Genomic DNA, 72,089 nt, shown 5'->3' with positions numbered 1-72,089 from the left:
GCCCTGCGTGTTCCAGCACAGCATACACAATTCTGGCTGCCTAAGGAGACTGCTTACCCACACCCAGTTTCTGCAGCACTTGCGTTAGAATAGAATCTCAGGGAGAAGAGACAGAGCATTATCCTGAAGATTCTCTCCATTGTATTTTATTTTTATTTTTTATTTTGCATTTTTAAAACGCAAGGACGGGTTCTGACGATAGGGGAACTTTACCGATTTAATATCCTGAGTATCTAATAGATAGAAATGTGTGATGTTTTTGGAAGTATGAGAGGATTACCCCTCTGCTCAGGGCCTTATAGTTATTGTTCTTAAACTTTGAGCAGAGCCACAATTTCGGCATTGCAAGCTCGAGGCAGATCCCACCTCAACCCTGTCTTGTTCAGACAGATGAGGCAAATGTTTTGGCAGAATTGGCTGGATGGCATGTCCCCCCATTACTGAGGACTTCACTCCACCATTCACTCTCATCTCCAACAGCGCAGATTTCCCTTGCCCGACCTTAACTTCCTCTAGCAATGGAATGTTCTCTGTGGTTTTGCTCAGCTTTTTCAAAAAGATTGGGACTATTTTTAGACTCCTTCCCGCTACTGCCAGTGATGACTCCATAACAGGTAACCTTTGTACTCCCACTTAGTGTTTTTTTTAGCAAAATAATTGGAGCAATTTGTTGGACAGATTTCTTTGCCTCTCTGGGATTTAATACACCAGTGAATTTATTTAAGTCCTTCTGCCCCATGGCTGCTTCATTCGCACCCGCTTTGGCCACTGGATTGGGCTTACTGCCATTCTCCTTCTCCTCCCAATCTGTTTGAAGGCCTATGCTGATGTTAATCATTTCAATCTTTTCCTGCTGAGAACTCTCTTTGTCAGCATCTTTCATTGTCTTTCTGTTTTGTCCTTCTCTTACCTGTTGACTTACTTTGGGACGGCTGCTACTAAAGTCCTTCCCGTAGGTATCAAACTTGGACTATCCACTTCGACTAGGCTAGCAGATGTCGGCAATCTCAGAAGCGATTTGAGGAGCGCATCTTTGTCCCCCTTTTTCATTTTGATATTCTTTTGCTTCTTTGTTTTAACCCGTTCTTCAGTTATCAGTGAAGATTCTTTATTCCTTCTCCTCCATCTTGCTTCGCTCTTCCTGACCTTCCTTTTACATTTAGTACAGCCGTTTGTCCGACTCCTGCCATTCTTGCGAGGTTATGGTTGACTCCCGTGTATGATCTTCATCAACTAGTTGAAAGAGGACGGACTTTCCTTCTATTGAGCTTTCAACCACTGTGGCTAATCTTCTAAATTCCTCCAATATTGACTCCAACAGGGGGATATCATCAAAGAGCGGACTGGAATCCCCTATTTCTGCTCCCTCTCTTGCTGCCTCTGCTCCAAGAGACTTGGATTGTATTTGCTTCAAAATCTCCTGTAGTAGGGCATTATTCATCTCTTCCTCCTTCCTTCTTATGGCAAAGTTCAATTGGATTGCTGACAGATCCAAACCTTGCTTCACTACCTCCAGACGCAAGTCCTTCATACCGCAGACCAAGATGGTATTTATAACATTATTACATCCCACGAAGGAGGAGTCTAGATTTGATGTTTTCTTTGTGAGCTCCAGCAAAATCCCTGCTTGCTATTGGACTTCCGCCTTTAGTAACTCGAAAACTGAAACCAAAGAATTCAGGATGAAGTTGAATGCTGGGAGTGTGGCTTCATTGGGCTATGGTACCCACTTCCCTCCAGGAGAGGTTAGAGTATGTGTTGACTCCTCCAATTATTTTGGGCCAAACTCTGGTTCTTTTAGAGTCCCCTGAATACAGTTTAATACTTTAGGGACCTGGACTTGAACTTATGGGGCCTCTCTTTCACGATAAAGTTCCCTCTCCAGAATGGAGACACTGGATACTGGGCAGACACTATCTCCTGAGCTTAGATGCCAACTAGGGTCCTGTGCCAGGGGGGCAATTTCCAGCTCATTCGCTCTTTTGCCCTTTTTTTTCGCCAAAGTGATCCTCAAATTTTTTGGGATATTTTTAGTAGTTACTGTGTATTCCAACCCGCGTTGCCAAGCCTGGATTATTGGCAATTGTAACTGGGCAATTTCTGGGGCTCTCATAGGTGTATGCAATGCGGGCTCTGGGTGGACTTGTACTTGAATTTGTAAGGTCTTTCTTGCCGCACTAGAGCTTTCCTCAGCCTCGGCCTCCAGAACCTGGGGGATTTCTTTCCCCATTAGAACCAGGAATGAACCGTCACACTACGGTGCCCTCCTGTCACCATGCATAGCTGTGCTCCGCAATTTCATCCCTGGAAGCCCCCAAAGAGGAGAGGGCTGAGGGGAAGTTTGACGGAGGGCCACTTTCAAATAGAGTTGTGGGTGTGGTACGTATCACACAGTGTAGACTCACTTGTTCCTTTAACACTCAAACACATTTTACACCAAATGCTCTACAATTGAGGATTTCCACAGTAATTTGCGTATTGAGTGTCAGCGGGAGGCTGGTCGATGTAACAGAAGTAGGCAACGGAGGGCTATGACCATAGAAACTACAGCCACACTCCCTCTGCTGAACGTCCACCGACCCGACTAGGTCAGTGCTGACGGCGTATACAACATCTTCAATAAGAATGAGACTCGGGACACGGACAAAGATGTACTTAACAAGCCCCGCAGTTGACGGGCACTTCCACAGGCTTTTCTCCAGTTAGAACAATCAGAAAGGTGACTCACGATATATCGATGTGGAATGTTTAGAGGCTGACTGGCCCCCGCAGGGGACGCTAGAGGGACAGCCTACATAGCGGGCTGTCCCCTCTGGCCACCCCCTTCCAGTTGCTGGTCATGCCTCTCCTCTTCCCCCTCCCTCAGCGAGGCGGAAGAGGCGTCCCCGGGGACCTGGCTTCCGGTCTGGTCTCCCGGCTACACTTATAAGGGCGGGAGCTGCTGGCCATCAGTCTCTTGCCCAGCAGCTCCCGCCTTGTGTGAATCCCCACCCACCTACGCCGAAATAGAATCATGGACACACATGTGGAAGGTGGCAAGAACTTGGGTATGCAGTTAATACGTACAGACTGGTAGTAAGAGTAGGACCAAGATGAAGCTGTCGCATCATCAATTTAATTTTTTAAGGTGCACATAGTAAGAATATTGAAGCTAAGTTTAGTGTGATGTTTGATTTGTGTCTAATTCCTATTGCTTTTTGTTACAGGCGGAGTATCGGGGCGGTCCTAGCCAATGAGGGACTTCACGCTGCAGCTGCAGCGGCTCGGGATTGGCCGTGCTCGAGCCGATCCCTCGACGGGCACTGACTCCCTTCCTTAGGGCGATAGGCCAACAATCTCCTGGTCAGTGCCCGAGTGTCCCACTGGTGTACCAGTGTAGCTGGAAGTAACCAGTGGTTTGTCAGTTTGGCCAGCGGCTAAAGAGGTGACAGGGTTCATCCGTATCTGACTGTTTTGTAATGTGGCTGGGACCGTCCCAAGTTGTCTTGCTCCTAATAAACCTGTGACCTTGTGTTTTCCAAACTTTAAAAGTTGTCTGTGTATTAATTTCATTGTGTTATTGTACGGACCAAAGGAGGTGTGGGTGTCCAATGGGGATCTCCCCACTAAGTCCGTCAATTGCACTTAGACTTCTGGGACTCTGGCCTTCTGTGTCCAACGCCTACAGTGCCAAACAGCAACAAACAGTAGAAAAAATGCACCGCCCTTATCTCTGCAGCCGGGCTTCATTTTTACTTTCTCTAATATGCTAGCATATTTAAACTACACATAAAGTTATACTTAGACATAATACATGGGGTGTTTGTTTTCCCCAATAATACACTTACAACGCTGTGCTGCGTTTAAAAGCAAATGGTAGGTTAGTTGAAAGAAATCATGTGTGACATTGCTTGACATGCAGATTTCTATAGTGTATATTAGATTTCTTTCCTTGTTGATTCCAATTACACACTTCGGCCTTTTGCCTTTCCAGTGTGGCAGGCACAGTTCTTCTATTTGTAATGCTGTCTCTCAAAGAAGCAAGTGACTGGAGGAAATGTTTATATGAAAGTGATGTATTGTTTTGGTGCCTCTAGACTTACATTGTGGACATCTCCATGACTTGTATTCAGTGCTGTCCATGACAAATGCATGTATCACCTGCATTGTTGGCGCAATATTTCTCCAAACAGTTGAATCATAGGTGCAAACTTGAAACAGCAGTGCAACCTTTCCATGCCTCTCGTTTTGAATTCGGGCAAATCGTCATTTGCTGTTAATTCCCCCAACTCCCAACACGTGTTTTTACAAATAGTGTACATATAGAGGGGTAGCAGGGGTCTCAGAGCACAATACATTTAATAAGGGTACCGTCTACTGTCCGCTTTTTCTGTAGTTGTGAAATTTATAAGTGTTTGTAATATGAATTCCTGCAATAAATTACCCATGTAGGGCCTACATCAGAGACTTGCATTTTGAGTAAGATACATAAGGTAATTTCCAATACACTGTCAGGATGAATATAAGGGAGGTATAGTACTAGCTCTTTGGTTTAATGTATTTTGAGGTCAATTGATGGAGCACATCATTGACCAGCCCTCTATTGGGTGAGCATTGGAGAATAATTCTACCAGCTTTCCCATTCCAAAAGTTCTGTTTGACAGGATGACAGCGGGGCATTGACATAGTGTCTCAGAATCACTAAGGGTCTTTGACAGGGGTATGTTCTCTCCCGTCCAATTCTATGTATAATTGTCTTGTTTACCAGAAAAGTTTAGTAGAACAGATAGGAACATTCCCACTCCCACCCCCATGATTGAGACAGTGCCAGAGGTAGATTTTGGTTCCAGGGGCCGGGGGTGGCTAGCTCCAGAAGGGGCTCCAAGATAATGAATGATTCATGGGTGAGCCCTCATGGGGGTGGCTAATGTTTTCAGTGAAGGATCCTAAATAGGTAAGGGGGTCCAAGGAGCTTTTCTCCCCGAGAATTTATTTTTAAATAATTTGTTGAAATGATGCATTTTGTAGCACAATTCTTAAGAAAAATGGGATGACAAGACGTCCAATTACTATTGGCTATCTACCAAAACAACAGAAATTGGCAGAAAATATAATCATTTATGGGCAGTCATGTCTGGCGAATATTTTGAGTGGAGGGTTTTTTAAATAATGTAATGTAATGTAATGTGCTTAAATAATGCTTTTTGCAGCATAATAACAAAAGAGGTAAAATCCCATACAAAATCGAGGAAATGCCATGCACTAAATCAGAGCACTTTTTATTATTTTCATTAGGCTTCAGCCACAGCCTATCTATGCCACTAATGGTCACTTTAAATCACATAACTGAGGCTTCTACAACAACCTATTTATGCCAGTTAGAGACACTTTAAATCACATGCCTGAAGCGATTCATGCATGTGATTTAAAGTAATGATTACTGGCAAAGTCTATAGCCATAGCTATAGCCAGGGAGCCTGTACCAACCAAGGTGGTTCGGGGAGGACAGTATACTTTTGGGTTAAAATGTTGCATTGTATAGCACACTTTCTGTGGAAAAACTGCATAAAAAGCCAAACAGTTTGCATTTGGTTTTATAGCGTATTATCTCCAATTAAAAAATGCAACAGATGCAAGCTGCCAACAGTGCACAGGATATATACCAGCATAAACATATTTTAACACTGGCTATACCCCTACATTTCCATGCTGAATGCACCAATATTTGCCAGGATTCCTATATAAGAACATACTCATGTTTGCTTTGCACATAATACCAGTTGTGATATTATAAGAAAACATGTCCACACTGGCTCTGCCAATGTATAACAGTATCCCAGCCAAAGAATAGACTCATGTTGCCTTTGCTGTTACAAAATACCATGTCACAATAGGACAATATGTTAAAACGGATTGTACAATGTATTCCAGCCTAGACACGTGCTAACACTTATCATATTGCTTTGTTCTTAATGCACAGTAAAAGCATGTTATACCACAGTAGGAAATAGCTACATCGGCTGCACCAAAATGCCAGCATAGCTATGTAATATCACAACATCCTTGCTTTATCACAGATGTGCAGAATAAAATGCCATACCACAGAAATAGATAGACTGGCTGCACCACAATGTCAGTCTAGCATAACAATAATAACACATACCTTGCATGGTTTATCCCAGTAAAACATTTCATGTCACAGTACATGTCACAGTACAAAAGAGTTAGACTGGCTACACTGAAATATCAGTCTAGCCACGTTATAACACATACCATACTTGGTTTATAAAAATTACCAGTAACAAAAAAAATAAGTCATACCTCAGTAGGAAAGGGCTTGACTGGCTGCCACAGAATTTCAATCTAGCCATGCAATAACACAACATCCTTTCTCTTATCAACCGCCGGTTGATAAAAGAAAGGATGAGGATTTTTTACTGGGCATCTAAGATAGATGGCAAGTAAAAAGTGTGTTGTTAACGCACCCCACGCTGGACACGTGCTCCATGGCCCAGCAGAAACACACAAGCGCATACAGATTCACACAACACATTCACACACAACATGTACATGCGCACCCATATATCATACTCTCACTCATTCATACACATAATGCCTACACAAATAAAATCTTACCTGCTCAAAGCCCTGGTCCTCACAGACTCTGTCGCCGCCTCCAGCTCCAGCGTAGCAAGAACAGGAACCAAGAAATTTGCTTTCTGGTTCTTGCCCATGTGTGTAGGGGCTATGGCACTATTGACACAGCCATCGCTTCTGTCCTGTACATGTGTGGAGGCGCAGATGCACACCACATACAAATGTGCCGTACCCCAACCTGCATCCCCAGAGGGCCATGCAAGACTCGGGAAGGAAAATGACCTGGCCTAGCTTGACCTATTGGTCATGCACGGCTGGGGTACAAACTGTCAAAGGGAAACCTTCTTTCCCTTTGACAGTTCAAGTAAGAGCAATAGCACTCCCTCAGCTGCAACAAGCAACTGAAGGAGTGGTCCTAGGATGGCATAGCTCCTCCATAATGGGAGAGAGGTCTGGTTCGTCGGCACCCCATGACCATTATGGATGAGCCACAAAAGGCCATGACCTATCTATACCACTAATGGTCACAGTAAAACGCTATGCCATTGCCAGCAGTCTCTGCAAGCGATTTACAGTGACCAGCCATTAATGGTTGTTCACTGTAAATCCCTTGCAGAAATGATTCAAACACATGCACACACAAAGTCTCATACCAACATACACATACATACATGCACAGCTAGATTCGCTCAATTAGTATTTTGTGGCATACACACGCATACAATCCATTATATTCAACCACATTCATACATACATAATATATATACATATTCACACATAAATGCATACATACATAATAAACATGTAATCTATACATAATACCTAATAAATACACATACATACAAATACCGTTTATCTTTTTTCAGGACAGGCCAGGGCAATGCACCGCACAGGGGTAGGCAGCACACATGATGAATGCAGGAGTGTGGCACTGGTGCACCCAGGCCTTCCTGGGCATGCCAGCGCCACGTGTAGCAACGTCAGCCTAGTTACCACGGCTGTCCTGTGAGTGGCACACTGCAAGCATCGGCACGCCACTCACAGGGTTTCTTATTAATATCATTAGGGCTGCACGCTGACCGCCAGCCCTGATGATGTCAAATAAAAAGAAAAGACCCTGTGAGTGACACACTTGTATTTTTTAATCAGGGCTGGTGCTCAGTCAGATCCAGTCCTGACTGAAAGCCAGCTCTGCGGGCAGAATGAGGGGGTGCGCCGGGCAACAGGGAGGTTGAGGGGGGTGACCGACTCCATACCCCGCGGCTCTGCATTGAGACCAATAAACATTCAACACAATTAAAGCCCTGCATTTGTGCATGAAGATGATCTTTTTATTCAATGGGTTGCTGTGAGATCTTCACATCCCAGCAGACTACTCTCGAAATGAGGACCTTTATGACTAAGACTAATGATTTGTATTCTGTAAGAAAGAAGTCCTATCCAGATGGTACTCTGCTGATTCTCTTATTGAAGTTATCGACACATTCAATGTATTAGGTTCATTACACAGAAAGCGTTTGGGATGGAATAAGTCCAGCGAATCTAGGCGAGGAAAGCAATAGCTTTGAGCCAGCGAATAAGGATGGTCATCAGGAAAATATAAGGTGTAGTGTCAGTGATTCCTTCAATTCAATTATTGCGATCTAAAATTGCTCAATTGCCACATACATGCACATAGTCAGTTGCAAGGCAGTGTTCATTGGAGAGATTTAAGGGTACATTTTGGCAGCAGCTTTTGCAGCTGCCTCTTAATACTTACATAAGTGTAATGAAGATTGAGCTGGCTTTAAATACGCTGGCCTCTATAGAAATATCATTGAAATGTGAAGTGCCTTTACAGTTCAATAAACGGAGGAAAGAAACCTCTAGTGGAACATACATTAACATGTATTTTCGATATTTTTAAAGATGGCCTAATTTATCCACATTTTGTCAACGCCATTGTTGTGGAGTATGAGAATGTTGGGGAATACAGCAATGTTGAGGAATACAACAATGTTGGGGAAATGCATCCAACGTCCTAAGCATCTGCGAAAATACAAGCTGTGAAAGTCACTATGAAACGGCACAAAGCATAGAAACAAACAGTCCCGTTTAAAGAAGGATTCCCTGCATAGGCCGAACAAGGCACTAATAGCCATGCTTTCGAAAGCCATAATGCATACACTTTAAAGATGAACATAACCAGGTGTCCTTAAGTACATACAGTATAATTTAATATAAGTAAGGGAAAAATAGATTCATAATGATAATGAATAACCATAACCCCTCACATCAGCTGAATGCACATGTGGGATGTCTTAACCCACTTTTGGTCTGCCATGCAGCATCACTGTGTTCTGATGGTGCCAGAAACATCAAAATGGACGCAAAACCCTTTTGCGTGCCAAAACCTCTGGAAATCATGCTTTGCAATGCACAAAAAGATGGCTGTCCAATCTGCCATGCATGTTGTCAGCGGTGGAACAGAGATCTCACTCCTGAAACATGTCACTGGGCTCCACAACATGTGAAGATGGAGTACAGAAGGAAAGGCAGTGCTTTGCTAGATGAAACCCCAAATCTTGCTTTAAATCACTTTTTCTTTGTTGCTGAAACTGCAGGATGCCGGTACAAAACACCCTCAAACATCCAGAATTCTTGTTGGGTGCTACAATTCACTTAGTGCAAGAAACCATTGTGAACTTACAAAGTTCTGAAAAGCTGAAAGCATCAAGGGATTTCCACAGCAAAAGTGGCCTGTGGAATCTGTCAAAATCTGGGCGCAGTACCCTCGGCCGCATGAATGACAGCTGTCAGGGGCCTGCAGGATTAAAACTTTAAACATGTATAAACTAAAATCAAATGTTTGCAAGCTAAGAGGCCTGTATTGATGGTAACCTATGTTGTCATTGTTTTGAGCCCATGGTTTAAAATGTGGAATAAGAGTTCTAGCTGCTAGTTTGGAATCACAAGTTTGTTTTAAGCTGAGGAAAAAATGCAACAGAATTAACATTTAAATCTAAGCCTGGCTAAAAGCCACCCAAACTGGAATAACAGCTTTCCTCACAGAGGCAAGGCCTCTCCCTCCAGCTCTCTCCAGCAGGAAATCACACCTAAGTGATGATAATAGGGTGGGGGAAGAATTTAGTCTGCAGTGGGGAAGAAGTCAATGGACATCCTCCAGCTAAAGGAAATGCGAGGCGTGAAGGTTCGTAAATGGCCTCTGCCCAGGAGAAACAGGGAGGAGATGCTACTGGGTCCCAGGGAGAGAGCAAAGGAGTCGAGCTAAACAACCATTTGTTGCTTAACAAGGACAATAGAAACATGTTAAAAAGACTGATAACTTACTTTGTACAATTGTGCAAAATATAGAAATAACAGCATTGTTAATGTAATTTCTGGATGCACGGGTGAAAAGGCGCCAGAACTCTGTGGCATGTTCAGGAAAGAAAGGGTGGAAAATGTGATATTACACAAATTGTATTCTGATAGAAGTATGATAGTTTATACATGTATGCCCATGTTCAATGTGCACATTTGTAGAAATATGCTCCTAAATTGGACATTGTGTTCCGGATGAAAGGGCAAAATTCTGTGAAAAGCAGACACAAGATCCTACAGTGACAGGGCTTGGAGGAGTATCTGCTACGCAAAATATGTAATCTGTATATATGATTGATATAGAGGTGGCACATGTGGAAATATGTATAGTACCAAAAGTAGATTTTTTGTTCAAGAAGCTAGGGGTGGACTCTAAGCCTCATAAACCCACACCATAAAGGTGACACCCTGTCTTTCTCCTCCTATCAAAGAGAGGAGACCCTGACCAATCCCTGTCAAAGGGGCGAGCTTAGGAGAAACCAGCCCACACACCCCCTTTATCATAAGCATAAATGGAGACAGCAGAGGGCAGAAAAACACAGACAGATTCACCCACTATCCGAATGCTGGTGTAACGCTCACCTGATTCCCACAGAGGCGCAGGTCTGGCTTCGAGTGCTGATGCTTCTTCAATGGTGAAGCGCAGGACTCTGAAGATGGACAGGAAGGGCCCTCTACTCTGGCTTCTCCGGCTCGCAGGAATATTCCCCTGTGCGTGAAAAGGGAGTATTACCTACTGACTGAGTTATGCTCAAGCCTCCCACTCTCTTCCAACCCTCCACTATACCCTTCCACGATTCCCCGTGAAGTCTCACCTTAGGGTCAGGAAGGATGAGCTCTCCATCCTGCTTCTGATGCAGGGGTGCGTTGAAACCCAGTTACTTCACTGGATTGAGGATTGATGGGAGTTCAGGTAAGCTTGACTATTCAGGTAAGGCTCTGTAAAAGTTCTGTTGCAAGTTCAAAAGTCCAAGCTTAATAATAATGTTCATTGTCTTTTTTCCCCATAGGGGCCGGGGTTCGGAATGCCGGAGATATGGCACCGACCCGAAGTGAAACGTGCAGTTCCAGTTCCAGTAAAATGGCAGGTTAGTTCTGGATGAGCGCTCGGGAACTGTCTTTGCATACGCTCATTCAATGTCTTTGTCTTTTTTCCCCATAGGGGCCGGGGTCTGGAAAATGCCTGGAAGCGGCAAGACCCGAAATGAAATGGGAATGACCCAACAGGTAAGTCTTATTCCCTTCCTTCTCTCACCTCTTATTCATGTCTTTTTCTCTAGGCTCTGGGAAGTGGCTGTGTATCCGGATGATCGCTGCTGAAGATGGAGGAACCCAGGAAAGATGAGTGAAATGCAGCGCTGCAGCGATCGTAACGAAATGCATTTAAACAATAATGTCTTCCCTTTCAGGATCGTCGGTGATGTCTCTGTGGTGCAGATTTAGCTGGTAAGGTCTCTTGTCTCCCTTTGCAGGTGACCCAGGATGCTGACAGGCGTGGCTGAAGTCCAGATGCAGGAGCTGACACGGTGAGCGTCCAGCTGCGAGGAGAAGAACAACGCGAAGCGTGAGTTGCTGATCGGGTGTGGTTTAAATAGCTTTGGAAGAAGTCCCAAGTGTGTATCCTTCCTCCGATCAGGTATGTATCCTTCCCCGACCACACCCGGGTGGAAAGTAGTCCCACAGGTAGAGTAGTTCCATTCAGGCCTCAAGAGGGCCTGGATGTGGCAGCATGGTCTGCATCAGGTAAGTGCACATTAAAACACTTGAACACATGTCTAGCTTTAAGAGCCTGGCGCCTAAGGCGCCAGGACAGAGGTCCAACATGAGCCTGGCGCCTAAGGCGCCATGACTGCGTCCAAAGGGCCCCAGGTTGGGCCCGCTGGCACTCCCCTGGGGGAAATGATGCCTCCCTCTTGAGTCTGGGTCGGACCTGGCTCCTTGGAGGTAGGCATCAAGACAGCTGGCGGAGCACCCCGCTGCATAACTATCCATCTTACTTGCGCCAGACTCCAGAAACTTGGCAAAGCAGAAAGGCCCATTGCATAGCTGAACCATTTTGCTAGGCCTTAAATTTCCATAACCAGAACCAACCCTAGAAACCTAAGGGGAACATCAAACATACAGCCGGTCCATGCTGTACTGCTTGCCTGCTGAAAATAATTATCATCAAAACCAAAAGATCCAATCCAGTACTGTGTCGTGCTGTAACCAGAGCCATTGTAGATCCGATCCAGTCCTGTGCCATGCTGTGAACAGACCCATTCCAATCCGATGTGCCCAGCTGTCTATCTCAGAACCAGATTCCTTTCCCTGACCAGAAATCTTGACGGACCAGAATCCTGACGGTTCTGTGTAAAAACATATCTAGTGAGTATCTATAGATAGATCTGTGCCACTAGCATATGTACTGTCCATAGCCAATCCCTATCTTAAACCTATCCTATCTTGCCTTCAGAACCTGATATTGTTCGGAGTATTTTTGAATTGTGAGAACTTTTCTTGTGCTGAGTTTCTCTTATTTGTAGTCTAAAATCATAAGTCATTAGTGTTGTGAGTAACAAAGTGAATCCCAGAAAGAAATTGAGTATCCACCATGTTATACCATGTGAAGGGTTCCCTGGCCAGGTACTGTGGAGATTCATGTGTGGCATCTCTTTTTCCACAGCTTCAATTCGCATCTAAAACCGCATCCCAACTCCATACGGTTCTCCCGTGATCGCGATTACAGCGCACTGAAAAGTTTGCCTCAATTTTGGTTTCGGGAAATTCTGACATGTGTAAAACAACTTTTGATTGCTTCCGACCTTAATTTTAAGATTTCACATTGTCTCTTAGTATCAAATCAATGCTAGTGTTTGCGTGCAACTATCCAAAGCGGCTCCAATAAGAATTTAAACAATTTCAGCAATTCAAACCATATTTAGGTTTTTACCCAATCCATTCTCAAGATAACTTTAAAACCATTCTGACTGCTTGCCAATTAATTCAGTGTTTCTCTTGTGTTGCTGGGGGGAAATGGGGATTGATATTTTGTTTGAATTCTGCCATTGATCAGCACTCTGGAGTCTTTGATCAGCGGAGCGGTTGAGAGCAGTTGCCGGTAGCCTGTCTGACTGCAGGCCAAGCCAAGCCCTTCCAGGTCCTTGGGCCTCCTGTGAGTGTATTTGCCCATTTTTAAAATATTGCTGCTGCTCGCGCTCCAAGCGCGTTGTTGTGCCCGCTCCCCCGTCCCCCTTCAGCCACTTCCTGGTCCTCCTCTCCCTTCCCGCCTCCCTGCCCGCCCACCCCCCCTCTGATTGGTTGCCTGGCTAGTCCTTCCTGGACTGCTCATGGCTTCTCCCCCCGCTCGCTTCTTGATCAGCGGAGCGGGTGAGAGCAGTCGCCGGTAGCCCTGTGTGACTGCAGGCCAAGCCAAGCCTTTCCAGGTCCTTGGGCCTCCTGTGAGTGTATTTGCCCATTTTTTAAAAAAATGCTGCTAGTCGCGCTGCAAGTGCGCTGTTGTGCCTGCTCCCCCTTCCCCATTCAGCCACTTCCTAGTCGTCCTCTCCCTTCCCGCCTCCCTGCCCGCCCACCCCCCTCTGATTGGTTGCCTGGCTAGTCCTTACTGGACTACTCGACGGCTGCTCCCCCTGCTCGCTTCTTTGATCAGCGGAGCAGGTGAGAGCAGTCGCCGGTAACCCTGTGTGAAAGCAGGCCAAGCCAAGCCCTTCCAGGTCCTTGGGCCTCCTGTGAGTGTATTTGCCCATTTTTAAAATATTGCTGCTGCTCGCGCTCCGAGCGCGTTATTGTGCCCGCTCGCCCCTCCCCCTTCAGCTACTTCCTGGTCTTCCTCTCCCTTCCCGCCTCCCTGCCCGCCCACCCCCCCTCTGATTGGTTGCCTGGCTAGTCCTTCCTGGACTGCTCGTGGCTTCTCCCCCCGCTCGCTTCTTGATCAGCGGAGCGGTTGAGAGCAGTCGCCGGTAGCCCTGTGTGACTGCAGTCCAAGCCAAGCCTTTCCAGGTCCTTGGGCCTCCTGTGAGTGTATTTGCCCATTTTTTAAAAAATTGCTGCTAGTCGCGCTCCAAGTGCGCTGTTGTGCCTGCTCCCCCTTCCCCATTCAGCCACTTCCTAGTCGTCCTCTCCCTTCCCGCCTCCCTGCCCGCCCACCCCCCCTCTGATTGGTTGCCTGGCTAGTCCTTCCTGGACTACTCGACGGCTGCTCCCCCCCGCTCGCTTCTTTGATCAGCAGAGCGGGTGAGAACAGTCGCCGGTAGCCCTGTGTGACTGCAGGCCAAGTCAAGCCTTTCCAGGTCCTTGGGCCTCCTGTGAGTGTATTTGCCCATTTTTAAAATATGCTCCCCCCTCCCGCTTCAGCCACTTCCTGGTCCTCCTCTCCCTTCCCACCTCCCTGCCCGCCCACACCCCCCCTCCCCTTCCTCACCTCCTTCTGCCTTCTGCCATTAAAACTGTTCCCCCCTGGGCAGCCCCCCTCGGCTAAGGGCCCCTTAGGCAAAGGACGGCTCCTTGGTTGCGGCTCCCTCTGTGTCTGCAGGTGTCCGCAGAGGACGGCAAGCGCCAGTTATCACCTTGCTATCTCCACCTGCTCTCCCGGCCCACCCCACTTACACCTGTTCACTTCATTCGCATGGTGTCTACACTTCACTGTGTTCCGCAGTTTGTGGTAAACTAGGGCTTTTTTCTCCCCTCGCAGGATTCTCAAACTTAGGTGGCCTCTCCACTGGGTACCCAATACGCATTTACTGTGCTACTATGTTACTGTTGTTTTCTGAAATGTGGTAAACTAGGGTTTTTCTCCCCTCGCAGGATTCTCAAACTTAGGTGGCCTCTCCACTGGGTACCTAATGCACATTTACTGTGTTACTGTTGTTTTCTGAAATGTGGTAAGCTAGGGCTTTCTCCCCTCGCAGGATTCTCAAAGTTAGGTGGCCTCTCCACTGGGTACCTAATGCACATTTACTGTGTTACTGTTGTTTTCTGAAATGTGGTAAACTAGGGCTTTCTCCCCTCGCAGGATACTTAAATTTAGGTGGCCTCTCCACTGGGTACCTAATACTATGTTACTGTTGTTTTCTGAAATGTGGTAAACTAGGGCTTGCCGCTCACCTCCTGTCCGCATGCTCTCGTCTGTCTTCGCCCCCACTCCCTCCTATTCCATGGTGCTTTCTATCTCGCCTATCTTCTCTAACTGCTTCTCCATTGACTATCCTGCTCTCCTCACTAAATCTGGTAGGAAAAAGTTTAAAAAGGACATCCTGGTCTCCAACCCAGGCCTCCCTATCACTGACACCTACACTAGTGCCTCCTCCAAGGGAACTCTCACTGACATCCTCTTTTTCGTGCCTTCGCCTGACCTATGGACCCTTCATATGGCCTCTGTGCTCTCTCCTTTCTCCTCTTCTCCCATTAATGGTGGTAGCCGTTTGGATGTCCTCTTGGCTTCCTTCCACTCCTCTAAGGCCATCATTAATGTCTACGCTAATGGGACTGTCTTGGTTCAAGGCCCTCAGGCCAACCTTCACCTCTTTGATAGATGCTTCCCATGCCTCATCAACTTCCTTTCCTCTCCTGCTGTCCCCCCTCCTCTGTCCTCGGCTACCTTGCCTCCAACCTCCCTCCCTGCCCCCTCTCGTGCTCCTTCTTCACCTCTGCAGGGCGTACCTCTGATCTGTACTCCTCCCGGAAGTCCTTCAAGGTTGGCAACCTTATCCACATTGCCACTCTTAACTCTCGCTCTGCCATCAAACATTCCTCTGATATCTGTCGCCTTCTTGAGAAACTGGACCTTGACGTCCTCGGTCTCACTGAGACATGGTTCAAGGCCAGCTCTGTCACCAGCTTTGACACACTCCTACCTGACGGTTACAAGATCCTCTCCGTGCCCAGGCCCAACCGTACTGGGGGGGGTGTGGCCCTTATCTTCCCTGAGTGGATTCCTGCCACTGTCATTCCCACGCAGACCTACTCCTCTTTTGAATGCCTTTTCTGCCGACTCTCACTCTCTCCTAGCCATTCCCTTACCGTGGCTACTATCTATTGGCCACCTGGTCAAATTTCCTCCTTCCTCTCTGAGTGGGCTGACCTCTCCTCCTCACTCCTGTCCTCAACCAGTCAACTCCTCTTTCTTGGAGATTTGAACATCCACCTGGATGCCTCCTGTCCCCCCTCTGGACTCTTTTGTGACCTCTGTGACTCTCTCTCACTCTCTATTCTCCCGTCTGGGCCGACTCATTCTGCAGGGCAAACTCTTGATGCTCTGATCTCTTCTGACCTTCCCCTCTCCGTCCCTCTCTCCACTCCTCTCTCCTGGAGTGATCACTTTCTCCTATCCTCCCACCTCACCTTCCCTACCCCACTGGCAAAGCCACCCTCATCACTGCCACCCTCCTTCACGGTCTTCCGACCCATGAAGCGCGTGTCAGTTGAGGCTTTTGCTGCCACCTTCTGGACCCCCCTCCCCCTTTGGCTGACTCCCACCCTGACACAGCCCTCTCCACGCTCCACTCTGCTATATCTGATACTCTTGATATCCTAGCCCCTGTCATGAGAATCCGCCTGAAGCCCAAAGCCAAACGTAACTCCTGGTATGACTCAGATCTCGTCACCCTAAAACACAAGTGCATTGTGGCAGAGAGGAAATGGCGTGCTTCATGTTCATCCTCTGACAAACTGGCCTGCCGCCTGCTCCAAAGTCAATACCGTCTCTCCGTTCTCACCAAGAAGAAAGCCCTTATCCAAGCCCGCATCTTTGCGGCATCTAAAAATTCGGCCGAACTCTTTAAAATCTGCTGCAGTCTCTACCTCTCTTTTCCCCTCCCAGGCTCTCTGCACAGCACTGGCCTCTCACTTCATCTCTAAAACTCAGGACATCCTGTCCTCACTCTCCTCCTATCACCTCCCTCCCTCTATTCCCTGCTCTTCCTCTGGCCCTTCTGCAGTCACAACTCCTCCCTCCTTCTTTGCCTTTCCCCTTTTCTCTGCTAACGAGGTTTCCAGACAAGTCCAATCTATGAAAGTCTTGTCAAAACAGGTTCACCCCTGTTTCTCCAAAACTATCAAGGACCACATCGACTCCCTGGCTCCTGCCCTGGATGACTTTTGCAACCACTCCTTCGCCTCTGGAGTCTTCCCATCCCCCCTTAAGCACTCCCTTGTGCACCCTCTTCTTAAGAAACCCTCTTCCGACCCCTCCTGCCCGGCTAACTATCGCCCAATCTCCATCACTCCCTTCCTCAGCAAGCTCCTGGAGAAACTGGCCATCTCCCAGCTTAATCTCCATGCTGAATCTGTTGGTAGTCTTCATGACCATCAATCTGGCTTCGCAGCTGCCAGAAGCACGGAAACTGCTCTCCTGAACATCCGTGAGGATCTGCTCTCGAACCTTGACTCCAACACTCCGTGTGTTCTCATTCTGCTCGATCTCTCTTCTGCCTTTGATACTGTCAACCATGCCATCCTGCTCAACCGTCTCCGTGATAACCTGGGTATCACTGGTCAGGCTCTGGTGTGGCTGACCTCTTTCCTCTCCAATCGACCCTCCCAGGTCCAACTAGGGTCCTTCCTCTCTGACATCTTTTTCTCTACCTGTGGTGTCCCCAGGGATCTAATCTCTCTCCCTGGCTGTTCAACCAGTATCTGGCACTCCTTGCCCACCGCATCGCCGCTCTCTGCCCCAACTTTCAGTGCTATGTGGACGATACCCAGCTCATTTTCAGGCTGCCCTCGGCCTCCTCCTCGCCTTCCCTCATCTCTGACTGTCTGTCTGCTATCCAGGAATGGTGTGCCGCCAATGACCTGTGCCTTAATGCCAGTAAGACTGAGATTCTACTCATTGGCACACCCACTCCCTCCTTCCCTGCAGCTCTCTGGCCGGCCTCTCTTGGCCCTCTTCCTGCTCCTACCTGCAAGGCAAAAAACCTCGGGGTCATCTTCGACTCCACCGTCTCCTTGTCTCCTCACATATCTGACGTCTCTAAGAAGTCACACTACCAGCTGCACCTCCTCAGAGGTATTCTTCTTTTCCTCTCCTTCCCCAGAAGCTCACTGTCTCCCGAGCCCTGGTTCTCTCGAAGCTGGACTACTGTAACAGCCTCTATCTAAATCTGCCTGCCTCTATTCTCCACCCTCTGCAACTCATCCAGAACAGGACTGCGAGACTTGTCCTTGGCCTCAAACCCAGGGACCGTATCTCTCCAGGATTGAAATCTCTACACTGGCTCCCTCTCCCCTGCTAAATTCTTGACTTGAACTGCACTGAATCTGCAACTGGGCACACTCTCACCGATCTCGGTCCTTGGCCCAGCCACTCTCCACTTGCACTGCCTCCCTGGCAACCCCTGCACTGTGGGACTGTCTCTGTATCCCTACAGCCCCCCTTCCCAGCACCTGTCTGCACTTACCTTGCATTTGCCACTTGCTGGCCCTATTATTTATTTTTTATTCTACTTACCCTGTACTGCACTTTCCCCCCTCCCTTTCCCCTTGCACTTTTCCCTTCCCTCTACCCTTGCACTTGCGTGATCTGAATGACACCTGGCCTAGTAGGATCGTTGTCTGTCTTCCCCTTGTTCCCCCTCCCTGCCTCGTCGCGCCTTGAAACACTTGTGTATAGGCGCGTTACAAATGCCATATCATATCATATCATTCCTGAATACCTGCTCTCTCCTCCTATCTCTTTACATTGTCTATTGGGGGGTTGAGGGGTAGGCAGGGGGACCTAGTAACCACACTGGTGTTTGATCTGAACAAACACACAAAAGTATTATTTCTGTGCTGAATTGTTTTGCTCACTATTACTCCTTGTATATTAAAGAGATTAGTTAGTGTTACATCACCCCATTGATGATCATTGTGTACCCATTAAAACATTGTATGATTAAATTGTGAATACATAAATGAATATCTTAACTTTGCAAACCAGCTTGATTCCTGGTTCAGTGCGACAGGGGGGTTTCCAGGAGAGGGGCATGATATGAGTGGTATATCGTTCAGAATAAAAGAACTTTTAGACACAAATAAATAAGGATTTCAGTTGTGCATTACACGCTAGGCGTTGACTTAGGTGTGTGCCGGATTGAAATCACTTACACAAAGTACATATAGGCCTTAGAATCTAGTTAGCTATCCCTAAAGCATGAAAAACCCCATCCCCCTCAGCAGAAAACATCAGCCAGACACTTGCAGAGAGGCGCACACATTCTAAGTTTCAACTTCCCAAAGCCAAAGACTGAATGCCGTGCAGTGATTGGTTAAGGCAAAGGGGGCAAGCATCTTCCTAGGCTTGAGTTGTAGTCAGGTCATAAAAGAGCAACAAATTGAGATATCAGACCATAGAGTTAAAATACAATGCATAACGATTGGTCAAAACAAATCAGTTCAGCTAGGTTCCCAAGGCTGTATTTAAAAGATATATAACAATTTATGTTTCTAGGCAGAACATCCAAACGAATCATAATGAAGGTTGGAAGTTGGCTGGAGCTGAAGGACAAACAGTGAAGAATATTGTTGTCAAGATAGAATGATAAGAGTGCAACTCTACCCTCTGTAGGATAAATCGCAATAACAGAGCACCAATTGCTAAGGAAGAGGTCATGCAGAGCGCCATTACTCATGAAGTAGAATCAATTAGGATTCAGTGATTTCTATGGAGGCTCATACATAACCCTCACAGCATGTACACAATAGTGTACATAATAAATGTGAGGTCGGGGGGACACCAAAGGGCATTATGGTAACATCAAGTAATATCGAATTGCCTACTGCCGCGGTGGATCTGACTGAGGTACAGGGGTCAGAACTGACAGATTCTCCATTGCCACTAGTTGAATGTATGGCATCTTCAGCCAAGTCCTGTGGAGCTGAGATTTGGCAGGGGTGGAACTAATGGGGGAAGACGAGGGTACTGAGGAACTTAGTGAGATAGAGACTCCGGAATTATGTTCTCCTAAATCGACAAACAAAACTAAACACACGATAATGACCGCCCTGAGACTGTATGTGTGGGATAAGGTACAGGGGCCAACTCCTGTCCACCATTTTTACAACAGAGAAGTAAGAAAAAAAGGAGGGCAGCTAAGGGGAAAAAAAACAAAAACCAGCCTCCATTAAGACAGAGATCCGCTAACATTTCCAGGAGACACGTGAACCAAATGTCAACAGTTGACACTATTATTGATCTAAATGTCCAGACTACAGCCAAAACAGAGGAAAGGGGCCTTCTAGTCAGAAAAAAGGGGATGTCAGATAATAGAGGACTTGCCCCCACATATTGAGGCACTGGGCAACACCCAGAAGATGAGGTGCAGAGCGATGGGCACTGACCCATCCATTATTGAGAACACAGAGGCAAACTCTGGGTCAACAGTTGAACCTGCTGTTTCTTTGACTCTGCTGCCCACATCCCTCAGAAACAGATTGAAGCCCTAGTGTGAGGCCAACAATCCAAATTGACCTCTTTCTGGGCTACTAAATCAAAACTGACATTATACATAAGGATACCCACCTGAAAATGTGGTCTCAGAAGGTGCCCGTTATGGGACAACAAGCCAGCATCTCAGAGGGGACGACTTCCAGCCTTGTATCATAGGAATTATCCACAAGGCAAGCTTTTCCCCACGTGAGTTCTGTGCAAAATTCTGCACAAAACATTGTCCCACAAACTCCTGAGGATCCGTCAAGATCCGCTATTACCATGCCTCTAATACCATGCCCAGCTTGATGTCTAGGACACTAGGGTGAGAGGTGAATGAGGAAAGACATGGTTTGGTTTGCCTGAGTAGATCAAGGGTTCTAGAGCTGTTCACTTGGATTCCTACCCTTCCATCACTGCACACAGATGACATTGAATTTATATCATTGTCACTGACTAACAACAATCGAATGGTGTCTCATTTCCATTCAGACCTAGTGGCGAAAATGATCTGGGGTCATTGGGGAACTTTCCAAGGATTGGGTTATGAGCTTATTAACTCTGATTCGGAGAGGCTGCTAAGTGTTCTTTATGCCACCTTCTAGTCAACCTATGCAGACAATAAGAGTAGAACGACTGACTACACAGGTCCTGACTTCTATCCAATCAGAACTACCGACCTTCTCTAAAACAACAACTGGGCAGGACTGGTCATGGGTGGAGTCCGCCATCAAAACCTTTGCACTATTGTCCAAGGGCCTTAACCAACCTTAGCCCCCAGGGATTAACTGCACTTCTCGGAATGTATGTGGCATGAAAAACGTTCTACATGCCAGGAATGGGTGGGTAGATCTACACAAATGTTATGATTGTATGTGCTTTTTATCCAGGAGACTATGCAGACGGGCAATTTTACACTGGAGGCCTATTGTACTTTTTCTTTTCCTGCTTTGGTCGGGGCCAAGGGCAGACCTGATGGTGGTATGGTAATTGCTGTAGATAACAATTTAAATTTCACAGCTAACATGTGGCGGGTGGAGGAGGGAATACTGGCAGGCCAGGTGGTCCTTCAAGCTACAGGGATTGAGGTCCTCCTGGTCAACGTGTATTGGAACCCAGTAATATATTCAATAGAAAAGTTCCATGCCTGTTTGTCAGAGTTACATAATGCCTGGCTGGCGCTGGGGCACCTACATCCCATGATCATTGGGGGTGACTTCAATGCATATTGCGCTGAAGGTCCAGGCTACAACTTGAACTGAAGTTCTTCACTCCACAGTTCCACCAGACTAATTAGGGGTATACAGTGGGACAGGTTTTTGCACAATTTGCACCTGCAACAGCTGGAGGTGGAGGGCGACAAGGACCATCACGTGGATACCTGGCACAGACATGAGTTGTGCTCTTGGATAGACTATTTCTTCACCTCTTTACTCATTAAACAGCAAAGCAGTAACTTGGGCTTCAGCAGTCTGGGAACTAGCAACCACCTACAAATCCACTACATGTGGAATACAGTGGTATCAAAACATAATTATTATCTTACAGTGGTTCCAGTCGAGGTAGACAGTAAAGGCACTAATTGCCGCTGGGACTACAAAACATACACCAAACATACCAACTTTCTATTTCAGGGAGACAATGACTGGTGGGATCAAGAACTTATTATTGGCAGAGACATGTCCTGCCCTTACAACAGACCCCTGGATATTTCCATCATGAGAGCTGTGAAGGACATTTCATTTGAGAAGAAAGCAGTCATTAATGAGACATATCCCCTTTGCTTTAATTCCCAAATAAAAAAATCCAAGACACTAAAACATCAGGTCATAAGGTTATTGAGGAAAAGGGATATATTGATAGATGATTACTTTAGGTTTCCGCGGCACAGAAATCTGGTTAAATGCCTGAAAGTACAACTCTCCATAAAAGACAATCAAGTGATGCTGAGGTCTTTGACTTGTGCCAATACTAAGGAATTTTGGTCACAAATCAATAAAAACTTGGGAGAGAAAGTTCATAATTCAGATCATTCAATCCAAGAAGATACTTGGGTGTCCTTCTTCTCAAAGAAATTCAGTAGCGTCATTAATCACACATACACCACTAAGGGGTCCACGAGTATGTGTCCATGGCAAAGGAGGACATCATTTGGGCTATTGAACAATTGAAATCTTCGAGGTCCCTGGGTCCAGTTGGGCTTCCCCCATTCATTTTAAAAAAGGACCCTGCAGCCTACACGCATTTCTTAAAACCATATTTTGATGATATGTATTCCCCACACATTGTTCCTGCTTCTTGGACCGAATCTATCACTATCCCCGTCTTTAAAAAAGGAGACCCTTCTGATCCTGGGAATTTCAGGCCAATAGCCCTTACAGATAATGATACCATCTTGCTTCCATGTAGGATTCCACAGACACATGGGAACCTCTCTGAATGCCTCGATACTGAAGCATCTGTTGCACATAGTGAAGGCCTTGTAGGAAGGCCATATGTGCATATGGCCGCCCTGGATTTGTCTTCTGCTTTTGACTGTGTGCAGCAACAGTTGCTTTGGGACAAATTACTGAAACTTAAGGTGCCGAGGGTACTGGTGGTTAATTGCTCTACTGCACAACTCTAGGTTGAGGGTTCGCCTTACTAAGGAAGGGTCAGTGTACAGGCCAGTTCTGACCAACTTAGTCCTCAGACAGTGTTGTACCCTGGCACAGACCCTTTTTAATTTTTATCTAAGAGATATTGAAGAGCTGTGGGCTACACAACATGTTGACCCCGGTTAAATTGGGCCATTTACTGCTTCATTGGTTGACCTTCGCGGATGACATAATCATTTTTGATATGACACTGCGGGACCTCCTAACAAGCTGTATATCTTTTTCCAGTACACCCTCATAAACAACCTAAAGGACAAGGGACAAACATCTAAGGGGGTGGTGTTTTCCAACAACAAGAAGCCCAAAACAATGTGTTGGTCCTTGGGTACGGAAAGGGTCATACAGATGGCTACTCTGCGCTACCTCGGCTACAACCTAATCAATGTATCATCTATCAACATGTGGATGAATATGCTGAAGCAATAAATGGTACTCTTACTGTCCCATATGAAGATCATTTATAGGAAGCTATGAGGATATTCCTGTCTCCCTGTCATAAAGTAATACTTGGGCAAGATCGAGCCCATCCTATTGTATGGCCTAGATATTGCATCTGTACACATAGGACCCACTTTAGATTCCTTGCAGGCCATGATATGTCAAAATGTGCTGGTGCTATTGAACGCCATTGCAGGGGTGATTTTGAGACAAGCTAAATCTAATCTCCCTGAATGCCAGGCTTCAATGGAAACAACTGCTGATTCTTCACACATTTCTCTCTCCCCACCACAGTTTCGTTTTTGAGGATTATCCTCACTTTATCCTCTTTTAAATCTGTTATCCTTTTCAGAGGCTCTATGCATGCACTGTTGGACCTCATTGGATCCTCTGAGATAGAATTGATGGAAAATCCTGAGGCTGTGAAGAATAAAATGTTAAGGGGTGATTGGTGTTTGACCTTGGAGGCTTTGGGCACCTATTAATCTTACCCAGAATATGCAGGATTTCCAAGAAGGCTGGGCATTCTTTGTGTCTACCTCAAATGCTTTCCATGTGTTAAGATCTGTACGATATATATGCGATTTAGGTTAAACCAATTCATAACCAAAGAACGGATCAAACACTGGGGCGAGGAACATCCATCAATTTCTTGTTTCTGCAATATGAGTGGTGGTGCAGAAACTATGGACTGCCAAAATCTATCCTCCTTTAGAATGTTATCATTTCCCAGAGAAAGCTACAGCTACGCCACAGACAGTTCAAAGGAGATGCTATGGTCAAGACTTATGCAGGGGGAGAATCTAGAATCTGTCTCCAATTCTGGCACTTGCTCGATTTTTAACAACCATTAATTGCACATGATTTGTAGAGAAATGGTTAGAATTTAAGAGGTAACAACAAGATTGGATCACCTTTATTGGATTATATTGTATATTATTTGGTCTTTCTCCTTTTGATTTTTTTGTTAATTTTGGTTGGATACATTTTATTATTTTCTTTTTCTTGGTTTACGTTAAAACATGGTGTAAAGTTTCATTTAAACTAAATCACAATACAACAAAAAATGTATGGAAGCACCTATACTACAAATGAGATGCCCAAGGGGAGAAATGGAAATTGTGATTGACTTGCAACATTTGTTGTCTTTTCCTTTTTGTAATTTTCTATAAAACTAGCCATTTTTATGTGTTGTAGTGAAATGTCTTTTCAAATGATCCCCTGCCTAGGCTGTTATAATACATTTGTGTTTTTTGTTCATATCTCGTGCATTCATTTTTGGCTCTTTTAGATTGGTTTTTACTACTTAGAGTGGGACTTGCCTTACACCAGCATGAATGATTGAGGAGACCATGCAATTCTGTGATCGGATTATTGAGGATAGAAATTATGAATTAAATTAGGTGTAATTTATAAAATATGGATACACTCAAATTCACTGTGTGAGTGGCGTGCAGTTTCATTCACTGTAACAAGGTATAGTTTGTGCCAATTTTATAGGGCGACAATCCATCCTAAAGAGCCAGAATAAACAGCATTCAAGATATCTATTAGAACTGGATGATGTTTTAGATCAGAACGTGTGCACTTCCACGTTGAACATGTTGACTTGCTCAGATGAGCAGAGCTGAGCCAAGAGAACAGAATTGGAGGACATTGTACTTCCTAGATATGTATAGAACAGTTGAGAAGAAAAACCAGAAGCAAAACAAAAGTATGAAATGAGAGGAAGTTATCAAATGGGACGAAAATACAAGAGAGTTGAAGAGACAGAATAGAATGTCAATATGCACAATACCACATTTACATACAGGTCTGCACACTGAAAGATTTTGAGACCAAGTTATTAAGCAATATTTTCTTTATTTAATATAGCAATCTGAAGAACAACTTCTACAACCAACTGTCTGATAGAAGAATGGCCAGCAAGAAATATAATGTAAGCCATCAGAGGTCGAAGTGAGTGGGAGCTATTGGGAGCAAAGTTTCACTACTTTTTTACAACCACTTTCACTATTCCAGAACTCTTCTTTTAAGTTAAAGCATACCTCTTAATTGTACACTAGAAATCTGTGCTACTGTACATTCATAAAGCCCGAATTACATCGGAACACGGATTGACTCTATCTGGCTTCAGTTTAACTATCAGAAGATGGAATAGGTCCTGCTAACACTAAGAAATTATTTCGCCCAACACCTCTGCACTCTCCTCCCCCGATTTTGAGAAACTTGTCAAGTTGTTGTCTCAGATTAAATGCATAAAGGATACTGTTGATAAGGTTCAGGCTACTTCTATAGGATTATATCAGGTGGCTATGGGATTTGCCCTTTCAGGCCACTGGACAAGTGTGCAGTTATTGAAGACGTCTTAGTGACTTATCACTTGGGCTACTGCAATGCATTCTTGTGGGAGATTTCAGGACCACAGAGTATTCAACGCTAGTACTCTGTCAGACCAGAGGAGATAAACGAATTTCGGTTTTGTGATTCAGGCTTTGTAATAAATTATCAAATTATCACATTCTGTTGATGACAGCATATATTGTTCTAGTGGCAGACCCCTGTTGAAGCAGCTGCTGTTCAGGTCGTTAAGTATGTGTTTGAACAGAGTTTAGATCAACGAGGAGAGGCGACTGATTTGACAAAAATGCAACATATAAATGTTTCTTTTGACTGACCAACTGGGAGAACTGAATGAAAAACAGTACAGAGGACATCATTTTGCTTGTTGCTCCCACTTGGCTGTCAACCTGGCCCATCCACAAACCCTTGAAACATGTGTTGCAACTTGCTCCCTCCCACATACCCCGTCACGCACTGTTCAACTACTTTCTTTTGCACACTTCTGCTCAGCGCTTAGTTTGTAAAAGAATAAGTGCCAGGACCAATCCGTTTCCTAGTATGTTTGTGACACATAGCGGTGGGCAGCTACCCACCACATTTGTCACAACCCGGCTGTTCCCCACAGCCCACATCCCGGCTGTTCCCCACAGTGTGAACATATTTGTGTTTAAATCTGCAACCGATACATGCTCAATTGGGTTGATGGATGCACACACTATGACAGATATGCAATTTACAAATACCAATCAGCATAAAACAAGACAATATAATTGGTGTGTCTTGGAATGAGACCTGTTCAAGTGCTTTTTTAAATACATAATCATTGTTAACCTTTTGCTGTGTTTTCTTTTAGGTGGCTAGTGGAACTTATTGACTATATAACCACAGAAAACAGAGCAAACATGCTTTCTTCCTATGGTAATATAGACTAGCAGATGAACTTGTCTGTCAAAAGGTGCAGCAAGATCTTCTTGTGTATGTCGGCACTCAATAAAGGACCCTCCTCGGAAATGGTATTTTCCCTGGTATTGCCTCAGTGTTTGTGCTGATGGCTGTCCTGTTGCCAGCCCAACTGGTTCTTGTGGTAGCAGGGCTGCATCAATGTCATGCACCCTGACTCAAGAAGAGTACAGGCATTACCAACAAACACGCTCACCATTGTCAACTCCCAACTCCTTGTTATTACTGAAAATGGATGACTAGCACGGCCACGTCAATATGGGTCCTCAGGTCAATGAATTAAAATGAGCAGGCCCAGGATGCAGAGATGCACGGTCAACGCACACTGTTGCTTATTGTATGATAAAACAATAAAGTTAGCACAACATCATATCAAAATTCTGAGATAAGTGCCAGGGTTAAAAAATAAGTACCATGGCCCCGCCCACACAAATTAAGCACTGATAGTATGTGCCAAAAGTAAAAGGAATTCAAAAACAAAATAAGATTCCTGGCAGGTTTGTCGCAAAGAACCATTCCGTTAAAATGCTGTGTGTATTGCAGTTTTTCATTTCATTATCACCCTTTACGTGTTGGTGATTGGTCAATCTTCATATATGGAGAACTGTATGCCAAAAATTTACCAAACATGTATGAATTATGGGTGTTAATGCAAGTGTGCAAAGTTTAGACAGATTAGTCAATGACAATTGAGCCTGAACAGAAAGAGTTGGGGTAGATGAGTTTACAACCCACCTTGGGTGGAAGTGGGTATTAGTCATACTATTTCCAAGTAATAGTTATTGACATTATGTTTAGGTATGTATGCATTGAAGTCAATTGTAAAAAATAAATGAAAAAAACGTCCCTCAGGGGCAGCCTGGTAAAATGGGGAGGTTTTAAGATAGGTGTTATAGTGTGCGTTGTTCCTATTTGGCCAACACCACATTGAAACTCATTGGAGAAAAGGAAACAGCAAGAGCAAAAGTGGACAATGCCAACTCTAAGCAACTATAACGAAAGCTTGGAAAGATTTGCTCAGGCATATAAATATGGAGGCCTTCCATGATTAGACCTCGGTGAACATATTTATCTACAAAGTGGACTTCACATGATACAGAGTTTTACGAACTGTGTGGGCAGTTTGGGCAGGGCTATTAGGGTGGTCCAGACTAAATTATAGAAATAGGGCATGAGTGGTCCAATTTCACAACCAATCTTGTGTAGTCAGAGGCAGGAGGCTGCACAGTAGTTGAGGTAAAAGGCCCCAGTTTAGACATAGGTCGAAAGTTGAGTTAAATAGGAGGGGGCATTTTTGTAACTATTATGTAGCTTGTATTACATAAACACACGTGACATTGCCTGTCAGATTGTGTTGAAGAGCCTCACCAAACTGTTTGGTGGTAGGGTCAGTCAGGTCACTACTTTTAGTGGTTGAAACTCAGTGTGCAATCGTTTTGTGGCCAGACCAATTGCTTGTTGCTTGCAACATCGCTTGAATAGTCATGTTTTATAATTCTTTTAAGACAGGAAGAGATTGGCTGCAACTCAGTACCCAAAATCACTAGTAAGAAGGAGAGAATATGAGTGACCAGCTTGCATGACATAAATAAATAGCCCATCTCTTCTCAGGTTGAGAAGAGTACCAAATCATTGTTTTGTGGCAGTGGAAGGCAGGCAAATGCATTCACTGCTTCTAACTCAGTGTGCCATCTTTTTGTAGTCTGAGCAAATACTTCTTGATTGGGAAGTTGAGGCCTCTTCGGGCAAGAGAGTGCATCCAACCATCTTTTATTTAATCAGACCAAGAACATGTGCTTGTGTAGACATGTATTACCCTTTTTGGCAGCAGGAGGGGAATATATTCAGTTGCTGTAACAGACTAAGGGCCTCATTACGACTGAGGCGGAATGGGTTAACGGGCTCCTCTAAAGGAGGTGGACCCGTTAAACCCATTCCGCCTCATTACAAGCTCCCCTCGCGGGACCCGATAAGTAACACCTGGTCAGACCAGGCATCCTTTCCTGGTCCCGCGAGGGGAAGAGGGAGCAAACAACGGGCCGCTCGTAATCTGCCCGTTGTTTGCTCCCTCTCCCATTCCCATTAAGCCCTATGGGGGCTCAAATGGGAATGTAGAAGGTCAGGGACTGGGTTCCTGGAGGGAGGAATTACCGGGCCCTCCGAACTCGGAATGGCCCGGTAATTCCCCATTCAGGGAACCCGGACCCGATTTTGGCGGCAGCCAAAGTCGTAATGAGGCCCTAAGTCTTTTTGAGGACAAACCAAATAAGTGTTGCCTTTACAGTTGCAAGTTAAATGTTTTTAAATGTTGTGGTTAATGAAATGTCTCACATTCTTTTTAAGCAATATACTGCATTGGGTGGCAGTGAGTGACTAGACTTTATGTAGCCATTCTAAATACCTGTTTCCTACATAAAATAGTCTTAGAGTTATGTGCAGGCTGGAGGAGATTATATTCAGTGTCTGTATCTCAGTTTGCCATCTTTCTCTGGTCACCTCAATACTTTTTGCTTGTGTAGAAAATCCCATTAATTCTTTGGAGGCAGACACATATTACATTTATTTGTTCTAACTCTGAGTGCCATCTCAGTACTCAGCAGGAGTGAATCCCAGTGACAACCTCTTATAATATAAATGCACATGCTATTGCTTGTTATATTGAGGATAAGAGTATTACTGAAGAGTATGGAGGCAGCAGAAGTCAGGACATTAGGTTAAGAGATATAGTGGCTAGAACTCAGTGCATCACATTTTCGTGGCCAGTCGAAATACATGTTGCTTGCATAGAAAAGGCTTAACGTTATCTGGAGGCAAGAGGAGTTTATATTATAATAATCTTCAGTGTCAACATGTCTGGAGCACATAAATATTCAGAAACCACAACAAGCCCCACATTGGACAATTACTCAAATTTCAAGGTGGCTTTTAGACAAATGTTCCATTGTCTACACAATGAGCCATCCAACGAAGAACCAACCTATGACTACCTACCTATTACCAACTTTGTCCTCACTCAAATTGCTTGGTTCAAAACTAATTGAGGTCTATGAAGGGTCAGAAATGAAAGCCTGACACAAAGTTGTTATGTTTTTGGTTAAAGACTTATATTAACTTAAACGGGTTGGGAAACATGGATCTCTGGCCCTGCACTAAGAGGAGTGCCCCTACCTATAAAAAGAAACTAAGGATCTGTCTGTGTCAGGATGACAGAAATTACAAGCCGTACTTGTATCCAAGTATTCAATCCTGACCCTCACACTACAAACAAAATATTAAAGTGAGAAGGGACATGTCTTTAACCTGTTATTTGCAAAAGTGTTCATAAATAAAGATAGAACAGCTCCAATGTAAATTTTCTCCAAAATGAAAAGACTTTGGTTGCAGAGGGTTCCTTGTATAATGAAAATTACAACAATGTCCATATGGGAGATGGCCTTGTATTTGTGGCAAACCCATAGTGTAGTCAAGAAATGTATTTGGCAAGGGGTTCTGCATGTTTTTACCAATCTTTATTTGATATTCTTCACCCTCTTAAAATTCAATAAAGGTTTTGCAAGATCACTGCCTTTAATCCTTGTCAAATGCCACCATGTTTTAAGTTTCTATTTTATGATAAGGATTGAAGAAATTACCAGAGTTTCAAGGACAATAAAACTTCTACATGGACTCATATTGATCCATACCTATTAATCCTCCAGGTGAGCCATAGATATGATGAAACACATTGAGGATTGATGAACAGATCATTCGAAAACTGAAGATCCAAATAAAGGATCTTAGAGGGATTGATTAATGAATCATCATAACTTTGAAGATTTGATCATGATCAAAACTTGATGTATGAAGTAACATCGATAACTGAGGACTTTCACTAAGGAAATACTGTGGATTCGACAAACACTTTAAAAATGAGAAATTGACTAATATAGCAAGGGTTTACCGACTCATTACAAGCAACCTTTGATAATACCAAGGGAATACAAAGAATAAAAACATATTGAGGAATTAATAAGTGTGTTGCTACCATTTTATGTTTTTGATTAGTCAATGAATTGATATTAAGAGTTTTCCATAGTGCGCACAAACATCCACATATTGTCATAATAATGTAGATCTGTCATTAGTCTGCCCCCTCTATTTCTAACTTGTAGTTCCAACATATTAATTTCAGTGTTTTATGATTGTATGGCCTAAACTGATTAAAAAATAAAAAAATTAAGCAAATTGTATTTATTTATTTTAAACACATAAACACAATGATGTACACTTTTAATCATCACAAGCGGATATCATTACAATTAACAACTTCCCTCCCCAACTCCCAACTCCCACTCCCACCCCTTAGGCCTACCTACACGTCCAATCATGGTCACTCTATTATCAGTGCCACTTCATCTGTGGTTATAGAGTCGCTTACAGGGTTCTCCACTCCATCCTGAGTATCATGTACAGACTATGGTATAATCGTGGCGCAGATTTATGCACTTTTATCATCAAGACTTTCTTGGCCAACCCACGTTGAAGCTCCATTCCTTGGTTGCAAGGGATCAAAATACAGTTGCTAAAGATGAAGGCACTCAGACACTTTAAGAACCCAAACCTCGTTTGTAAGACAGGCATTAGCACTTTAAAAGAACCTCCTCTGACTTTTTTGTAGAATGCTACAAAGGAAAAGGAGAAAATCTCCAATCATAATCATATTATCTTAACCTCGTATGGTATCCAAGATTATTTCACATGGTCCAATTTGTCCAACTAGAGATACCTTATTACAAGGGCAAGATTTAACAAACTTCCCCTGTGGGCTGTGACTGCTACATGGGCCATCTTTAACGCGGCATGAGTAGTTGCACATTTTTTTGGAGCTTTAATGGAGGATCTGTTGAATTTCCTATTCCCTGCATTTTCTCTACTTAGACATAGAACGCTGATCCTGATGTAGTCAGGCATCCGTCAATATCATGTAACTTTATACTATTTACTAAAAGCACCGTCCCCACGTGTCGGCTGGGCATTATTGAAGTATCTGAGGCAAGCCTTATTTTTGAGTGGAAACATTTAACATGACCCCCGATTTACATTTTATCACAGGATACCAATTTCTTTTTGGCCCACCCCCCACAACCGTGACCATACCCCGCAGGCAGCCCACACCACACGGGCCCCCCAACACCTGTGACCATACCCCACAGGCAGCCCACACCACATGAGACCCCCCATCAACCGTGACCATACCCCGAAGGCAGCCCACACCACAAGGGGCCCCCCATCACCCAAGACAATACCCCGCAGGCAGCCCACACCACAAGGGCCCCCCCAACACCTGTGACCATACTCCGCAGGCAGCCCACACCACATGGGACCCCCCATTAACCATGACCATACCCCACAGGCAGCCCACACCACAAGGGCCCCCCAACACCCGTGACCATACCCCGCAGGCAGCCCACACCACAAGGTCCCCCCAAGACCTGTGACCATACCCTGCAGACAGCCCACACCACAAGGAACCACCCCATCACCTGTGACCATACCACGCTCGCAGCCCACAGCATGGGACCCCCATTACCCGTGACCATACCCCATAGGCAGCCCACACCACAAGGGACCCCCCACACCTGTGACCATACCCGCAGCCAGCCCAACCACATGGGAGCCCCCAACACCCGTGACCATGCGCCGCAGGCAGCCCACACCACAAGGGACCGTCCATCACCCGTGACCATGCCACGCAGGCAGCACACACCACATGGGACAAAGCCCCCACCACCTGTGACCATACCCCGCAGGCAGTCCACACCACAAGGGCCCCCTCCAAGACCCATGACCATAACCCGCAGGCAGCTGTAAGAGGATTCAATTCAACACTACAGCTAAGTCAATGCCTAGTCTGGAATACTGAATGGAAACCCTTATTGATATATCTTTATGTCCAGTTCATGCGTTCTGGATGACTACCCCTATATAACACCCCTCTCTTGGAATCCCCCTGACCCCACTGAGCCAAGAAGGAGTTCTGTTTTGCAAGTTTAAAGGTTTATTTGATAATTTAAACAATATATATATATATCACGCTTTATAATAAATTAATAATTGAATATCACACTGAATCTGAGCAGTAATCAATAATGGATAGTCTGGCACTAGCACACTTGTGAATAGGAACAGAAGAATAAGGTGGTAGAGAATACTTTATATAAGTTCAGATGGATGTAATGTTGAATGAAAATGCAATACAGAAAATACTCAATATGATTTCAACAAAACAATGTAATCACTTTTCTCTGGCAATCCCCTCCTCCTTTATGCAATACAAGGAAATGGAAGGAAAGCACACAGTTCTCAGAAATGCAATCAACTGTAATTCAGTTCACCCCAGCAAGCTTAGACTACAGAAGTTGGAAACACAGGCCCAAAATGCTTTTATATGTGCCGGCAATGAAGTGAAAAATATGCTAAAATGCTTTTAATTCCCTCTAGAGGTTCAGGGTGAGTGGTATTAAGTTAATATTAGTCCAGGCTCACTTTAGCAAGGATCTAGGAGTAACTAGCACGTTAAACGAATTTTTGGCAACTGAAAGCCAGAAAACTGCTGTTTTCACACGTGAAGAAATTTGCAAATCGTGGCAAAATTTGCGCGTGCGTTTTTCGCGATTGCAGAGGAACTACAAGGACTAGCACTATAGTATTGGGGTCCTAGGACAGCCTAGGATCTCAGCTTCCAGATGAAAGTTACTGCAAGTCTCTAAGACAAACGGTCACGGAGATATGAGCGATATGGTAAAGGTCGTTTTTCAGATTTGAAATTTTAAAGTTCAAAAAGACAAGTGACAGCTAGCAACTAGAAAATGACAGGTGACAGTTAGGAGGCAGTTCTACTTAGATTAACATAGATTGAATTATATTATTTTAACTAGGAGATTGTTTCTGCACAGTTTTGCTAGGTACTCACAATATATTTTTGAAATAAATGGGCCTCGCCACGGATCTGGTCAGGTTTTAGAATGGACTCTGGTCTGGTCTCTGCACTTCACAGTGATCTGGGTCAGCTCTCTCTCTCTCTGGATTCTGGAGATTGATGGATTTGAAGTCTGGATCTTTCTGCACAGCTTTCTCTAGAGATTGATGGAGGTAAAGTATGGATTTTCCTGGCAGAGCGTCCCGCAGCAAATGGAATTGAATGTCCCTATCTGTCCTGTCTGTCTGCTTTTATGTGTTTTGAAAATGGGTGTGTGTGCAGCATCACTAGGCTCTACCACTCTCCACTTCTCATTGGCCACTTCATACTCTTCCCCTTGATTGGGGGAATGAAATGAAGTGTCATCATGATGAGGTCTGTTTATGGTACAGAGAACCCACCCCTGTCAAATTACACACAATCTATATTTTGACCCAAAAGACATATTTCATAGCTACACAGTGGTTTGAAATCACATGCACCCATCATGCATTACAGGAGGTATACCCTGTCCAAATCTGCTCTTCCTGGGAGCTTGCACTGGTTTCGCAATATCGGACATTACCCCAAATTTACACACATGTGCGCAAGGAGTATGGACATTAATTGATGAAGTGTCAGATTTTTAACATGCATACATTTTAAGTAATACCCTCTTAACTGCTAAAACCCCCCTGAACATACCACCGGGTCCTAACACGTCTTCAAATGTGCACCGAAAAATCACAAGAATTATGGCATCATTTAAATAATTATGACAAGTCCGTACTATGAGTTATTCATCTTTTTCTAAAACCATATTCTGGCTACAGGGGTGTGTCTTTTCAGGTCACATGGTACAGAAACCAGTCTTTCCAGTTTCTGCCAAGCTCAGAGACCCTGCCCCTCCCAGCTTCTGCCAAGAGGAAGCTGTTTTACGACACCTGCAATAAACCATCTGCCTGGGCCCTGGAAGGCCCATTGTTCAAGAGGAAGCCATTTATGGCCCCCATAATAAAACATTTGCCTGAGTCAGGACAGGGCTTTGTTCAATTTCCTGCAGAGCCCAGGTAATTCAATCAGAGAAGTGTCATATCCCTTTTGGTGGGAGCAGCAAAAGGCAGGTCGGCCTGGGAACACAGCTGTTGTGCAAGTCTCAACTCCTGTCGGGGGTAGCTGGTGGGCAGAATTCAGTTCCTTAAGCCAGGTTTCAGATAAAATGTCACTTTTTGTTCCCCAGTTTAAGTCAAGACAATTTTTTACATATGCAGCTAGGATGCTGATTCTAAGTTTAAAACTATGACATTTAAACAATTGCAACCTATGTGACACTCAAAAGTAGGTCACTCATTTGTTTTAAACATTTAGGTTTTTAGTGTCTTTCAGTCCAAATTTACTTAAACTGCTGAAATCCACAGCTCAGCCAGTCTTGTTATAAACCTTCAAGTCACTTCAGAATATAACTTTAGATTGTATCCACCTCTCAGTAAGTCTTTCTTTGGCTTGCCTTGGGTTCATTTATTCAGTTTTAAACAAAATCTGGTGGTTTTAAAACGCCGGCTTTGTGATAGTGGTGAGTACTGGTACTGCACCCCTTTTTGGAATTTAAGAAAATGAATTCCCCACAATTCTAAGTTGCTTTTGGCAGTCAGCATTGCCATTCCCAATGGTTTCAGACTACTGTGTGGGTAGTCCAATGGTGGTTTTAGGCAGTGCCCTTCTGTGCCCATAACATCGGCAAAATGGGTGGCAGCCTATTCTTCATGCACTTCCCTTGGCATTTTCTGGGAAGCTCTGGCCATCATGATGTTTTCAATGCCAGTACTGCACAGTTTTTGAGGTAGGGCTTGGATGCATGGGTAAAAACATCCCACAAGCCCCCCTCTTGCGATGGCCATTCTGTTTCACTGATGCGACTCGCAAGACCTGGGATGTTTCCTCATCTTCTTCCAATAGATGGCACAGTTCAGCATCTTTTCCTCCATCCGGTACTGATCGATCGGTTCTCCTCGCCGGTCCTGATGGGAAGATTGGGCGGTACACCGGGCCCCTCGCGTCTCTGCTCCCGGTCTCCGGATCGTCCTCCTTGGCCAGTCTCGAGGTTTTCTTTCTTCTCGGACGACAAAGGAAGAGCGGCAATACCTATTCATAGACATTTTTCCCCCACCATTGATATAGTGGGGTGGCATATGAATTTTAGAGCTCAACAGATATGCACATGCACATTTTTTTTAAATTAAGAGACAGGAACACATAAACTTGAGAAACACAGAATTTGATAGGCTATATGTAGGATCTTTTAAGTTAGAACTGAATTAATCTGAGACAGTACCTCTAGGATTCCAGAGGATTCCTCCAGTTGTTGCAGAGTGTGCCTGGGATGGCAACACCTCAACTGGTTAATGTGGACCCACTTGTCTTCCCCCTCTGCCAAACCGCCTTTGGGGATGCGGATCTTGTAGGCCACAGGGGAGATTTTGTCTATAATCTCAAAGGGTCCCTTCCATGTAGGCAAACATTTTCGCTGTTTGGCCTGGTTCCTTTGGAAATTGTATAGATAGACCCGGTCCCCCACCTGATATTCCTTCCTGGAAGTCTTCAGGTCATAGTGGGTCTTCATGCTATCAGCTGATCTTTCTAGATTCCGCTGAGCATAAGCAAAAGCATGTTGAAGGTGTTTCCTTAAATTCTCCACATACTCATGAGTTGTGGAGGCATTTATCAGTGTCTGCTCTTGGGTCCTGTAGAGCAAATACTGAGGAAGCACCATCTTGCGCCCAGTCATCAACTCAAATGGGGACATTTTGGTTGCAGATGAAGGGGTAGATCTGATGGCCATTAGGACCAGAGGTAATCGGATATCCCAACTTGGCCCAGAATCTGCCACAAACTTATTTAATATGCTCACAATGGTTTGGTTATATCTCTCTACTGCCCCAGAAGAAGCTGGCCTGTAAGCAATATGTAACTTCCTTTTGACCCCCAGTATCTCCCACATCTTTGTCATTACTTCACTGGTGAAGTGGCTACCCCTGTCTGACTCAATCCTTTGAGGTAGACCAAAACGGGAAAAGATGTGGTTAATCATCAGGGCAGCTGCAGTTTCTGCCTTGCAGTTTGGGGCTGGGAGACATTCCACCCACTTGGTAAACAAGCATGTCACAGTCAACATGTATTTATTCCCCCTAGCAGAGTGAATCACGGGGCCTACAAAGTCGATTTGTAAATCTGACCATGGCAGTGTCATCCCCCTCTTTTGGAGAGGCGCACGGTGTGTGAGGGATGTTGGCTGAAATTGTGCACACACAAGACACCCCTTCAAGTATTGGTCGAGGTCCTGCCCCATGTGTGGCCAGTATGCAACCTCTCTTAAGATTTCCAATGTTGTGTGAAACCCCCTATGACCGGCGGTGGCCGCATCATGGGCGTGACTTAACATCAGGCTTCGGAATGAGGTAGGAACCACCCACTGATCGTGGCCAGCTTTGGATTTCCTTACCAGCAAACCGTCTTGGATTCGGAACATTTTTGGACATTTCATCAACACTCTTAGGTCCTCTTTCCCAATGTAATCGGTATCCGTCAGGGGAAAGTTCTCAGGGTCCTCAAGGTGTTGGTAAAACTTACCAATAATTGGATCCCCCTTCTGAGTTGTAATCAAATCAGCATCAGGGGTCTCCTTACGCCATTGTGCAATTGAAAGGTCGTTGTGAGCATTTGTCTGGGACCTAGTGATAGCAGTGACCTGGATTTCCCCCAACAGGGACTCAATCTCAATTAGATCCCTTTGGATGGCCCCGGTTTTGGCCAGCTGATCAGCTAAGTCATTTCCAGTTTTGTCTGGTCCCTCTACTTTGGAATGACCCTTGATCTTTTTCCAATAGATGGTCATCTCATTCGAGGTGACCAGATCATCAATGTTTTGGATCAACTTCCCATGTTTCAAGGGTTTGTTGTTAGCACATAACATGCCTCTGGTTTTCCAATTGACCAGGTGCTCCACGAACCCGTTCCGTACATAATCCGAATCTGTGATTATGACCAGTTCGTGGAGTTGACGCTGGACAGCAGTGAGGATGGCCTGATGCACAGCCATCAATTCTGCCACCTGACTACTTCGGGGACCAATTTTGTATCCAGCGGAGGGTTCTGGAAACTCCTTCACCCATGCATTCCCTACGCCGGCCACCAGTTCTTTCTCCCCGTTGTTGTCAACATGGTAAGAGCATCCATCCACATAGACAGTGGGCATTCCCTCACACTTGTCTTCTTCAAAGACTTTGTGGGGGGAATTAAGGTATGCCTCCATGTTGTCCTTTATTTTTAGACTTTCGTCCTCGAGACAGTTTTCTCGGGCACAATCATGCAAGTCAGCCAGACCTTGCGCGAGGGGACTCTTCTTGTTTTGGCCATATCTGACCTCCACAGAAAAGCCTTGCATTGACAGAATCCAGGAAGTAATTCGGGAATTACTCACATTTCCGGCCCGGATTCTGTCACTTTGGAGATATTGCAGAGGCTGGTGTGGAGTCTCCACTATGATGTGTTCCCCCTGGATAAACGGGCGGTAATTCTTCAATGCCCACACCGTTGCCAGGAGTGCCTTCTCACAATCGTTGAATTTTTCCTCCACAGGGGATAAAGTTTTGCTCGCATAGGTGATTACTTTATTGACCTTGTCATGCTTTTGGTATAATACTGCCGTCAAGCACGTATTAGAGAACCCCGTCTCCAGGAAGAACTCCTTGTTTCTGACAGGGTAAGCTAGGCAAGGCGCTTGTGAGAGGCTTCTCTTGAGTTGTTTTACCGCCTCGGCTTGTTCTGGACCCCATTCCCACTTGACCCCCCCTTCAGGAGATGGATCAGGGGTCTGGTGATCTCTGCGTAGCCCTCAATGAACTTTCTGCTGTAATTAGTCAGTCCAAGGAGACTCCTTAGTTCCCGCAGAGTTGTGGGGTCTTTCAATTTTTGGAGGGCTTCCACTTTCTTTTCCTGGGGACAGAGACCCTGAGGAGTAATCTCATGCCCCAAGAAATTAACACGGGTTCGACACCACTGTGCTTTCTGAAAGGAAAGTTTTGCTCCGGCGGCCCTCAACTGCGTCAGAACATAACGGATCTCCACTATGTGTTCCTCCACAGATGAACTTTTGATGAGGACATCATCTACATAAGCCAGGTTACCCCTCGCACCCAGGTCGGGCATGGCCTTATGTAGGAAAATGTTGAATTCATTGCCGGAGTTAAGGTATCCGAAGGGAGTCCGGGTCCATGTGTACTGCTGGCCCCCAAAGGTAAAAGCCAGCTTGTATTGGTCCTCCCTACTGACCGGCACGGTCCAGTATCCATTGGTCAGGTCTATTGCAGTTAATACCTGTGACCCCTGAATCTGGGCCAGCCCTTGGTCAATGTAGGGAAGAGGCCATCGGGAAGTATGGACCCGTTTGTTGAGCTCCCTGAGGTCGGCGCAGAGTCTCCACTGGCCGTTTGGTTTCAATATTCCCAGCACCGGATTATTGACGGTGCTGTGGACTGGACAGATTATTCCCCGGGACTCAAGGTTCTTAATTATTTCAGTAAGGGACTCCATTGATGCGAGAGGCAAGCGATATTGCTTCACAAACACAGGAGTCATGCCAGGGTCCGTGGGGATTGTTGTTGTGTGGATGTCAGTGCGACCACAGTCATATGAGTCTACCGCAAAGAGATCTTGGAAATCCAAGAAAACTTGTTTCAACTTTTGCTTTTGTTCCAGAGTCACACAGGCATCAGCTAGGTTGACTCTCTCTTCCACCATCTGCCTGAAGCCTGGAAAGACTTCTGGTTTGGCTATTTCAGCGGCCTCCTCCAGCTGGGTGGAGAAGTCCCTGGTCAGAGTGCTGATTTGGACTGGAGGCTTCAGGTGGGAAAGGCAGCCCTCATGGACCTGGAAAATCACCTCATCCCTCCTGAAGTCACAAGTCACATCTACCTTACCATAAGGGCAAGAAGTGTACACCAGGAAGTTCCCCCCATGCCGGGTAAAAATCCTGTCTGGTGTCGTATTGTCATCACTGTCACTGTCAAAGCAGTCCTTGGGGATTGGCCCTAACAGTTCATTACCTAAATCTATGGAAAAATGTCGGTCATCAACCACCATTCCAATAATGGTGCCTGCGGCTAGAGTAATACTCTTTAAGTCGCTGTTATCCACCTCTATTGGAATGGTGTCATGTTCTATGTTGACTAATGGAGTTGGGTTTACCCCCAACCCTTGCGGTTGGAGAGAAGCGTTTAGATGTATGTAAGCATCAGGGTTTTGCAGATATTGTCCTCTTTTAACTTTCACTTCCAAGGAGAATTGTCGGGTCCTTTCTGGGATGGTGACTTCCTCTTTGATCTGAATTTCAACTGCATAAGGTAGCAATTGAGCTGACCTAAATGCTTTTTCTGGATCATCAAAGCCCATGGGATTATCCGCTAATCGGGACCAAGCTTTGAAGTTTATTAGGTCCAAACTAATGGCAAAGCGATTGAGAATGTCACTGCCTAAGTAAAAGGCGGCAGGGACGTCTCGCACGACCCAACAATTGTGGACTATGCTCTTGTTGCCAATGGAGATTTTGAGCATACACCTGCTTGGCAGGAGATGTTTGGAATTGGGTGCTTCCAGGTCCATTTCCCATTTGTCTATCAGTTTGAATGTGGGAATGGCTGGATCTTTTGGGAGTTGGCGGAACATGGCTTCGCTGATGAAGCTCTTACCGTTGTTCACACACACTCGAGCGAGAACAGAGTCCTTCCCATCATTTCACTGAACAGGGATGAACAACTGCTCTCCAATTTGCTGAATATCAGCCAGGCTCTGAGCTGATCTCACATCTTTCTGGACTATAGGAGTGGGAGTTTCTGATTGTGGATTGGTATAGAATCTCACAGTGTTTCCTTCCAGTGTGGAGTACCACTTTAGACTGGAAGGAAGGTTGATTTTCAGAAATAGAGAGGACCCTCCATCACCAGTCTGTTGTCCTACTGCTATTACTGTCACGTCTGGAATTTGGCTATTCTGGAAGTGAAATTCTACTTGGTCAGATTTTTGTTCAACCATGTGGCAGGTGCCGTTTAAACTAACATGGTTGACACTCTGTTTTAATTTTATTGGTCGGTTAGTCTGGGTCCAGAGGACCTTGTTTACGCAATCTATTAGGGGTGACAACCTTCTCAGGAGGTCATTCCCGAGTAAACAAGGGGTGCCCTCTGGAGTCACAACTATGACCGGGTGTTTCAACTAATGTCAAAATCTGCCGTCCCCTCGACGGGAATTTCCTTCCCGTCAAAGTTCTGCAGTTGTCCAGGAAGAGAGGTGAGAGGAATTTGGTAATTCTCTCCCCTTCCTGCATTCAGTTCGTCAAAGGCCCTTCTAGACAGAAGGGTAGCTTGAGATCCAGTGTCCACCAGCGCTGAGATTGTACCCTGCCCCTGTACTTGTACCGGGGCATAATATCTTCCCTCCTTCTCCTCAAGGGGGCACAGATAATGCATATTTTTGGACAACTGATGGGCTAACTTTCTGGTTTTGGACATCGCTAGCGAAGAGATTTGGGCAGAATTCTGTGGAGAGTCTTGGGAATCTGAAAGAAAAAGTTGGCAACTGGAGATCAGAGCCATTGTGGGTTCCCCTGGCTCCGGTTCTGGGCCGCCCCCCCCTTTTTGGAGGCAGTCACCAGGATGGGTTTGAACCAGGGGATTTTCTTGCTGTTGGTTCTGGGATGAGATGGTGGGCGGCGGTAGCTCAGTCTCCGCATCTTCCCAGTCTGGATTTGCATCCCTAGGGACCCATTTTTCTTTGGGAGGAGTTCCCCCATCTCTGAAGGAGAAGATCCTTTTCCCAGGATCTTCTGAGGATCCCTCTCTCTCAAATTGGAAGATCTGTACCTCCTCCTCAAACTGAGTCTGTTTGGGTCTTTTGTTTCTCCTACCCCCCCCTCTGCTCCTTAGGCGGCAGACTTTCAGGGGCAAGAGATTTTGTTTCCGGTTCCTGGGTTTCCAGGGGCTGTTTACAAGTGAGGAAGGAAGCTTCCTCCAAGGCTTTACACCCCCCTTCCCTTTGTGCCTCCTCCCTTGGAACTGGTGAGTTATCGGGGTGCTGCCCCCGTCATTGTTCTGGAGCACCAAATCCAGAGTTGGGTGCGTTCTGCGCCGGCATGCCGATCTGAGGGTTCTGCTGAGCCCTCAGTATGTGACCCAGATCCCGCGCCATGTTTTGAACCTGGCGCGCTAACTGGGAAACCCGCTCAGGCTGATACGGGGCCCTGTTTTCTCCCCTGGGCTGATCCCGGGAAGGGTAGCTATCCCTTCTTTGGTAGTACCCCTGGTTGGGAAGATTTGGATACCCCTCCACCCTTGGCCTCCCCTCTCCCGGATTCGGTTGTCTGGGCTCAGGGAATTGGGGAAAGAAGGATGGATGATTTTGGGGTTGGAAATTGGGTGGATACCTGGGGAAAAAGTTCTGCCCAGGATTTGGAGAATTTCTGCCCTCCTGTGGGAAGTTGGGAGGGAAGTTCCCTGGGTTAGGTGCTTGGCTGGATCCCCCCCCTTGGGCTGGAGGAGTCCACACATAACCCAGGATGGGTCTGTTTCCCTTGTAACGGGGGCTTACATAATCAGGAGAGCGAGGGACCCCATTTGTGGGGCTGCCTCCCTGGCTCCCTGTCTGTGACTGGCCCGAGGACCTTCTGGGCCTAGCATTATTAGGTGCAGGTAGGTTTTTAGGCCCCCCCATCTCCAAATCCAAAACGGGGGTGACCTTTACCTCTGCCACCTTGGCAGCAGCAGGGGTGCTGTTGGTTTTGGGATTTTTCTGGGTATTGCTTTTATTTTCTATGGGCTTCTGCACCTCATAGATCCGGGTCGCCTGTTCAATGACCCAGTCTAAAGATCTTTTCTCGTGAAAATCCCTCACGAGCTGGGTCATTATGTATTTGGGCAAGGCATGGAAAAACGTATTAATAAATTCTCTGCTGTCGGTGCGCACCCTTCTTGTGGTCTGTGCAAAAGCACGCTTTAACTCTTGCACGAACTCTTGTGGGGCCTGATCCTCCCCACATTGTAAATTGTAGGCTGCCTTGCGAGCCTCTTGGGGATTTCTGTGAACAGAAAAATGTTTTAATATGGCCGCCCTATAGGTGGACCACCTGGAATGATTTTGGTCCTCCAGCCCTGCAAAGAAACTGGAGCACTCTGGGGAGAATGTCCACTTTACATATTGGATACAGCTTTGGCTGTCCTTCAAATGAAAAGTCTCCATCATCAAGTGTTCCCAAACAGAGTACTTGGCGTTCTTGTGATAAGGCGTGATGACACTCCTAATTGCCTTTTTTTGCTTCAATGGGTCCTTAAGCAAGGCCCTTTTTTGCCTTATTGGCCTTTTTGGTTCGGGTAACCCTGGTCCATTCATCTTCTGACTCAGAGGCACTGCTCCCAGAGGTTCCCGTCTGTTCTCCCAGGTTTTCCCGGATTCTGCGAGCCTGGGAATGGCTGGCAGAATGTGGGGACCTGGTCTCCTGTGTCCTGTACCGCTCAGAGGAGTCTTCAGATCCCTCCTTGCTGCCAGGATTTGATGGGTACCCCCCCCCACTGACCTAACTGGGCAGAGGTTTTCAGGATGCCCTTAATGGGCCTACTCACCTGGGGTTCCCCATCAAATTGCACTGTGCTTGGGTGCCCATACCCGGATGCCCGCCCATCCATTCCTGGGAGGTACTGGCCTTTGAGCCCCATGCTTCTGGCTGGATAGTAATCTGCCATCCCTATGGCCCTGTGCTCATGTGCGCCAGGGGACATGGGGGTGGCAGAGTCCAGGGACTGAGAGAAATAAAGGCCTCTGGTACTAGGGCTCCTGGGGTTATGCTCAGGAGTTTCTCTTTCCCAGCGAACCTCATCTCTATCCGCCCCTGCTCCCTGTTGCAATGCAGGAGCCTGTGCCTTCAGTTCCTCAGTTAAGGCCTTACTAGACTCTATCAGTCTCCCTTGCATCGCTACCTGTTGTTGGAGCCTATCATTGTGCTGGCAGAGAGCCTCATTCTCTCTCTGCGTTTCCTGATTGGTCCTGGAGCACTGGGCCAGTCTTTGCTGCAGGAGGGTTACCTCCTGAGCTGTGTCCCTATTGGCCTGCTCCTTTCTTGCCAGAGCATCCTCCACCTTCCTGGTGTGCTCTAACAAGTTATGGTGTTCTTTTTGGAGGTCACCCAGTCCCTGGAGGGCCAGGTGATTTTCTTCCATTTTCCTTTTTAAGTGGCAGACTTCCTGGCCTAAGGTATCCCTTTCCTGACTAAGAGCCTGCATCTGTGCCGCCAGGTCGTCCCTTTGCCTTTGGAAGGCACCAGCTTTCTGGCGCTCCTGGTCAAATTCTGCCTGAGTATCCAGGTCTTTCAAAATCAGTTTATTGCTCTCTGCCTTCTCCCTATCTAGGTGGCTTTGCAGGGTGACTACCTGCTCAGCACATGCCCTATTGAAGTCTAACTGTTGCTCCAGCTTTTTCTGGCTCTGCAGTAGGGAGTCCAAACCTTCTTGGTACTCCTTCTGCAAGGCCAGAAATCTGGTATCCTGGTCCACCTTTTCCTGTTGCAGCACATCCATATCCTCCTTTATTTTAGTGATGTACCGTCTGCTGTCATTTTCTGTCTCCTGGCTCCTGAGCAGCCTCTGCTCAGAAGAGTCCAGATCAGATTGGGCCTTCTGTAGTGCCAGCAGTTGCCTACTCGCCAGATCTTGGCCTTCAGCACATTTGTCCTGCATGACTCCCATATGTAAATATAAATATGCCGCTACCCTGGCAATCTTGTGGTGCTCATCCTTGGCCTTCGGGGCCAAATATAGTTCACTCAGGGCCACATGTAGGGGACCCTGATCTCCCCATACATCTGACCCTGTTTCAGTGACCTGTTGCGCGATTGCCTGCAACCAGACCGTTTGGTCCTGATGAGTCCACTCACCTCTCACAAATAGCTTATGTAAGAAGTGTTCTCTGGCTATTTTCATATCTACCAAGGTCGTCATTCTGGAATTTGAGTTCCTTCCTGACTTACAGAAGTTTATATTTTATTTTTGCAAAACAGAGCTTTTCCTTAGAGCGTTCCTTTGAGGAGTGCTTTACAGCGTAACATAGCGTGCTTATCCGACCGGATATGTGTATCTGGTCAGCTGGCACACTGTATTAATCTGCACAAGTGATAGATCTAACCCAAACGTCCGGCCCGAGCCCCCAATTTGTAAGAGGATTCAATTTGTTATTCACAACTTCGTAATTTATGACAAGTATTTGGTTTTGCCACTAACAGACTTGTACTTTCCCCCTTCCCTCTCCCCTTTACTTGCGCATTCTCAATGACACTGGGCCTAGTAAGATCGTTGTTTTGTCCTCCCTTGTTCCCCATCCTTGCCTCGTCGCACTCTGAAACACTTGTGTATGAGCCCGATACAAATAAAATATCATATCATTTAACAATCATGTGTAACTGAAATTAATATCTTTCTTCCTACAAATATAATACTTTTTCGCTGCAACTGACATTTGATGTGGTCACTAAAATAAAACTCCTTCAGTTACAGATACTGAATATAATCCCATCCTTCATTCCAAGACTTGTCACCTGGAATCACCATTTTGTTGTGTAGGTGCTTAACAAATGCTCAATAAATAATAAATACCTCTGCAACTACTAACACACTGTATTTTGTCTTGCCACTAAAATATGACATATTCACTCATATCCATTGGATATAATCTCCTGAATTCCATAAATATAAAACATTTTCTATGCAACTAATAGTAAATGATATTTAGTCTGCCCGTTAAAAGATGACACAGTAACTTACAATCACTGACTATGATCGCATCCTGCCTACCAACAAATGGCTTTTTCCCTGCAACTGCCGTTACGATACAGAGACTACATTTAATCTCTCCCTGCCTACTAAGAATTATAAAATGTTTATTTGAAAACGATAGGTAGTATTTGCTATGCCCACTAACATGTATTACAGTGATTTACAACCACTGGTTGTAATTTAAACTCGTGCCTGCCTGCCTCCAGATATTTCTGTGGTTTTCTTCTCACACTGACCAGTAATGTCACGTTTTTGTATGACACGCAACAGGCACAATGGCATGTAGTACACTCCACCCTGCGCAGATGTTACTGGGATTGTAAAACAACATTAGGTTACGAATGAGGAGTAGCTTTACAAAACCTAAATTGACTCATACCATATTTCTTAAGGTCTCAAATTTCAAATTAGAAGGAAAGGTACTTTACATTAATAATGACTGTGATGTGTTATACCGATAAAAATAAATTATTAATAACTGACTATGCATTAATGTACATTATTGGTTGAGTATTTATGATGTTCTCTGAGGATAAATAATAAAAGGTCTAGTATTTTTTAGTGTATTTTAGTATATGTTTTATTTATATTGTACAGGTGTTGAGATGTTTCAATTAAATCATTATTTGAATTGAAACATTCTGCCCAAATGTTCTAATGTCTATCAGCACTTTATTTACTTTTCCGGTTGATATATTAACCTGTTAACAATTGGTCATTATAAGTATGTTGCATCTATTACTGTACTTTAATGTCTTTTGGTTTTATGACGTGTGTCCACATAAATTATTTTTTTAGTTGAGTTGAGCATGTAGTAGAGTCAGGGGCCTATTTTTTTCCAACCCGTCCCCAAATTAAATCATCATTCAATTTCAATTTTCTACATGTCTCTTTACTAAATACTAATTACATTGTCTCCTCACCCACACCTTAATCATATCCATCTTCTACTTCTTCCTCATCTAAACCCTATTCCTTCAGCTGCTGCTCCAAACTCCAGCCTCATTTTCTGCCTAACAAAACAGAATTTTGCTTGAACCAAAGATAATGTTTGTAGTAACATGTTGGCATTTTCGGTTTATGTCTAAACAGTCCCAAGCATGCTGCGCGATAGACCCCTGACCCTCTTATGTGGCTTGCAGTGGATCTAGGTGCCTCCAGCAGGCATGTGGTATCTACAGCAGTGGGCTTTGATGCTGCAGGCCATTGGAACCAGGTAAATACTGACAATTCCTGTAACGCTTCACCAGTGATAGAATCGTTTCTGAAAAATGTGGATTTCAGCTTAATTTGGTGGATAAGATACAGTGTAAAATATGGAAGCTAGTTTTGGGTCAGTCTGATGTAGTGTATGGGTGAGGCGAAGATGAGAAGAAGTAAGTTTCGGAGTGACGGAGAGTGACAGTCCTGCGCCTGCTGGCAAGATTGCTCTCTGTGATTCGAATTTGCTGTTTGAGTCTGCTTGAGTCTTTCTACTAGCTCTGTACTGGTGGGTGGACCCACAGTACAAACACTGCCTGCAACCGCGGAGCGGCCGCGGAGTGACAAAGAGTGACAGTCCTGCACCTGCTGGGAAGACTGCTCTCTGTGATTCAAATTTGCTGTTTGTGTCTGCTTGAGTCTTTCTACTAGCACTGTACTGGTGGTTACACCCACAGTACAAACACTGCCTACAACGGCGGAGCGGCCGCAGAGGGACGGAGAGTGGCAGTCCTGCAGCCCTGGCAGGCAGCGCTGGCAGGGCGGCAATGCACCTCACTCCCCTCTCCCCCCCCAAGATGAGGACAAAGGACGCCATTTGAGAAGTGCCCGCCCACGAGTAACAACGAAAAAAAAGATGCTGGAAGGGCAAATAAAATCGAGGAATGGCCACCAACTAACATTAATGCTGAGAGGTAAAACTTTGATTCCTGCATTGGAATTAGAACTCAATATGTCATTGCCACTAACCTGCGTGAAACCCCGGTTGACGTGGTAGCTTCGGAGTAATCGGAAGTGTATGCAGCCCGCGTCCGCCCGGTCTCGCTTGTTTCGAGTCCCCAGCCTCTGCGTTCTCCTCGGTCGATTCCCAAAGAGGGGCCGCCGTGTGGAGGGGCAGTCGGGGCCTCTTCGAGCGTAGAGCCGGGAGCAGGCCCAGGGCGTGACAACAAGGCAGAGACTGCACCACCAGGATGGACCAGCCTGGGGGGGCCAGGTCCAGACACCGGAGAAAATTGAGCCTGTGAACGCTGTGAGGGATGACCAGCAAGCCAGATTGCTGCGAGCTCAGACTCCGGTGCTTCTGCTGGACGAGTACTTGGCCCCCTTCACAATCCTTAACCATCCTTAACCACCCAACGACTGGTTCACACAGTGCCTGTGATAGTGGCAGAACTTGAAAGGCAGCCACTACAGGCTACTCAACTACTGGGCTCAGCCTCCTCCAATTTGGATGAGATCACCACAAAGAAAGATACTTTGAATAAAAAAAGCGACAAAGAAATGCAGACTATACAGGGCCTGAGGAACACAAAAAAAGATTTCCTCGACCTATCAAAGGGTTGTGCAGGAAAAACAAACTACAGAACCAGAGACTTAAAATAGGTGTTCAAGCAGCGTCAGAGAGCAAATGATCAGCGCTCCAAACTGCAAAAAAGAGTAATAGAGCCCTTGACAGGCCCAACAGCATAAGAGATTTTTACAACATCAGACCTTACGCTTAAAATCTTCTTAGAGAGGAACTTACTGACGCAGAAATCCTTGAGGTGCTCAATGAATGTAACGCTCACCTGGTTCCCCCGGAGGCGCGGGTCTTGATCTGGCGAGGATACTGTCTTCAGTGTTAGGCGCAGGGTTCGTTTTGCTCCCGGACTGGGCCCCCTTCCCACCGACAGTTTAAGCTGAAGAGAGAGATGTCTGCAAGGGTAAACCAAGGTATTAGTGTTTGGAAGGTTCGGAAAGTTCCTAGCCCCTCTCGCCCTTTCTTTCCCCGTGGAACTGGGTTGATATTGCGCTTACCTTATATAGGTAAATGCCGGGCTCTCCATCCTGCGTCTTATGCAGGGGCGCTGGATCCAGTTGCTTCACTGGATGCGAGCTCTGCCTCTTGATAGCAGAGGATTTGCTGAGAGCGAAGACGCCATTAATGCACGAGCGTGCCTTGTAAGTATTAAAGTTCCTTTTGCCTTGTTTTCTTCTCTTTCAAAAGTCTTAAGTCTGTAAAGTCTATTTCTTTCCCTTTTCAGATGCTGTGACGATGAAGATTATCCTTCTAATGGCACGTAAGTAGAAAGACTGCACTAGCGCTTGAGAATGCTCCGTAATGTCTCTTTTGTCTTTGCAGGTGCTGAGGTGCAGCGCGAACAGATTGAAAGCGAGCATAACACAGGTAAGAAGTCTTGTAACTAAGCGTTACTAACCGATGTATCTTGCCTTGCAGGTGCCGGAATGCAGCGCGAGCTGAGTTGGAACGGGCGTAACACAGGTAAGCAGAACTTGTAGTTGAATATTACTGACCGATGTTCTCTCTCTTTGCAGATGTCGGATGCCGGAAGAGAAAGGCAGAAAAAGGCGCCTTGGATGCTGCCGTTGGATTAGGTAAGTAGATTCACTGCCTTTACTTTAACCTAACCTGTGCCTTTGTTTTGCAGGAGCTGCAGAAGACTGAAGAAGACTGAAGATTGGATTCCAGCAGGTTATTTCGTGTTCACAGGATCTGGAGCTGGAGGTTTCCTGGAGCTGACACGGTGAGCGTCCTGCTGCAGATGCAGAATAACGCGAAGCACGTGAAACCAATCGGGTGTGGTTTAAATAGCCTTCTGTAGTGCTTAGACGTCTCCTTCCACGGCCCCACCCAGGTAAGAAAAGAGTTCCAGATTTCTAAAAGAGTTCCTGTGTTCTGCTTCCAGGGAGTGGCTCCTGCTCCACCCAGACAGAAAAAGTAGTTCCAGGCAGAGAAGGATCAGGAGACCAGTTAGCTGGTAAGTAAGCAGCATGGTCTGCTACAGGTAGGTCCACCAAGCACTCTTATCCAATATGAGCCCGGCGCTTCCTGTGCCGGGACCAGTCACCATCATGAGCCTGGCGCCACTGGCGCCAGGACAAGGTCCAGAGGGTCCCTATAGGGACTGGCTGGTTCCTGGGATCAGAGTCATGGGCCTGCTTCCAAGTTCGTGGGGCAAGTCCTGACCCCTTGGAAGCAGGGATCATGACAGCACCCCCCCTCAAGGCCCCTCCCAAGGTTGACTTCTCCGGAGGTCTTGGTTTGTTAGGAAATGTCCGATGAAAATTCTTGATTAGTCGGGGAGCGTGTACATGTTCTGCAGGTTCCCAAGATCTTTCTTGGGGGCCGTAGCCTTTCCAGTCAATCAGGTAGTGTAGTTTTGATTTGGAGATCTTGGAATCCAGGATATTTTTGATTTCAAACTCAAGTTCTCCGTCAACTAGGATAGGTTCAGGAGATTTAGTCAATCGGGTTTCTGGTTGAACAGGTTTTAGTAGTGAAACATGGAAGACTGGGTGCATTTTCATGTGAGGGGGTAAATCCAACTTGACCGCTACTGGATTTATTATGGCAGTAACAGAGTAGGGTCCCAGGTATCTTGGGTTAAAGGTGCGTGGTCCCTTTAGGGGTAAATATTTGGTGGATAACCAGACTTGATCTCCTATTTGGTATTGAGGGGCTTCCTTTCGATGTTGATCTGCTCCTTTCTTGTATTGTTCCTTGGCCCTTTGAAGGTGGGTAGTAGCTTCCTTGAAGGCTTGGGTGATGGTTGAATGTAGGTGGTCAACTGCTGGTGTTCCAAGATCCTGAGGTGGATCCAGGTTAGAGGTTCGAGGATGATTACCATACAAAAGAAAAAACGGGGTCTTTCCGGTTCCAGAGTGGACTGAGTTATTGTAAGCGTACTCGTCTATCCAAAGGATGTCCTTCCAAGTTCCTCCTGTCTGTTGCAGCATGCAGCGTAGGTACTGTTCTAAAGTCTGATTGGTCCTTTCGGTCTGACCATCGGTTTGTGGGTGGTGACTGGTGGAAAGCCTCACATCAATTTGAGCTAACCGACAGCAACTCCGCCAGAAGTGGGAGATGAATTGACTTCCTCTGTCTGAGATTAAAACTGAAGGAAAGCCGTGCAACCGAACGATGTTTTCAAGAAATTCTCGAGCCAGGATTGCTGCTGACGGTAACCCCTTTAGTGGGATGAAATGTGCCATTTTTGAAAATAAGTCTACGATTACCAGGATTGTATTGTATCCGGAACAGGGAGGTAAGTCGGTGATAAAGTCCATGGAAAGGGTATGCCAGGGATGAGGTGGAATTTCAAGTGGTTGTAAGAGGCCTGCTGGTTTTTCCTTAGGACTCTTGTTCTGGGCGCACACTCCACAGGACATGACAAAGTTTCTGATTTCTTTTCTCCAAGATGGCCACCAAAAGTGACGCTTGACCTTTTCCGAGGTCTTGGCCATACCCGGGTGTCCTTCCATTAAGGAGTCGTGATAACAAGAGATGACTTGAGTTTGTAAGCTGGTACAGGGTAGATAAAGTCGTTCCTTGATGTATAATAAGTCGTTCTTTACTGTGAAGTCTTCCCCCTGAAGTTGCCATTTTTGTATGTCCGTTGGAGTTACAAGTTGTTTAACCTGGGTTTCAATTTCTTCAATGGATTGCATGCTGATCAAACCCAGGATTCTTTGTTCAGGAATAATAGGTACGAGCTCGGGGTTAACCATGTGTTCCTCTACTCCGATTCGAGAGAGGGCATCCGCTTTACCATTCTTATTGCCTGGTCGGTAGGTGATTATAAAATCAAATTCGGCAAAAAATAATGCCCAGCGAAGTTGTCTGGAGGATTGAGCTTTGGCTGATTTAAGATACTGTAGATTACGATGGTCAGTAATGACAGTGACTGTGTGTCGGGCTCCTAAGAGATAATGCCGCCAGGCCTTAAAGGCGGACTTAATAGCCAACAGTTCCTTATCGGTAATGGTGTAATTGATTTCTGGGGCTGATAATTTGCGAGACCAAAACGCCACGGGGTGCAACTGGTTGGTTTCTGGATCTCTTTGTGAAAGCACTGCTCCCATAGCAAGGCTGGAGGCATCGGTCTCTACGATGTAAGGTAGTTCCGGACGGGGATGTTTTAAAATCGGGGCGGAGGTAAATTTAGTCTTTAGCTCCTGAAAGGCTTGTTCTGCCTCGGTAGACCATTCAAAACGTTTGTTTTTTCTGAGGAGAGCTGTAATGGGTTGGACTACCTGAGAAAAGTCTGGAATAAACCTGCGATAGAAGTTGGCGAAGCCCAACATACTTTGAACCCCTTTTACAGATGATGGTGAGGGCCACTTGATTATTGCATCTACTTTCCTCGAGTCCATGTGAACTCCGTTAGGTGACAAAATAAATCCCAGAAATTCGACCTCAGTAACATGAAAGACGCACTTCTCTAGTTTTGCAAAAAGTTTGTGTTTGCGGAGCCTCTCCAGTACTGTGGTTACATGTTTTCGGTGTTCTGCCTCAGAGGACGAATAAACCAGAATGTCGTCAATGTATGCAACTACACACACATCAATGAGTTCACGGAGCACGTCATTCATAAAGAACTGGAATGCGGCCGGTGCGTTACACAACCCGAAGGGCATCACTTGATACTCGAACAGTCCATACTTGGTACGAAAGGCCGTCTTCCATTCATCGCCCTCCTTTATTCGCACCAAATGGTAGGCTCCTCTGAGGTCTAACTTAGTATATATGCAGGCGTTTTTGACTTGGTCAAGTAGTTCTGGGATCAATGGCAATGGATACCTGTTCTTAATTGTAATCTGGTTCAGGGCACGGTAGTCTATACACGTTCTTAAGTCTCCCTCCTTTTACTGGTCCAAATATTGCCTTAGGTGGAGATTTTCAGGTTCAGTAAGGGCATAAATCCGACTGCACGGAGGAGTGGATCCGGGAATCAGGTCTATCTGACAGTCGTATGATCTGTGGGGAGGCAAAGAATTAGCTTGGTCTTTCCGAAAGACATCTTGGAATTCCTGGTATTCAGGAGGCAGTTGCGGACTCTCAGAAACAGTTGCAGCTAGTTTGGTGGAGAGCTGAGGGTAGCAGGTAGAAGCGCATTCTGGAAACCGGATTGTCTTTGCTCGCCAATCAATTTGAGGATTATGTTTCTCCAACCAAGGAACTCCCAAGATGACTTGAAACTGAGGGGCCTTGATCACATCAAACACGATCTTCTCTTGATGCCCATCTTGGCTTACTAACGTTACTTCCATGGTGGTGTGAGTTACGGGTCCGGAAGCTATTTCCGTCCCATCCACGGTGGTAATGACGTCTTTCACCGTCTTTGGACAAAGAGATAGATTCATCCTGGCGGCCAGCTCACAGTCCAAGTAATTCCCGATTGCGCCACTATCAATGTATGCTTTAATGGCATGCATACGATTAGGTTGTTCAGGACTCACGAGGACCATGGGCATGATGAAATGCGAGGTCAAAGAACTGGTTTTAACGCTCGGCAAGCGGACCTCTACACTTGCCGGGCGAGGTCGTTTCCCGGCTCAGGATTCTCGGTACCTTTATCAGACGCCCCTACTATCTTCTTCTTGGGCTTCCCTGGACAATCTCGAAGAAAGTGCCCTGAGTTTCCGCAATAGAGGCATAATTGCAGTTGTCTCCTCCTTTCCCTCTCCTTTTGGGTTAAAGGTCCTTTTACACCCCCTATTTGCATGGGTTCCACGGAATCAGTTCCTTTCGTAGAACTTTGCGGCCTTGAAAAAGGTCGGGTTTCAAATCTGGATTGATCGGCTTTCCGATTCTGTAGTCGATGATCCAATTGCACTACCAGATCGATATATTCGGAACAGTCTTGTGGAGGATTTACCACTTGAGCCAGAACGTCTTTTAATTCCCCACGCAGACCTCTGTAAAACAGTGTGATCCTCTTATCCTCCGGCCATCCGGTTTCCACCACTAGTCTGTTAAATGATGCAATATAAGTCAGAAGATCTTGATTGCCCTGTCGTAGTGAAAGAAGTTCATTGTCCAAGGCCTGTCCCTGATAGTGCCTTGCGAACAGTTTCTCCATACTGGCTTGGAAGTCCTGGAAGTTATGGAGAATGGGGTCATCTTGAGACACTAAAGGAACAGACCAATCTGCGGCACTGCCACTGAGATAAGAGAGCACGAAGGCCACTTTAGCCTGGTCCGTTGGAAAAGCGGCGGGTCTGCACAAAAAGTGCAAGCGACATTGATTGAAGAACACAGCAAACCTTTTTGAATCACCTGAAAAGCGTTCGGGCGGAGCCAAAGGTATATTTCCTGGTAGATTGATTTGTACCGGATTCGAGGAAGCTGGAGGAGCGTGGCCCCCACTTGGGGTTGGTAGAGGAGTTTGTCCAGCTTGGGCTTGCAGCAATTGTCTAGCCAAATCGTCTGTTCGCTCTTTGGAGACCACTAACTCCCTCCTTAGGGCATTTGTTTCCTGACGTGCAGCGTGTACTTCCGCCCTCAACTCCCCGAGTAATTGGGCCAACTGGTCTGTGTCTGAAGTTTCCATTGCGCCTGGGCGGGAATTTTGTGGTAAGGCTTCGCGTTCTGTAACGCTCACCTGGTTCCCCCGGAGGCGCGGGTCTTGATCTGGCGAGGATACTGTCTTCAGTGTTAGGCGCAGGGTTCGTTTTGCTCCCGGACTGAGCCCCCTTCCCACCGACAGTTTAAGCTGAAGAGAGAGATGTCTGCAAGGGTAAAACAAGGTATTAGTGTTTGGAAGGTTCGGAAAGTTCCTAGCCCCTCTCGCCCTTTCTTTCCCCGTGGAACTGGGTTGATATTGCGCTTACCTTATATAGGTAAATGCCGGGCTCTCCATCCTGCGTCTTATGCAGGGGCGCTGGATCCAGTTGCTTCACTGGATGCGAGCTCTGCCTCTTGATAGCAGAGGATTTGCTGAGAGCGAAGACGCCGTTAATGCACGAGCGTGCCTTGTAAGTATTAAAGTTCCTTTTGCCTTGTTTTCTTCTCTTTCAAAAGTCTTAAGTCTGTAAAGTCTATGTCTTTCCCTTTTCAGATGCTGTGACGATGAAGATTATCCTTCTAATGGCACGTAAGTAGAAAGACTGCACTAGCGCTGGAGAATGCTCCGTAATGTCTCTTTTGTCTTTGCAGGTGCTGAGGTGCAGCGCGAACAGATTGAAAGCGAGCATAACACAGGTAAGAAGTCTTGTAACTAAGCGTTACTAACTGATGTATCTTGCCTTGCAGGTGCCGGAATGCAGCGCGAGCTGAGTTGGAACGGGCGTAACACAGGTAAGCAGAACTTGTAGTTGAATATTACTGACCAATGTTCTCTCTCTTTGCAGATGTCGGATGCCGGAAGAGAAAGGCAGAAAAAGGCGACTTGGATGCTGCCGTTGGATTAGGTAAGTCGATTCACTGCCTTTACTTTAACCTAACCTGTGCCTTTGTTTTGCAAGAGCTGCAGAAGACTGAAGAAGACTGAAGATTGGATTCCAGCAGGTTATTTCGTGTTCACAGGATCTGGAGCTGGAGGTTTCCTGGAGCTGACACGGTGAGCGTCCTGCTGCAGATGCAGAATAACGCGAAGCACGTGAAACCAATCGGGTGTGGTTTAAATAGCCTTCTGTAGTGCTTAGGCGTCTCCTTCCACGGCCCCACCCAGGTAAGAAAAGAGTTCCAGATTTCTAAAAGAGTTCCTGTGTTCTGCTTCCAGGGAGTGGCTCCTGCTCCACCCAGACAGAAAAAGTAGTTCCAGGCAGAGAAGGATCAGGAGACCAGTTAGCTGGTAAGTAAGCAGCATGGTCTGCTACAGGTAGGTCCACCAAGCACTCTTATCCAATATGAGCCCGGCGCTTCCTGTGCCGGGACCAGTCACCATCATGAGCCTGGCGCCACTGGCGCCAGGACAAGGTCCAGAGGGTCCCTATAGGGACTGGCTGTTTCCTGGGATCAGAGTCATGGGCCTGCTTCCAAGTTCGTGGGGCAAGTCCTGACCCCTTGGAAGCAGGGATCATGACAATGAATGTTTGCCTTTTCAAAAACAACGACGAATTGATGGCGACTCAATACATACCAACGCGCCATCAAACAAAGACAGCGAAAAAAATAACTCAGACTCCCAATACATCGGATCAACCTAGAGACAGTCTGCCTAGTCGCCCTATTCTGCCTCCCACAACTACAGTGGCAGATTAGATTTCAACAACGCAATTAGGGCTGCTTTCATTGCTGCCTGGCACAAATCCAGTACCAAATGACTCAGTTGCCATAAAGATGCCTAAAGAAGTGGCCCTTAAAACTGTGACATCGGCCAATTTTATGAAGGAAATTCCTCTGGAACATGAGAAACCTGCTACATCAAAGCTTCCATTAGTGCCTCACAAAGTTATGAAAGATCAAGCTGAGATTCCTCAACCATGCAGAGAACACAGTATGTTAGGGGAAGCTGGAGTTAACAAGCCTTCGCAGAAAATTAGATTACAAAGGAGTGGAAGCCCAAAGCACGAGAAAGTGAACCTTCAGAGACCATGCAGTGAACAAGTCCCTTGGGACCACCTAAATGTGGCCGCAAATCGAAGAAACTCATTGCAAGCACATAGAACATCCAGCTCTCAACAGCCATCACTTTCTCCACTCTGGATAGATTCACCTTCGAAAGGAAGACACCATCTCCCTACAGATTCTAACCTGGGGGCTCCGACAAAGAAACTGGATATGTTCTCGATAATGTTGACAGTAACGATCGCGTTGGTGCTGTTTATGAAGCTGTATGAAGCGGTCAGTGACACCTTGAAGGACCACACATCAATACAGGCCATGATGCATGGCAAGCTCATCTTTTTGGAGGCCTATATAATGACTTTGGACAATAAAGAAAAAAGACAGCCTTTGACTCAGGAGCCTTCATTAAAGTCGATACCAGCGTCACAGGCGCAAACCTCATCATCTGTGACCACTAAAGAGGTAGGGTCTCAAATGACAACGATCATCGACCTAACAGTGGGCACTAAAGGAAAATCTCCCCACAGAAGTGAAAAGAAGAAGAAACACCTGAAAAAACCAGAGAGGCTCATAAAGACCAATGTGCTGGAGCCAGTCTTTATACTTAATCGGCCCCTTAAGGACCCTCTTAAAGAAACAAGAAAAATGGCAAACCATAGTTGTGCGGGGGGATGACATTAGCTCTAGAAGAAACCATAACGGTGGAAACAACTACAGTTTATTCAAACTCGCCGAAAACAATAGACGAATTTTTGAAGAACGATGACGTAATGACCATGCGTCTACACCCTGATGACAAATCAACCTCGGAAGAGAGGGCAGTAAAGGAGCACAGGCCGCCCCAGGAACAAGTTAGACTGATTAAAACTCCCGTCCAAAATAAGGTGTGAAAGGAAGAAAAAGCAAACCACTCTCAAGAAGATAAAGAAAGAAAACCAAAAGGGAGAGGGAATGGAAATAACACGCTTGGACACCTTGCAGAACGATCTTGGAAACCAAGGGTTTCGAGGGAGAACGAATCCACACAAAATCCTAGTGACGATACGAGACATCAGCACGAGAGATCTCCAATGCTACTCTCGTCGCATAGAGATAATAAAAAGATTACTAAAACGTACAGAGTGTCATCTAATCGCCGGAATATCCTCAATAGTCCTATAAAGATTCACTATATATTGAAAACGGATATCTACAATAAGGTCACTAAGAAAAAGGATGCCACTAGATGGATTCTAAAGTTGGAGCAAATTGAGGGTAATGACGGTGAAGTTATCCTCAATCGAAGAACGGTGCTAGCCCTATTTAGGTATATTCCAAACTTGCAACGTCTAAAATCAGAGGATCTACTCATCGTTGACCCGAGCCAAAGAAACCAGAAAGCCTTAACTTATTTGTACATCGCCTCATCAACAGTAAAACGCCAACTAAGAGAAGAAACAAAAAGCCTATTAAAAATGGGCTACGATCTTACCGAATCCACCAGAGTGGTGAACACAAAGATAAGGCCGAACCTAGTTAACTTTACAGTTGGTCCGACACAAAGCCAAGAAAACGCTCAACATATACGAACTGTAAAGAACGTTGGAGGCCCAAAATGATAATCTCATAGTGAACAACAAAAATAGTGCTTCTGGTAAAATAAGAGAACGTCACAGGATGAAACATTCAAAGTCCCTCCCAAAAGAGCAAAGCAGACATGTCACTCCATTACCCGATAAAAACAGTGTTAGCAGTGCGAAGAGCAACAAATGGGCCCTTTCTCCTGTCCATCGAGAAACTAATAGAACAACTAGTCAAGTCACACTTGGAAAACAGGATACTGGCGAAAAAACCTTGGCAAGAAATTTTCTACACAAAGTCTGTGGTCCTGGCTACCGAAAGCCTTGTCAACGCAGCAAAAAAGATAGCAATTCCGAATACTGAGCATAGCAAACAAGTGAACACAATCTCAAACAAGTCAACGAAGCAAATTATGTGTACGATAAAACCTTGGTGGATAAAAGAAAAGAGCTAAGAAAAGTAAAGAGGGAAGCTAAACTCTTAGGGTCAGCAAGGGCAAACCTGGTAGTGATAGATGCCACGCGAAGATACAAAACATGGCTTAAAAACCATTGCATAGCGCTGTATCAAAAGATGCGGAAAACATTCAAAGAGCCATAAGTGGCAACAAAAGTAGGGAATTTTAGTCTCTTTTAAACTCGACCAGACCAACAGAAGAATCGTCGATACTCGCCAGCATAGGAGAATCAACCTGTGTCAACTTCTTTAAAACTTAGTTTCAACACCCGAAGAATAGCCCAAAGCCAAACCAGAGTTTGGAGTTGCCAGAATGGGCCTGTTTAGATGATAAAGAAGAGATAACCTTGTTGATCAAGAAACTCAATAATTCCAGAGCGCCAGGTCCCGATGGAATCACGAACATTGACCTAAAGGCATATCCGGTCAGAATGGGCAGACCTTCTGAGCAAAATATTCCGAAGATGTGCAGAGTTGAAATCGTTCCCTCCATCGTGGAAATCGGCAACGGTGGTGCCAATCTTTAAAAAAGGAAACAAGAGCGATCCGGGAAACTACCGACCGATTGCCCTACTGGACTGTATTGGAAAGGAGTTTGGGTCCATGCTCCTACGAAAATTCAAGGTATGGGCAAAAGAGGCTCCATGTGAGGACTACCTGCAAACAGGTTTAAGAAAGAGGTACTCCATACAAACCCGGTGAATGTTTTGAACAGAGTAAAAGAGCTAGATTGGATCATGACAGGTGAAGCAGCAGCCGCCAACAAATTGACCCAACATCTACCAAATGATCCCAGGAAACTGAACGAACTACAACCATTCATTAAGACGTTTCCCTGGAAACAGGCTTAAAAACTTCAAAGATTTACTTGCTACTTTTGTAAAAATCTATTTGATTAAATACAAATAATAAAAAAAATAATAAGTTTCACTTATTTATTTTACAAGTTACTTAAAGATAAATATACATGAGCCCCACTTGCTCTCCAGTCCCTCTGTCCGCCAGCTCCAACTGTTGATACTCACGTGACCTCCTGGAATCCTCCTGCATACACATAGCATTCTTGTGGTCACCTGGAACATCTGCGTGGCCCCCCTTGGCACAAGCCACACTGCACATCCTCTTCTCTTCACAAAGCTTCATTATGCATCTTAAGGAGCTTCAGGGTTCTTTTCTTCTACATGTATTCTCTGACGTACTTAGGCTTCTGATAGCACCTCCCAGTCCTCGAACAGAAAGGTTTGCCAGCTGTACAACTAGTCATGGAAAGAACTCTAAACCTGCCACCCTGATCACTCTTGCCAGTCTCACTCCTCTCTCCTTCTTCTCTTCTCATCAAAGACACCCTTTCCATATACCACACTCTGCAATCTTCCAACCTAACTGCATGCTTGAAAACTTCTCTCACTTTGTTTGGCTTCAACCACCTACAACATCCATCCCTTAGAGCAGAATGGGGGGGTTAACTTTACCCTAACCACATCCCCCACAGCGGGAAGAATGTTGTTCCTCCTCGCACCAACACCATCACATGCCCACTTGTTCCTCAATTGGCCTTTCCTGATATTTTCCACCAGACTCCCCAATCTGTTCTCTGATACAGGAACTCTACCCTTCCAGGCTGGTACTAGTTTGGTGTTAGCTTTTCTGCCCCAGCTAAGTTCAAATGGGGAAATACCAGTGGTGCAATGAGGGGTGAATCTGTGAGCCAAGACAGTGGGGGTCATTACGAGTATGGCAGTAGGGGCTTAACGGCACTGTTAAGGATGGCGGCATATTCCGAGGTCCCTTAGCAGGTCCCAGCAGGAACGGCTGGTCTGACCAGCCATTCTTTGCAGGACCCGTTAAGGGGCCTTGGAGTTAATAACGGGCCCGCAATTAGCGGGCCCATTATTAGCGCCTTCCCCATTCCCATTGAGCCCTATGGGGGCTCAAATGGGAATGGGGAATGGTTTACTGAATGGTGACTTACTGCGTCCGCATAGGTCGGAATGTCCCGGTAAGTCCCCATTCAGTGAGATCAGACCCGGACCCGGGTTTGGAGGCAGCCATGGCGCTAATAGCGCCATGGCTGCCTCCAAACTCGTGATGACCCCCAGTGTCTTTTACAGCTCTCGTCCAATATTTGCCATTGGCCCAGGCCCATCTGATTGCTTCTTTCAAAACATTTTAAAACCTTTCCTCTCGAGGAATGGGTAAGGATGATACTTCCTGAACTACTTCTTGATCTTTCTCCTCACCGCCCAGCTCTTCCACTGTTGTCATCCTCGACAAACAAGCCGCAGCATAATTCCTCACACCTCACACATAGTATGTAGTAGACTACGTAATGATACTCTTGGAGTTGAGATTTCCATCTCCTCATGTGAGCTGAGACTTTATCCAATCCCTAGGAGGCCAGCAAAGTTGGTGAACAGCTTCAGAGCTCGTCGGGTTCCCTTGACATATAAGTGAGGCAGAGATGAGAAGAAGTTTCCATTACTTATTTTACAAGTTACTTAAATATTAATGAGTCACACTTGCTCCCTAGTCCCTCACGTTCCCTCCTTAAATCCTCCTGCCTACGCGCATCATTCTCTGGGTCACATGGAACATCTGCGTGGCCCCCACTGGATACAAGCCACACTGCACCTGACAATCACAGCATACCACAATACAGTACAGTGGCACTTTGTGATCAATGGTGTTGAAAGCTTCTGAGTGATCCCATAGAAACAGTCTGCACAGTTTGCCTTAGTCTCCGGTGGTGAGTTTCTCCTCTCTTGTTTATTTATTTATTTATTTATGTTGGCATTTATTGCAGCGCACAAAACCCTTGGGTATCTAGGCGCTAGCGACATTGAGGGATGGAGGAGGGTGAGAAGGGGGTGGACAAGGGTGGCAGATAAAGAAGGGGAGCAGATGAAGACGGGGGGTCGAGTCTGGATGGGTGCTGCTTGGGGTGGAACATAGATTTCAGGGTTTCTTTGCATCCTGACGAGCATTGGGTCTGAAGAAGGTGCTGTATTAGGTGAACAGCTAAGCCTTTAGATTTTTGCGGACGGTCCAGTAGGCAGGTTCCTTTCTGAGGACCGGTGGGAGATTGTTCCACAGTCTGGTGCCCATGACGGGCAGCTCTTGCTCCCCAAGAGAGGGCACTGAAGTTTGGGATCTTGAGGAGGTGACAGTTTGTGGATCTGAGTGGTCGTGCGGGGAAGTATTTCTCCACGTAGCGCGAGAGGAAGGTCGGGCTGTTTTGGAAAGGACTCTGTGGACTATGGATAGAGTTATGAATTTGATCCTCTCCCGGATAAGACGCCAGTGTCCGTCTCTCCTGGCTTCTGAGATGTGGTAAAATGCGGAGAGACCAGTGGCCTCTTGGAGGGTATGGTATGCTCAGTAATGGGGTTTCAAGTCAGACAGTGGATTAAAGTGGGATAGGGGGTGGTTTCCACTGCAAAACAGGGCTTTGTTCATAGGCTTTTTTCATGAGACTTTAGGAGGAGAGCAAATTATAAGTGAGGTGAGGGAAGTGATAATAGTGCTGAACATGTTATCATACATGAGAGGGATCCAAAGGGCGAGATATTTAAACATTGTGTTTTTAATTTTATTTTTGTATTGTGTTATATTGGATAAATATAACTTTTAACACAGATTCATAGCAAACTACATCCATTACATACACTAAGTTTATATATAGGAATTAATACATAAATCTACATTTCTGTATAAAGTTAATCAACGTTAGTTCATCACCATAACCTACTGGCAGAGTCCTCCACTCTGCTGTTTAAGAGCACTTCACCTAAACAGCACAACCCTTGCTAGATTTCAAAATGGAAGTAAGTATGACGCAGGCCGAAATTGAGATGTATGTAACTGGGATACAGAAAACAACAATCTCTCCTTCCTCTCTGTTTCTTTTCCCTCTCCTTTCTCGTAAAGCAAGCGGAGCGACAACACCACAGTCTATCAGACTCAGAGGGTTACAGACAAGGGGGCGGCAAGGTCCAAAATCCCCCCCTGATGTTCAACGTGATGGCGTGTTTATTACAACCAATCAATCTCTGTAGCATAAACTCAGGAAACCCACTTCAACCCTCTGGGCTTTTTCCACTGTCAGACCAAGTGAGGTAAAGTATGTGTACAGGCAAGCTCGGCATGCCAGAGGACGCATGCCAGAGGACATATGCATAAGAAACGCAGCTTTAAGAATGTAATAATGACTACCAGGGCTGCTGACACTGACTTTGCTGAACGCTGACCCATTCTGCCCTGTGCGGTCGCCATGGAATGCATGGGGCTAGGGCCTGCAGGAGGAGGATGTTTGTTGAGTAGGTCACTGTTAAAGGTGTTGCAGGATTTATGGCACGTAGGCGTGATTGGTGAGCAGAATTCCTCACACAGAGGCGCGCTATAAATGATCAACGCGAGTCAAGATGTCTTACTACCCATTCGAAGTTTTGGAAACCAGCACTGGACAGCACAGGCGGACTGGCCTATGGGGAAAGGGGATGGAAAAGCCGCGTTAACATGAGAGACTACGCCCCCTTGGAGGAAAGTAGGTTTTTGTCACACCGTTTATATTAATTTGTCTCGGGAGGATAGCTCAGGGGCAACGTGCTCGCCTTCGAAGCAAGACGACATGAGCAACGTAAGTTCGATCACCGGGTCCGCGCTTAGAGACCTAAATAACCGATTACTATGTTACAAATGACCAACGTGTATAGCACTACAGTTTACAAAATCAGGAACTGGTGCACTCATTTGCACGGGTATTTAGTCTAGAGAGGAGTCCCTCCACTAAGCTGACACTATTCAATTCCACCTTTTATTCACTCAGTGTAGTGTGCAACAAATGCTTTTTAAATCCAGGTAGGATGAGTTGTAGTGTGCAGGCCGTGTTTTCGCATGCATTTGCACAAAGATGCGAAGTTGAAGGTTTTCTTGCAATCAGAAATACTTTATTTCAAGACGACTTGGAATCAGGGTTTGTACATTTGTCCCCGTTCCTTTCCAGAAGAGCTGATGTGTAGCACCTACCTGAATGTTTAGGGTGTAATGACAATGCTTTTGCTTGAGGGGAAGAGGAACTAGCAAGTGTTAACCTGGTTCCCTGAAATGTAGATTCATTCATTGGTGCTTTGTCAGAGGTCAACCAATCAACCTCGGAGATCAGATGCAGATTTAAGGCAAGGGGCCCAGAAGGCAAGAATTAAGCAAGCATTGGCAAGACAGTATTGACGTTTGCTGCTGTTCTTTGCATTTTGCATTTATAGGCGCCGGTGTGCAAGGAGAAGAGTGCAAAGGTTCAAGGGAGAATGCGAGCTGGGATGCAGGTATTGGAGAGAATGAGAAGGCCAAGGAAGAAAGCCACCGAGAGAGGGTGCCCGAATGGTGAGCAAGAGGAGGTATGAGCAAACAGGCTGAGTGGGGGGTCAAAAAGCAAGGATGTGAGGGAAAGGATGAGAGAAAAAGTAAGGGCTGCAAGCAAAAAGCAAAAGTGAGAGTTGAGACGATGTGATGAGGGGGCAAGAGGGGAGATATTCAAGGGTACCAGGATGAGGTGGCGAGTTAGGGTGTGGGGAGGAAGGGTGCAGAAAGAGAGATTGTGACAGCCTAAGGTGGGAGAGAGAGAGACAGGGCAAGGAGAAAGAGTGTGAAAGCACACGGAGAAAGAGTGTGAAAGCACAAGGAGAAAGAGTGTGAAAGCACACGGAGAACGAGTGTGAAAGCACAAGGAGAAAGAGTGTGAAAGCGCAAAGACAAAGAGACTGAAAGTAGAAGGAAAAAGAAGTGAAAAGGCAAGATGAAAGAGATCGAAAACCCATGGAGAAACATAGGGAGATAGTGTATGGAGAGAGAGTGACAGTGCACAGAAAGAGAGAGTGGGTGAGCAAACGGGGAGAGAGTGAAAAAACAACCATATAACGAGAGTGTGGCAGCTCATTGGGAGTGTAAAGGTGCACAGAGTGTTAAAGTGCACAGAGATTGTCAAAGCGTATAGTGAGTGTGCCAGTGCACAGAGACAGAGTGTGATGCTTGTGGGCTTGTGCAGAAGGGATGTGGCCTAGCAGTTCAGACTGGACTGCCTCTTTTGGGATGGGTCCAATCCTGATGTGCATATGGTCTTTCCCCTTTTATAATGGCGTGCAGGCAAAGAAAAATGGTCTGGAGGATTGCCCAGAGCAATTCCAGAGGTTAAGATTAATTCTAAACCTTCCAGCCATCACCTCTTTTGTTTTGCTGTAGTCACCCCGAGTGAGACGGGTAGGCCCAGCATTGGGTTCTGTGCCTGCTGGGCCTAGAAACTGTGGATGTAATTATAGGGGTAGACAGGGGGTTTTGTCACCCCGCAACTTCTCTGGCATGCCTTTTTGTACCCCTCATCCTTTGGAGGGAGATCAGGGGGGCCCCAATGATCAATGATGTAATTGGACAGCGCAAGCCCGGCTGGGGTGCTCAGCAGGGCTTACGTTGTCTCATTACATAATGCAGAGATGCCTGGCAGCCGCACTGCAACATATTTGGGGCTGGGATGCCCTGCGTGGCTCAGTCCCTCACCCTGGCTGGCCTGACTCAAAGTCATTAGCCAGGGTGCTGAACTGGGTGTTGCAGGGCCTGGCGCATGTGTTGTCATGCTAGCAGCAGCAGTTCCGGGGGCCAGCGGCACAGAGCATCGCTTTCCGGCTTCGTGTTCGTGCGACACACAGACAGGAACTAGGAAGTTCATTCAGCTTCCTGGTTTCTGTCTCGAGGCGCGTGAGTGAGAAGAGGTTAGGTCGGTGTACATGAGGTGTGGCCCGGGCCGCATTTGAAAGCAGAGCAGAGGTACTTTAAAAAAAAGTTTTTAATTGTGTTTCTGCATGTTTGTTGGGGAGCTCTGTCCAAGCCCTCTGAGGCAAAATACATGCAAACGTCCTAATTAGCATATGGATTGCATCAACAGAAGTGACTTCACAGAAAACGACATTGGAAGGCGCATCATCAGTTGTGATACTTGGAGGCACCATGTGACTTTAGAATAAGTTGCCATAAATAAGCCAAGTGACAAATAATTTTGTGGTGCAAAATACCTAAATTGCACTATTGTTATACGTGGAGCGACTCTATCGTCATTAGCCTTTTTCCATTATAATAGCATGATACATTAATAAGCTTTCAAGTGAATCAGAATCACTTACAGAGCTGCCGATAAGGCACAATGTGATTAAATAATTTGCTCAGGATCACACCCTTGGATAAATGGTGAAACTGGGATGTAGAAAATGTGCCTGACCGTGCACATATTTCCAGGCTTAATTGATATAGATATTTATTAAGGTTTTGCTTTACATTTCATGTGCTTATTATTTATATAATACATATAACATATAATTATTTATAGCAATGCATTGGAAGCAATCCACATTACATAATAAACTAGCCTTTCATAGTAAACTAACCATACACTATATACATTGTCATAAAAATATGTTGAGCAATGGGAGTATGGCTTTAGTTTCATTCTCCCCATTCTGCATGCAAAGTGACAATAGCATCATGCTGATTAATGTGAGACTAACTAATCCTCTTTGCGTTTTAAAGCCATGGTCATTATTTCATAAACATACAACATTATGCACCCTTCTCACTTCTGATCACTCCCTCCCATTCACATGTCTAAAGGGACAAAGGTCCCTGCTAATAGCATCCCACTCCCTCCCATCAGTGCCTAATGGCTCACATTGTAATACTCTGTTGATTCAGAGCAACGTGAGGACCCTCTGCTGCCCGGCACTCCTTGGGACATGGCCTGGCAGCGGGGCACCTCTACCATTCGGAAGGGGTGAGGAGTCCTGCTGCCAAGACAATGAGAGTGCTGAGCAGGAATTGCTCAGCCCACATTGTCCTGCCAGTGGAACACTTTTGCTGTTGGGCACCCTCTTTGGGGTGCCAAATGGGAAAGGTGTCCCAATAACAAATGTCCCGGTCGGGCTCTTAAAAAAGCTATGGGGGGCAGCTTCACCACCCCCTAGCGACTCCCCGCTCGGTACTCCACTGCTTGGAGCCATTTGAACTCAGGAACACATACCTTAATCCGAATCTTGTAGAAAAAATCTATAAGCGCGTAGACAAATAAGGTGTTATGCAGAACCCAAGTTTGGAGATATATGGCATTTAAAAATCTATGCCAATTTTACTTGGTCACCCACTGCACTGCATTAACCAATGGTTTCTGCCTTTGAATGAAAGGAAAAATCTGGCAAATTGCTGACATTCCAGTGAATCTGGTCTTTTTCGGCCGTGGCTTTAAAGTTCAGCTAGGTCAAGTCAACATAGCCCAAAATTTCAGGTATCAGGGGGTGATGAAGTCTGGTCTGCTCAATGGACGTTGCGCCACTGTTGCCATGTGTTATTGTAAATGTACATATAAATGTTGTGTGCACACAGTCTATGTCAGTGGAGGTGCTGGTTGAATTTGTGTGTGAGTGAGAGTGTGTGCAAGCATATGTGTGTTGACTTTTATGTCTGAATGAATGATGAATAATGCATTGTTTGTATGTTCTAGTGGAATTAAGTTTGTGAATGTTATGTTGTGTCACTGGGTGCATGGCAGGCCGGCTGAAGATGTGTTTGGGACCAATTGATTTTTATATGCACGCCACCAGTCTCATGGAAGTTATAACAGAGCGTCAGCAATGGACTCTTGTGGTGTAGTAGTTTAGTGTTATGCCTCAGGGATTTAGTGTGTTTGACCGACGTACAAAATCACAGCTGAATTAACCGTAGTAATTTTCGCTGCAAATACATTTTTACCTCGGTACAAAAAAGCAAACCCATGTCCCCTAAAACCGCCAGTACACCCATAAACCCCCCACTTACCTTTTCTCCATCCGCTTCCTCTCCTTTAACCTGCAGCGTTAGATACATCCCTTTAACGCGGGCAGATCTGATGCTGCAGCGTCCCTTTTCTTCTTTTTTTTTTGGGTCCCCTACCACCGAAGATGAGGAAGTGGGGGACATTCGACCACATTTTTGTTTAACTATTTGCCCGAAACGATCCCTCAGAGCCACCATCCGCCCTCCCTTCACCCCACCCCTTTCCTTCAGTTGTCATGTCCCCCTCCAACATTTTCAGCAAAGTTACTCCACTGCTAGAAACCCAAGCTACCCCTCACCGATGAGGCCTAACAAGGCCAAAATATGTTTGAGGATGCTTGTGGTCTCGTGCAGAAGGGATGTGGCCTAGCAGTTCGGGCTGGACTGCCCCTTTTGGGGTGGGACCAAGCCTGATTTGCATATGGTCTTTCCTCTTTTGTAATGGCTTGGCAGGCGAAGAACGATGGTCTGGAGGGCTGCCCAGAGCAATGTCCGAGGTTAAGATTAATTTTAAACCTTCCAGCCAACACCTCCTTTGTTTTGTTCAAGGTGAGAGTGTGACAGTGCAAGTAGAGAATGTAAAAGAGATTGACATTGCAAGGAGAGAGAGTAGTATAGTGTCACAGTGCAAGGAGATTGACAGTCTAAGGAGAGAGAGAGAGTGTATAAAAAGGGAGAGATAAAAAGCAAGCAGCGAGAGAGAAAGTGGAAGTGGAGAAAGAGTTGGAGAGTTCATGAAGAGAGAGACTGAGAATGCACGAGTTAGAGAAAAGTACAAGGAGAGAGAGGAGTGCAAGGAAAGAGCAAACATGAGAGAACACGTGCAAGGAGAAAGAGAGTGACAGTGGAAAGAGAGTGAGATAGTGACAGTGCAAAGAGAGGGATTGACAGTACCAGGAGAGAGTGTGACACTACAAGGTGAGAGAATGAGAGACATTTCAAAGAGAAAACAGTACAAGGAGAGAGGGTCAGAGAGTGTCATAGTGCAAGTAGAGAGCATAGGAGAGTGTGACATTGCAAGCGTGAGAGTTGGAGAGTGTGACAGTGCAAGGGGTGGGAGACAGAGTATGGCAGTGCAAGGAGAGAGTGTGACAGCACAAGGAGAGAGTATGTGAGAATGGGGTAAGGCGTGACTGACGAAGTGAGTGAGATATATATATAGAGAGAGACAGAGAGACAAAGAGAGAGAGAGAGAGAGGACACACAACCAGTCTCACACATAGTGACTCACTCTCACACACACAGCTTCAAATACATTCTAACATGTATGCATGTATACACCGTTACTTTTCTTCTGTCTCAAGTACGAAGGCCTCCCACATGCTCTTTGGAATTGAAAAGAAGTATAGCATGACTTGATCATGAGGAATTGCCAAACTGACCTCTCACTTTCAAGTCTGGCTGACAAACAAAAGTCAACTGGACCTTGGTTACTCTCTCTACCTTTTGTTAGCCATGAACATTCACATTGTGAGGGTGGGTGTGGATGAGAAGGCAGGGGTTTAGAGGGGGATGTTGGTGATGGAAGGGAGGTACTTTGAGGGTGAGTGTTGCGGAAGACAAGGCAGGAGTTCAAGGATGGAAGCTCCAACCTGACCTTTCTGACTTTCTTTCATGCAGTCTGTTTAATGCTGGGAGCAAGCACTCTCTCCTTGCTCGCCACCAGCATCTCCAAATTGTCACTGATAAAGTGCGCTTTGTGGAGACATTTTTCAAAAGCCTGCTGTGAACCTCCTGCTTAGAGAACAACAAACACATTTTAGCTTTTGTGTGCTGGAAGTCTGGGCATCCCAGTCACTGTTTTGGTAGGTTGGGTGGTGAGCACCTCCTTCTCTGCATCCTTCATGAACTGCAGATCTTCTTGTGGTGACTATGTTAGGAATCTGTTATATATGTTAGAATATTTGGGGTTCATCACCACATACTTACTTTAGCAGGACCCATTGTGAGAAGTTACAGAAGCATGAGTGGGCGAGAAAGAGAGAGAACGAGCGAGGGAAAATGAGGGGGAGAAAGATAGAGAAGCAGTGAGGGTCAGACATTGGCAGTAATTGCCATTGTCAGAGGTCTGAGGAACCAACATCAGCAAGCACATAGCGCTCCATAGACTTCAGTGGGCTCTAACCCGCAAAAACAAGATCATCTGATTTCACTCGTACTGGAGAGCCCAAAAGCTGAGCGGTGTGCTATATCATAACATAACATAGCATACTGTACTGAACAGTAGTAGTAAGGTGCAAAAGGGGAGCGCTTACCAATTGTATGGTACAATACATACTCTGTTCAATACCGAGCATGTTGTTCTTCCATACCACGTACCAGATTTGTGGCCCATTTGCACTACAGGGGTGGGACTAGTCTTACAAACTCTGTCTGATCAAAGCAGAGTTTGTGTGGCAGGATCGGGCCTCGGAAAAGTTTGCTTCATGGTCGGGGGGGTATTGTAGGCCAATACCCAAAAGAAAGGTAATGCACTGGATTTGCCTGGAATTTTAAACATACTCTGGACTTTGTCCAGGACAAGGAGACACGTGTATGCTGATTGCGGCACCACTCACATTTTGGCAGAGCTGAATGTGAAGTGTGAACATTTGGAGAAGTGGAAGCAAGGAATACTTGTTTAGTAACCCTACTTTTTCTTTGATTGTGTTGTGATGTATAACAGTAGTTATACATTCTTACAGTATCTGTCCTGGTCTGTCCTTTGTTTCTTGCAAGGCAGGGGAGGCATTTGATAGCACTGTGCTTTAACTTTCTCGCCTGATGCAGGGCAGGCATGACTCCATTACGAGCATACAGTTGCCATACACCTCTGACCTTCTAAAAGCTTTCTTATATATAGAAAGGGGAATTGCATTGGTTTAAAGATTCAAAACAACGCTAGATTTGACTTGGAGAGGCCTGTTCACAATTTGCAGATGAAGCTAGGCATTACTGCAACCTTGTTTTAGGTCACAGGACTGGACTGGCCTACTGGGTACTCTGGAGATTTCCCGGTGGGCCTCTGCACCCTGGGCATCTTTTGTATTTAATTTTCACGTTCTCTCATAGGAAAAGGGTTAGGCCTGCTTAAAACGTGTAATAGTGGGCCACTTTGAACAACATTTTCTAGGGCCTCTTTTGGTTCCCAGTCCGTTGTAGGCAGGATTTGCTTCTAGGCCCTTTTCACTGATCAACAACTTTGTGCTTTGCAGATCGCAGCTGAGGAATTCCAAAATGGATCTCCTAGGACCAACACCAGTTATGCAAGGAATGCCAGTCCTGGACCTGATGTATGGAAGGTACAGTGAGTGCATATCATGGCGATCAAAGATGAGGTCTTCAACCTGTGCCTCTCTGGAAGATGTGTACCATAACTCCCTTAACCAGTCATCTTTGGCCATGCTGGCTGGGGTTGATGGCAGCTATAATCAAAAACAACTGTAGGGATGGAGGTTATTTAGATCTTGCACTGGCAAGAAAGGAATGCTAGGGTATTTTTTTGATGATTTCAAATATGCATTTCCAGTGATGTGATGGGCCCAAATAGTGGCATATTTCACCATGCGTCAACCTTAAATCTACCTTTGGGAAGAACCATGCTAATGTTGTCCTTTAATGGAACAGCAGCTATGTGTCTGGGGCTCAGATGACCATAATCCCAGAGTCTTTGGTTTTCAGCTTTTAGTGTTGCACTGTTCATGGTAACAAACAATTGTTCAAAAAATAACTCTGTGGTACATAATTGTTGATTTTAGTGCTGCATTGAACATACACGGAATGTCTTACCTGCCCCCCACTCTAATCCTGACCACAGGTGCTGGCAAGGAACTGTCCCCACATGCAAATCAGGTAGATGATAGATAATCACCTTGGAGACATGGAAGTGTACACTATACTGTACCACCAGATGCAATGCTTGAAAGTGATTGCCACTTTGTAGCTGAGTGTATAGTCCTTTTGTAGCCGAGTACGTTATAATGCACGAGGATGGGTTGAAACCTATTGTGAATTTTCAGGCTTCAATATCACAATTGTAATTGTGAAGTAGCACGAGCATTCGCCTACAAGGGCAAGGAGCAGGGTGAAATTCATGTTTTCATCAATGCTTTTTGGATCGGGAACTTTTAAAATATATTGTTTTTGTTTGAAGTCCTCAAGCATCAGCATAATCTCTATACTAAAAATATATGCAAAAAGGAAAAAATACGAGGAAACAAAACTGAAAAGCATAAAGCATAAATACAAAACATAATCAATAAATGCAGTAGGCGTAAAACGTATGAATTATTGAAGGCAAAAAAGTAGCAGTGGCAGATCGAATCCTTAGACGCAGTTACTTGAGGGATGTCTCTTGATGAGACATTGGTTCTGTTGACGAGGGGTCTGAAGTCTATCACTGTTAAAGAGGCGTTGAACTCCACCTGTGTCGCAGTCTCCACCTATGTCGCAGTCACCTCCAACTCATAGTGCGCCGAAGCCAGGCACAGGGCATGAAATTGCAGCTACTCCCAACCTCCCTTCAATGGCAAGGAGACAAGTCAGGGTGTAATGATGATCAGCATCTCAAACAGCTGTGTGCAAGCAATACCGAAAATAGTTTGGGGCCAAGCCAGCACCTAGATCTGTGCCTGATATGGCCAGTTAGACCAATAAACATAGCAATAGTGTTGGAATGGCCTAAGCATGAAGAACAAGAGGGTGCTTTATTGGAATCATCACAAAGCAGTGACTATAATGTCGTAGCTTTACGCAAATGTAGCTCCCAAGTTTAGAAGCCAAAAGATTGCTGTGACTAAGCGTGAATCCATTTATTCACCCGAATCTTTAATATCCTGAATTCGCGCTACATTTGGGAAACTCTGCACTTTATGGGTTTTTAAGAGCATCAGATAATCAAGTTTGGGCATCCAGATTTGCCGGTCCATATATGGAACTTTCTTCTGGTGCAGTTACTAACAATCTTTCAGAGAGGCATAAGGGTAAATTAATTCACAGTTTATTTGGGTGTTGCAGCATTTTATGTAGCCAGGGTTTTTAGGCATTGATTTTATTGTTGATTTTACGCACTGCAAACAGCATATAATGTAAGCATATTCAGGGGATTATCTCGAGGGCAATTTGCGTGTATGTTTTTTTTTGCTGGGGTGGCGTGATTGAACACATGCTTAGCCTCGATTTGGCTGAGCACAAAAGCTAAAATGAGAACTCG

This window comes from Ambystoma mexicanum, chromosome 1p, assembly GCF_040938575.1.
Source record: "Ambystoma mexicanum isolate Mex_15411 chromosome 1p, UKY_AmexF1_1, whole genome shotgun sequence".
Classification (NCBI taxonomy): Eukaryota; Metazoa; Chordata; class Amphibia; order Caudata; family Ambystomatidae; genus Ambystoma; species Ambystoma mexicanum.
Note: the sequence above shows the minus strand (reverse complement) of the source record.